The 72089-nt window shown below is 41.8% G+C and overlaps 1 protein-coding gene and 1 long non-coding RNA gene across 2 annotated transcripts; both read right to left on the bottom strand.

The window, feature by feature from the left end:
* Positions 1-21088: 21088 nt before the first annotated feature.
* On the bottom strand, positions 21089-23355 carry LOC147443130 (uncharacterized). Its single transcript, XR_015190312.1, has 2 exons — positions 22399-23355; positions 21089-21287 (listed from the first exon to the last, which is right to left on the bottom strand). It is a non-coding gene; the product is annotated as an uncharacterized LOC147443130 (long non-coding RNA).
* A 12896-nt stretch (positions 23356-36251) lies between these two features.
* Positions 36252-46836, bottom strand: LOC147443129 (flavonol synthase/flavanone 3-hydroxylase-like). The gene is made up of 3 exons (XM_086529055.1): positions 46265-46836; positions 37468-37792; positions 36252-36795 (listed from the first exon to the last, which is right to left on the bottom strand). The coding sequence occupies exons 1-3, from the start codon at positions 46720-46722 to the stop codon at positions 36547-36549; spliced, it is 1032 nt and encodes a 343-aa protein (XP_086385181.1). The 5' UTR covers positions 46723-46836; the 3' UTR covers positions 36252-36546.
* Positions 46837-72089: the final 25253 nt, after the last annotated feature.

The following is a 72089-nucleotide window of genomic DNA, read 5'->3' as shown; positions in this document are numbered from 1 at the left end:
CCATAGACCCTTAGCCATACCTAGTGTCATCCAAGAAGAAAGTGACTTAAAGTCATGGGAATGTGGGCGTACTCACTTCTTGATGGAAAGAATGTTTACAGAGGGACTACATGATCCTATCTAAGAGATGGAGATCCCATCTTCCCCACGTCAAGGGACTGAAGTCCAAAAGGTGCCATTAAACATTGCCAAATTGATGGATTTCATGTCTTCAGAAGTTAGAACCACCATCATGTCCAAACTATATAAAGACCCTGAGCTAGTCTCAGCTCTTCGAGCCTTCCTCAATGGAGAACTAAAGTTTAAGCTACCACAATTTGCACAGATAGATGGAGCTGGGGAGATGCCAATAGAGGAGGAACACTTAGATCCACAACCCAACCTAGATGAGAACCTTGTTATAGAAATACCTGTTAACAAGTTGGGACAATACTTTGAGGGTGATGAATCCAATGCGACCATACCAATCACTAAGGGATTAACTGTGAAGGGAATCCTTGATGGTGGCGTTGGGGTTAGCATTGTGACTAAAAAGTGATGGGAAACTATGGGAAGACCTCACCTTGCGACCACAACCATAGTAGTGAAGATGGCTAATGGGTCTATCGTTAAACCTATTGAGATGCTAGAAGATCTTAAGATCAAGGTCTTTGGACATAAAATAAGGATTACCTTCATTGTTATGGATTTCTCCAAACACACTATGGCATCGGAGATGATATTAGGGCGTCCTTTCATGAGGGAAGAAAAAATGGTGCATTACTTGTCTAAAAACCATGTCTACCTGCAGTTCCAAGATTTTGTTATTCAAGTGGATCTTGTAACTGGTCGAGCACATCCCCTAGGATACAGGTTTATAATTGATCATAGATCTGACACCATAGTTCACTCGGCCCCATTGCAGTATTGTTACGCGTGTAAAGGGGACACTGATGTTGGGGAAGATTCTCCTTATATGGATGTACTACCTGGGATGACTGAGTCGGACATTGTAGATTGGGTCCACCTGGTAGCAACCATAGACACTTGGGAAAACACGGGGATGACCTGGGTAACACTTGAGGGGGATGAAATGCCCGTACCCTTAAATATGCTACTAGCAATGCATATACTCATCCTAATATAACAAAGAAAACATACAAGTGGGTCCCTAAAGCTTCTTTAGCAACCATAGCTAGTGCTAAAAAACAGAAGCCTTGTAAGAAACGTACCACTCGCTCCAAGAAATGTAAGAAAACGTGGCGTTGGATTCCTAAACGACTATCGGAAGCCCAAAGCTACTATCAAGGAAATGATCAAATCTGGGTGCCAAAACATAGATTGTGTTCTTCCCTGTCACCTAACCCATGTGCGCCCAATCGTAGAGCTCCAAAATGAATCAACAATCGCGGAAAGAAAAAAATCACAGAATGTTACACACCCGCTCCAGAGCTAATTTGGGTACCGAAGAAAGAACGATCTGTTCCACCTAGCTCAGGAAGGGGGGAGTCCCGTGAATCTTCTAGCTCCTCATGTAATGCATCCATAGAGGTAAAAGCTTCTCCACAGCCTCCACCTACAATAGTGGACCGCCATGAAGCTACAAAGGAATCCACACTTCCCAGTGTTCAAGAATCACCTGATGAACCACTTCAAGTTCAATCCTGGGAGAGTACCTTACCACCCTTGCAACTCGATGAGACACCTAAGGTAATATAAAACTACTGGCAAAAATCCTCACCTATTACCAACTCAAAAAATTGGTTTCAAAGGGTGATGAGCACATTTCAAACAGTATGATCTACCCAAGGAAGGGGAGAGTGTTTGCTGACAGTCATCATTCACTCACTCCCCTCTCAACCTTCCTCCCTGACCTCTCAATCTCCCAATCTTAGGGAATGTATATATAAAGCCTTATACTCACAAAAAACAAAAATAGTAAAGAGCAAGAGCAATTAGCAAACGAGTACACTGAAACAAAAACCTATGTCATCAAACACCTTTGATCCTCATCACTCGAGTGATGGAGGGTAGGTAAGATTAGTACGATAGGAGTGTTTCTGTTTTAGAGTTTTAGTCTTCCCACTGATGTGCCTCCTAGAGGTATTCTTTTTGTTTCCTAGTGTGTACAGGAGCGTGTTGCTGTTGTTAGGATTTGGACCTTCATGGAATCTTTATCTCGACTCACTCTTCAAATCAAGTGCAATTATCAACGCAAACAGGTGTTTCTTGTCCATTAGCATTGCCCCTTATCTTTTTTGCATCCATGTTTGTCTGTTTAAATTGTGATTGGTAGCATAATATTCAACACATTTTCTTAGTATCAAACATTAAATTCAATGTAATGTTTTGTCATAAGCACTTGTTTAGGTTTAAAAATCAAGCAGTCTGACTAAGCTAGTTTGACCAAGTTAGGTGTTAGAGATCTTCTCTTAATACCATGGGGAATGCCTTCCTAATAATCAATGGTTACTTAGGTTCTTAATCCGATTTAGTTAGCATAGTGTGAAGTGTACTAGGGATTTCTAGTGGGCTTAGTCCCTATTGACCTTTAGCTTAAGTATTATAAAGGGAGTTTACTAGTGTGATGAGCCTGGGGAGGGTAAACAGTGTTATATGACCCCCCAAAGTTACAATATTAAAATGCTGAAAACGAACAAACAAAAAATCAAAGTGCCACAATGTAAAATCTTAAGCTGAAAGAGAAACCTCAGCTTGATTTGGTACTCCACTCACATGTATCACCTATGGTACTAGAGCCCTAGAGGTTCCCAGTGTGGGCGCTTTCCCTTGAAAAGCAAAAAACCCTAGGCATACAAAATAAGCACACGCATCAAAATTGAATCACTGTGAAAAGACTTTGGGGGGTCAAAGAAAAGGTAATCAGTCAGGTGATGATTTCATGAGAAATTGCTTTTATCGTAGCTTAACTACAAGGTCTTCTAGGTATAGCCTCTAGTCAGCCCTCGAACATGAAATACTTGGCTCTCGCGATTAAACAACTTAATTGACCAGAGAAAATTAAGAAGCTTACCCACGGTATTAATAGTCGATCTTTAGTGCCTTTCGACTGTTGAATTAGTGACCCCAAACTTGTTTAGTTTTTTACCTTCCCAACTGTTTATGTGTTTGATTATATTGCAATTTAATGTTTATTGCTGACAAATGGTTTAGAATTATGCTACCAATCAATTTTTCTGCCTAAGACTGCATATGGTTTTTAATTGTATATGAGAATGCAATTACTGTGCCAATGTTGTTTGATTTTGCAGTGACTGAAGAAGGCTAAGGACATTCATCTCAGATGCTCTTCCACCTCAATGAACGAGCTTCAACTCAATAGCTTCCGAGGACGGAGTCTACATCAGGAAGGGGGGCATGTTAACCCTCACGCACATTCCTATCACTTACGACGGACGTTGTATTATTTACTTGGTAGAGTCAGGTATCAGGCTTGTCGATCCAATAGGAAAAGGGTAAGAGTGATTGCCAATGAGAGGCGCACTCTAACTGGAACATTCAAGGGATTAGTTGGCTAAGGATGGGTGCCCAAGTGTGAATGGGGCGAGCTCATATAAAAGTCAACTAAACCTAAAATTCACTCATTCTCTCATTTGTGCAATTGAAGAGTGCTCTTGCTCCATCTCCATCTTCTTCTTCTTCATCTCCTTGTGTGTGTGTGTGTGTGTGTGTGTGTATGCGTGAGAGAGAGAGAGAGAGAGAGAGAGAGTGCGATCAAGCATTGCAGCGGCACGACGACGGCGAGGTGGTTGAGCACGGCGTAGCAGCGTCTCCTTCTTCTTCGCGGCGAGGAAGAGAAAGCACATGGGAAACGAGTTTATGGACAGTTATGAAGGTAGGGTGAAAAACTTTTGCTTGTCACAAACCAGCAAAACAGTCAAAGAGGTTCTCATTGAACATGCATATACGCACTTAGAGTTGCGTCTACGAACAATGCTGACAGGATTTCGAACAAATCGACCGAAATGTAAGTTTTCTTATATCCACAATAGATTTTACTCTTCACTCATGTATTGTGTGTTTAATCTACTACTCGCAAATATTTATCCTTTCGACAAAGAAGACTGGCAGTCGGTGGATTATATTATTGGCATTTTTTATGCATTCCATGCAACTCTGGGAGAGCTACTCTATAACACTAGCATCAAAAGAGCGTTGGTTGAAAGGGGGGTTTTCTTCTTTGACCACTTTTATAACGCTCTTTGGTTTGTGCTTGGCTTCGACACTCTAGAATATCTCGTGCTTCCTTCAAAGGACAGTCGAGAGTGGCCAGTCCCTTCATCTAAAACCTCTGAGTAAAGTTTCAGACTAAAGCTCCATCAGGAAATACAAAAGTACTTAAGACCAAATATTGCTAGTCGGCTGGTACGTGTTTCAATCTTCATGCCCATGCATCTGTTCATCAACTTTTTCCATGATGAAGAGATTAGGAAGACTAGAACTATGCTACTTTGCAAGACGGAGAAATGCCTCAATTTTTTGGATGAATCTTGGGATGTCCATGATTTTGATGGCATCTTATGCAAGGTAAATAAGAAGTCTATTGTGTGTAAGTACATCATAGATTCTCAAAATTTCATAGCTTCCTTCCACTACATATGGTGGCATCGAGTGAATGGTCATCTGGTAGCTTTTGGACCAAGATTTAACTAATGACCTGAACAATCCTTTGAGAATGCGTGAGGTATGGTGTGGACTTGATCTACTAACTGTTCTTAGTATTTGAGGCAATGTGACACTACGACAAGTGCGCAAGAATGAGGTTGACCTCAACCTACCTCCAAAATTTCTTTTCCAATGCAACATGTGAAAGGTAGAATGTTCTGTATGTAAACATTAATGTTGCGTTAATGATTTTCCTGTTGGTTATCATCACAAAATATTAGTCTAATATAATTGTTTGATTAACTGTCATACAGGTGCCTCAGAGAAAGGAGAAGAAGACGTTGTGCTTAGAGATAAAGGATGACGAATTTTTTCTAGTGCAATGCAACTCTTGATTGAAGAAGGCGGCTCACACAATATATCACATTGCTCTGAACTGTGAATATTAAAGAAAGCTGTTGACAGCAAGCTTGTAATCTATATTCATGTGAAAATGCATTGTTAAGAAATTTCTTGCAGATAAAGTCTGAGAACAATTATCTTTTCAAATTTGACTCAAGTTGTCTTTACATTGGGCTTAATAATGTACATTGTAATGTCCAATTAGATCCATTGATTAGTAGCTCTCATTTACAATTCAGAGGAGCTCTCTCGGGCTTGATTATCATGATAAGAATATAAAGGTTCACTTTGGGATAATATAGTGTTAAAGTTAGTACGAATGGAAGGTGCGCAAGGAGGTGAATGAGCAGCCTAGCAACTTCAAGTACTGATGGTGTCGGGCCATGCTCAGGAGACAGTCTGGGGGCTAGGTGATGGGTTTGGGGTTGAGGAAGGATTGTGTAGTAGCCTCGTCTTCCTTAGTAAAATCGGGTATCACAAAAAGACTAGAGGTTGAGTAGCCAAAAACACGAGGGGAGGTAGTGATAGCCGTTTTTCGGCTTTCCATAATTGCCATAGTAAGCTACCTCACCCTACCAAAATCATCCAAATACTGTGGCTATCCCTACCATTTCACTGTATATAGGTGTGGTTTGGATTAGCATAACATAAGAAAGGAAAAAACATTTTCACATAAGAATCTAGAATTCATGTTGAAAGACCTTTCAAAACTTTGTGTAGTTAGTTGATGTCATGAGAGAAAATGATTGTTTGGAACTAATCTTTGTGTGGTTCTAGCATTGAGAGACTATGACACGCTATACCTTTGATGATATCCCAATATTCTTCGGAAATCTAGAAGAAGATGTTGATGATTTTCTTGCTGATTTTAGAATGGTTTGTCGTATCCTTGGTAAAAGGGATGACATTGAAAAAGGGTATTTTCTATTGCTATGCCTTAGAAGCAACGCTGAGCAATGGTTTTGGAGTATGTCTTCTCAGATTGAAGATGGGTATACCCAAATTTCCAAAGCTTTGAAGACCAGATTCTCTAAATTTCCAACAACAGAGAAAGCATGGGCTTCATTAGGGAGACTTCAACAACATGGTGAAGACTACTATGCTTATGAGGATATTTTTTCTCGTCAATGGGGAGGATATGGGTTTAGTTCTACATTTCCAGATTATGTAAAAATGGAGCAATTTATTTCGGGTTTGTCTCCTTTCCTAAAGACTAAGGTTACTTGTAGTGGACCCTCTACCTTTGAAGAAGCGGTCACTATTGCCCGAAGGAAGTTTCACAAGTACTTCTATATCAAAAATGGTTTCCATCATGCTAGAAGAACCAACCATCATGAAAGTGTTTCTATCAAGGAGTCATCTCCTTTGCCATACTTGTCTCCTTCTACTCCGACAAATGTTGAAGAAGTTACTTACATGCCAACTGATTATTCAAGTGCTAAAGTGTGTGGCCAAGACTCAAATGTGGAATCTCTTTCTTCTACCTTTATCACAAGCATGCAAAAATCGACACAAGATATCTCAAATGGCATTGATGATTCAATAATGGATACATCCAACCTTTTGGCGGAGGATCAATTTATAGTCCGAGCAGACGAAGCTTTTGTGCAACATGACTCTATGGAGAATGAAGACCTTGAAGGTAACCTTGATCTTATGGAATGTTCTGAGAGTGTATCTTGTCTAAAAGAAGAGAGTGAAGAAGAAGATGAGATCATAGGTGGGGAGATCATAGACCACATTGATCATAAAGAGATGATTCTGTACATGGAATGCCAACTCCAAAACAAAGTAGAAGAGTGTGAGTTGAATCCATGTGAGGATAGTCTTCAAAAAGTGTTTGAGGATGTTGAAAAGCATTGGTATGACCCATATATGTTAAGCATAGAGGAACCTATCATGCAAGAAGCCAAAGTTTTCACAAAATCAAATAGTAATCCATCAACCTTTGAGGTGGTACAATGTGAGGAGTTACAACCTTGCCAAAGGGGGGGCTTAGAAGGGGATGAAGAACATGGTAGAGTAGTAAAAAATGAAATCATAAAAGGAAACTGTCAGAAGGGTATCATTCTCTCCAATGGTGTTTTAGTGGGTGGCTCTCCATTCATGGGACAATCTCTTAGCAAGAAAATCCAAGCTTTTGAAGCCCCAATCATCTTCACATTGGGTTTCACCTCTTCAAAGTCAACTTCTCCTCTCTTCACATATACCTTTCATCGAGGGCACCATGCCTTCTTAAGTGGAAGAGGACATGAATACTTGGTGATGAACATATGTTTCCAAACCTTCTACATTTGGTTCTTTGGTGTATGGAGGTCACACATTGTGATGCTTCTGGTCTTCATCATAGATGAAAAACTTGTTGATTGCTACTTGTGGATATATCAATCAATACCAAAATCTATTCTCTTCCAATGTGTTGGAAGCAATAGAAACCTTCATCTATTATCTACTTATGTGGTAAACTATTTTCAATAGAAACCTTCATCTATTATCTACTTATGTGGTAAACTATTTTCAATATCTTCCAATAGCAGCTAGAAGCATGGATAAAGATTTCCTAAATCATGAAGGTCATAGAATTTTTTACTTGATGAGCCTACCCAGGTTGAATGAATTTTATGAGCTAGAGTTCAGGAATTTGCTCATACAAGCTCTTGAAGATCGTAGAAGATACATCAACTTCACACAGGAGGAAGAGCAACCAATCTTTTATATCACATTCATAGTGATAGATGCAATGATGGACAACAATAGAATCTACAAGTTTCTTCAACCAAAATCAGTAAGTGATTCCATACCATACATCTCTCTTTGGGAAAAATATTTCAAGATCTTTGATCCTGGGGGGTGCTTATGGAAACTTTCTCAATGGAGGAGGTTTACTCCGTCACTTCATTACATCCTGCTATTGGCTCTGGGAACCTTTCATATCACACAAGGTTTTTTAATCATACAACAAAGGTTCTTCAAAGATGAGAGCAGGCAAAGACAGACGTTACACAATCTACATGTTGTATGGTCGGATAAATGGTACATGAATGTACCATTATCTAAGGGGGGGGGGGCTAATGATAGCCGTTTTTCGGCTTTCCATAATTGCCATAGTAAGCTACCTCACCCTACCAAAATCATCCAAACACTGTGGCTATCCCTACCATTTCACTGTATATAGGTGTGTGTGAGTTAGGGGACTTTTCCCATATCTTCTAAAAAACCCTCAATTAGCTAGTCGCTGGGCTAGTTGAGCCAAAAAAATTAAAAAAATGAAAAAAATGAAAAAAATAAAAATTATAAGTATATTATGGCCCATTTGTGTGTAAATATTTCATTGTATATAGGGCCTAAATAAAAGGATTTTTCATAATTATTTTGGTATTTATTTAAATATTTCTACCTATGGTGTGTTATTTATGCTATGTACATTGACTCACCATTACCATATTTTTTCTTACCATTTTGCATACTCTTTATTCCATATAAAAATAATTTCATGCAAGCTTCTCTTATTTTTGGTGTAACTCCATCCCAACAAAAATCCAAAAAAACTAGTTCTATTTATGTGTATATTTTTTCACTATTGTGATTTTTTCCTTCCTACATCTATTCTCTATTACTCTCATAATTAGACCACAAAAAATATTCATCTTTTTATGGTAGACATGTACATATTTTTTAGACCCCTCAATATTTGATTTTCTTAGTTGTACTATTCATTTATATCATCATCTCAACAATATCTTCAATTATAGACCTACCAAATAAGGTCAAGGGTATGTGGAATGCATGCATGCACCATGGGGAGCTCACTCTTGGAGGTATTCAAAAGAATCATCCAAAGAAGGACCTCACAAGGACCTTGTGCAGTGGAAAAAACAGTCGCTTTTGCTGAATTTTTAAAGATCACATGCTCCCCGAATTTGAAAAGGTAAAACAAACAAAAGTTGTAGCTCGTGAGCTGAAATTTCACCTCAAATTTTTTCATATTTTTTTGAGCTACGAGCTGTGAGCTATGATTTTATTGGTGGACCCCAGTTTGCCCATGCTATGCAGCCACACTCCCTGTTCCACTTTATCATTTTCCTCTTTCACACACACTCCTCCCTCTCCTTCCCACTCCCAAACCTACAACTCCCATGTCCTAATTCACCATCTTCACCATTGCCACATCTCTCACACCTCCATAGCCTTCATCCTCCATTTCTACACCCTATGTGTCCCCCTTTCTCTCTACATATATGTCCATATTACCATACTCTCTTCAGCTTTGTAAAGAACTTCAAAAAATCAGCAAAAATCCAAGGATAACCTCTGCAAATGAAGGCTTTTATCATGAATTTTCCAAGGTTTGAAATAACATAGTTTCATCGACACGCGCTGCTTCGCCATGCTGACTGCTTCTTCTTCCGGTGCTATAAAGAGATGAATGTCAACTTCTCCAAAGCTTCAACCTCTCTTTACAAGCTCATCCCTTCTCTAACTTTTCTCATCATATATCTCACCATTTGGTGAATGATTTTGTAAATATTTTTTAGCGATAATTACTAACCACTAACCTTATTGTAAAATGCACCGTCTACTAGAGTAGGCACTCCCAAATTATTCACTCAATCCTCTCTCCTTTCATCCTCAATAATTCTCTTCCCTTGAGCCCACATCCATGTGACTCAAAGGACAAGAGAGACCCACCCTCATTAAAAAAAATAAAAATATGCATAATCTTTTATTCCTTCGAATAAACTTGATTAGGCCTAATCCAAATCGGGGCTTCTAAAACCTATAAATAGAGCCCTTCTCTCCCTTGTAAAACATCACATGATCACACTACACCACACCATTCTCAACACATAACACACCACTCTTCAAGCCTAGTTGTGTAGAGTGTGTGCATCGTGAGTACTCTATTCCATCATTACACATAGGTGCATGGAGAAGCTTGAAGTTAGTTATGCCATCTAGAGGAGTGGAGTGTATGCCATAGTCTTCACCACACTTGTAGCCTACTCTTGTGCATAAATAAGATTTATAGTTTTGGGTGCAATTGTATGCTGCAACTACGACTCTTCTCTCCAAATTGACTTGATAAGTTGGCTCATCAGGTGGTTGAAGGTATATTGTCCTTGAAGTTTGTTGTTCCATTTCATGCTTGGTGGTTTGAGGGCTTGTTGAATTGTTTGCCTAAAAGGTAAATTGTAAGAGGGTGCTCGGTGAGAGGGCTCCCATGACCCTAAGACAATTTGTGTATTGGCAACAAGGTCAAGTTTTGTGTTGCCTCTCTATTTCTCATCAAGCTTTGTGTGCATCTAGTATTTAAGTCTAAGACTGAGTTGCTCAAGTTGATTTGTGCTCTTTACCTCTCTCTGGAGTGGTGAATGTTTGTGTTTGGTGTGTGTGGCTATCTTGCATTCCCCTCTCTTTGTGCGTTTGAGTACAAGGAGATATCACGTGCGTCCTAGTTCGCATCTACAACTAGGTGGTGCCCCTTTTCTTGTTTGGTTTCTAGATGTGGGTTGTTGTTGTCTCTGATTGTGCTTGCCACAGCCCCAATTGAGCAGCTCCCGAAGGGTGTTTAGAGGCCGCTCTTCTTGTTGCCCGCCCCGGACCGCTTCAGCAGGTCCAGGTGCTTGGTGTGTCGTTGGTTGAGGCGCTGCTTCTTACCTCTAAGGTGGAGGCCGAGGTTGTGGTAGTGGCTGTGGCTGTGGCAGGACAAATGCATCGGTGGCTCCAAGAGGACGTGTCTCCACAATATTTATCATATTCTGGATCATTGTCGTCCTAAATGCCTCGACATGGACGTTCAAATAATCTGCCAGGTTCCTTGCCTGCAAATGAATTTCCTAGGTTTTACATTTAATTCAAAGAAATCATGTTTGCAAGGATTACAAAAGAAAAACATTGCACTTACACTTCTACGCTCCCTAGAATAAATGCACTCCAAAAGAAGCTCCGCATTTGCAAGAACTCTCCATCCACAAGAATGCCCGTCGTCTTGTTTTGGGACCTTGCAACTCAAAATCAGCATATCTTCCCAAACATTGTCTTGGATCAATGCTTCCCATGCACCAACAAGTTTCTGAACAGACCTGCAAGACATAGCATATGGTGACCATATGTTGCCTCAAAATTGCAAAATCAAGAAACAAGTAACTACGTACCTTTGGACATTCCCATGAAAACCATGCGTAGAATTTGCATGGTAGCAATGCTTGCGCTCAATGTTTAGTCAAACAAGGCTCCAATGTGAACTGATTGCACAAAATAAGGAATTAGTTTTCTATCCATAGTATACAAAATATTGAAGAATAGCGAGATTAAAAAAACTTACTTTTCGTTGTAAGCTAAAAGTAAAACTTTTTAACGTGTCCATGTTGACTCGTTGAAACCAATGAACGAATTCTATCAAGAAAGTGGACTCCGAGGTAAGCACGACTCATAGCTGTGCATCCAAAACGGTTACCTTGGATTGTTGATTCCATGCAAGGTTAGAAACCAACATGTTGCAAATTGAGAAAATTAATTGATGACGATCTCCAATAAGCCAAAATCAAATAAGTACGTTTGAAAAAATAATATAACATACTAGAGATCAAAATTTAAAATTTAGTTCGTAAGCTCCCTCACACTATTTTGAAAAATAGCTATTCCCTAAGGGCCTAAACCAAAATACAAAATTTGGCCCCATACAAAAAGTGTACGTCGAAAGTTGGGCCGAGGAAATGTAGGGTCTCATTGTTAGCTTGGTCAATTGCTAACAACATCTCTCGTTCATTTGACTTGGCTTAAGGCTCTTCCACAAGTAGCTCTTGGGTCCACTCCACATTCAAACGTGTGCCATACGTGTGTTGAGTGGTGCTCACATCAGACACCTTCGCTTTGGTGATTAGGGGATTGTCAAAATGTTGTCCATTCTTTGGTCAGATAGATGGACTGGAGCAAGTGTCTTGTCGTACATGAAGTGTAACAGCCTAAGAGAATTGATATCTCTGGGCATCACTATCACTCTGTGAGCATGAGCTGTGAGGACGTCGCTGTCTTGGAACAGCTCGATCAAAACGTCCTCAGCTACCTCGTGGAGGCAACCCATTGCACTTCTAACCCACCAAAAATTCAAATTCGCGCTCTCACAAATTTGGCAAACTACTCTTTGGAAGGGTAACTAGGAATAGCCAGAGAGATATGCCTCTGGAGTTTGTGCAGCTCAAGCAGATGGCTTTGTTTCTACTCATACCTTCGACTACTCATTGTTGCTCGAAGATTAGGTAGGATTTTTCTTGCAACTCTTGAGGATGAAGGTTGGTTGTCTTGCAGGTAAACCTTCCTTGCAGTCTGCTTTATGCGAACCATGGAAACGAGTGTTTACTTTGAAAAATATAGTGGGGAAGAGTGAGAAGAAGATTGAGCAATGAGAAGGTTAGGTCGCAAAAGCTGACTCTGAGAGGTGAGGATAGGGGTCAAACAGCAGTGGGGTATGCGAAAATAAAAACGTTATATAAGCACCAAGGACATCATCATCATTACTAAACATGGGATATAAAATAAGACGGTGGCCACAATTAATTGAGTCGCTCATCTTCATTGGAAAGAGTGCATCACCACATGAAGGACAAGTGGCATATTGTATGTTGACTGGGGCACCAGGTCGACTATGTGGTTGTCGCGGCACAGCCCTAAACCAAACCCCCTCCTCACGTTATGTTGTGACAAGGAAAAATGTCACGACACAACGCAAGGAGGGGGAGTGTACCACAGTCAGCATACCTCCTTATCGCGTTGTGGCGCAACACTCTTGATGTCGTGCCACGATGCAATAGGGACCAACCATGTTGTGGTGATGCCTTCCTATTGCATTGTGGCACGACATTTGTATGTCATGTCACAACACGATAGGGATCACCCATATCATGAAAATACTCTCTATCGCGTTGTGGCGTGATATTTGGATGTTGCACCACAAAGCGATAGCGACCACCCATATCGTGGACACGCCTCCCTATCGCATTGTGGCGTGATCTTTGGATGTCGCATCACAACGCGATAGGGACCACCCATATCGTGAAGAGAGCTCCCCATCGCATTGTGGCATGATATTTTTTCATCACTCTACAGTGCGAGTAGGTAAACGACTATGTGACATAAACCTCCCAAGCGCATTGTGGTGCGACACATTTTGATAAAAGCTCTTCCTTCACAATCAATAACCAAAAAAAGAAACAAAGAGGCAAACACAAAGGAACAAGATATGAAGACATTTGCATTATCTTCAAGGATTCCATTACACCAGACTAAGAGGTGATTGATGCACTATATTGTTTGTCCATTTCAATTATTCTTCTTCCTCCTTTATCGTTGGTGGTTTCTTGTCCTCGATCTGTGCAGTGTTTTTTTCCTCAGTCTTTGCCTTCTGGTTTTCTTTGTTTTTCTTCTTCAGCTCCTTTTGAATTGCTTTTACCTCAGCTAGCGTTTTCTCGACCTCCTTCATTTCCGCCATCATCTTTTGGGAAAGCTTTGCCTTTCCTCTCTTCTTGTCCTCCATACCTATATTGTGTAGATGTGAGAGAGTTTTGGAGTGTGCAGTTATAAACCTAAGAAGGATAGATACACTCACTTGATGGCTTGCACTCTTTTCTTGATTCCTCTTGAGCCAACTTTCAAGTCCTCAATGTCTCTTAATTTTCTTTCTCTTCGGCAAAGACCTAGCGCTGTTTTTTTTTCTCCGAGTTGTTGTGTAAGATCCTTGATAGTCTCCTTGTTGTGTAAGATCCTTGATAGTCTCCTTGTTGCCTTCAACCTGTTGAGCACATTGCATGATTTTTTGGTGTAAGCGGGCATTCTCGTTGTATACAATATCTCTCTCTTGTTGCAAAACGTTATTTCTTGCAGCCAACTGCTTAGTGTAGCCATACAAGCCATGGTGGCCATCTCTGATATAGTTCATTAAGGATGTAATATCCTTAAAAGGTGGAGTGGAGTTTGTGAAAGGATGCTTTGGATATATTTTGTTGTCCAGCCAAAGGTCTACATTTTGCATGCCCTGTGATCTTAAGTTCTTGTTTGAAGCTTCAGAAAGCGTTTGTTGTTTGTTTTTCTTGCAGAGGGGTTCATACTCTCATGAGATCTATATGTGCATGTGATATACATCTCTCCTAGTCCTTGTAGAAGTTCTTCATGGAGAAGCTACAAGTGTTGACTGAGACATGACTGATCAAAACTGTGTGTAGAAGGAGGTGGGGGCGATAGAAGAATGGCAATTTGAATATCGCGTGCTTGTGAGAGAATGCAGCAGGGAATGGGGGGGAAGAAGGAGGCAAGGAAACAGAGCTTAGTTTTCAAAAATTCAAAAGACTGAGATATTCGGCATTGAATCCAGTAGCCGCCTCGCACAGTGAAGTGTTATCATGATTGGAATACTTTTTGGGTTTTTTAATAAACGTACCTTGCATGAATAAGATATACAAATTTTAGAAAACATGCATGAAAAGGGGTTAAAATGAATTTTCTATTATTGCTCTCTACGCTGACATGGCATTTCTTACAAGGCCCAAATTTGAATCCAAAATTTTTCTAATGTAGTACCCTCTTTACTTTTCACAGGTGTTTTACATAGTCTACACAATGCTTGCCTATGACTGGGATTTGGTAGATACGCTAGCGTGTGAGACAAATTTTGAGGAATTAGAATGGCTAATACGTCTCTTGACCACAATTCATCCCTACTTATTAGTGAAGAGCGTTTCTCCCATTGCACAAGCCTACCCTTTTGACCAGGATGACTATAGACATTTAGTGACATTCTTAGTGAACATTTCTACCTCTGATGATGAGGAAGAGTTACATGATTATACGGATGACACATATGGTCTCACGGATGATGCTTTGTTTTTCTCAACGATGACAAGGATAGGGGTTTAGACCTAGGGCTACCCGCCCATCTATTTAATATCTTGTTCCCTTGATCCTCTAGGGGGGTGCAAATAATTAGGTTAGGGTTCTTAATGTTGTTTTTATTATATTCACTAAAGGTTGGTGCCTCTTCCCACTGATGTGCCTCCTAGAGGTATTCTTTGTGTTTTCTAGTGTGTACAAGAACGCGTTGCCATTTTTAGGATTTTGAACTTCATGGAATCTTTCTCTCGTTCACTCTTCGAATCGAGCGCGATCATCAACACAAACAGGTGTTTCTTATCCATTAGCATTGCCTCTTGTTTTTTTTTAGCATCGATATTTGTCTACTTTAACTGTGATTGGTAGCACAATATTCAACACATTTTCTTAGCATTAAACATTAGATTCAATATAATTTTCTGTCATAGTCCCTTGTCTAGGTTTAAAAATCAAGAAGTCTGACTAAGCTAGTTTGACCAAGATAGACATTATAGATCTTCTCTTAATACCATGGGAAATGCCTTCCTAATTTCCAATGGTTGCTTTAGGCTCTTAATCCGATTTAGGAAGCATTGTGTGCAATGTACTAGTGCTTTCTAGTGGGCTTAATCCCTATTGACCTTTAGTTTGACTATTATAAAGGGAGTGTACTATTGTGATGAGCCTGGGGAGGGTAACAGTGTCAATATGACCCCCCAAAGTTACAAAATTGAAAGGCAATAAAAAACAAACAAAGAAAAGTGCCAACAATGTTGAATCTTAATTTGGTACTTCACTCACATGTATTGCCTATGGTACTAGAGCTCTAGAGGCTCCCAGTGTGGGCGCTTTTCCTTGAAAGCAAAAAGACCAAGGCATACAAAATAAGCACACACATCAAAAATTGATCAATGTGAAAAACCTTTGGGGTTCAAACAAATGGAATAATTCAGGCAACGATTTCATAAGAAATTCCTTTTAGTGTAGCTTAACTAAAGGGTCTTTTAGGTATAGCCTCTAATCAATCCTCGAACATGAAATACTTTGCTCTCGCGATTAAACAGCTTAATTGACCAGAAAGAATTGAGAAGCTTTCCCATGGTATTAATAGTTGACGTCTAGTGCCTCTCGACCGTTAAATTAGCGACCCCATACTTGTTTATTTTTTTATTTTTACAAGTGCTTATGCGTTTGATGATATTACAGTTTAATGTTTACTCCTGAAAAATTGTTTAATATTTTATTACCAATCAATTTGCGTGCCTATTCATTGCATACGATTTTTAATTGTATATGAGAATGCAATTATTGTGTCAATTTTGGTTGATTTTATAGGGTTTGAAGAAAGATAAAGACATTCAACCTTAGATGCTCTTCCACCTCAACGAACGAGCTTCATCTCAATAGCTTTCAAGGACGGAATCTACATCAGGAAGGGGGGCATGTTAACCCTCACGAACACCCTATCACCTTTGGTGGATGCCTTATTATTTATTTGATTGAGTCATAGACCAGGATTGTCGGTCCAATAGGTCTGTAGGTGATCGCCAATGAGAGGCGCACCACTTATCCTATTTTTATAGTATTTTTGCAACAAATATCAGCTCAAAACACAGAATTTTCCAGCCAAGGGGAGTAGAGAGTCCCACATGCACGAAGATGATTACAAGGCAAGCTATGATTTGGCGGTAAAAGAGACCGAGACCTTTTTTGTGCATAAGAAATTAGAGATAGCGGTCATAGCCAATCCTGAGAATGACGCAGAGTTTTTTTGAAAATGCATTTCTTTTGTGGGTTGGGGAGAGAAGGGTTGCAAAATGATCCCCTTCAGAGTCTCCGAGGTTGCACGGGCATGCATTAGTCCTGCAAAGTAATTTCTATTTGCTTTTGAAAGCACTATTTGTTTTTCTTAAATTTTTAGAATGTTGTCCAATGGTAAATTGCATAAAATGTTGCCTACACAATATATTGGCTAAGGGCAATGTGTCATTGGTGGAGGCATCTATTCCAACTCAAGAGAATTCATTCTCATAGTGGTTAAGAATGCACGTATATTGGTGGCAAATAAAAATATGAGTGTAGTAACATTAGAGTATGGGGTCTTATCTAATATTGCAACATTACTAATACTTGGAGTGCAGGGGTCTATTGAGCTTGGGCAAGAAGATAGAGGCAAAGAACTCCACGTTGAAGAAGCTACGTACACGCACCACACCACACGATTGTGACCTGTCTCTCAATGAGGCAATGCAAGTTTTTTGACAAGAGCACTTTGGCAAGGCTTTTGAGCAATGGAAGCCAACCATACAAGCCAGACATAGCATAGAGGAGCACTCTCATTTTGCATGTATTGCTTGATGCTTACTATACATGTATTGAACTATAGAGTTTTATTAGGATGTAAGATTAAAATTGTGTGTTTTGAATGATGGAGTTGTTCCTCTTGTAATGTGTAGATGCTGGTTGGATGCCCTTAAGATAGGTCTTTGCAATCCATACCTCAAGCATCCCAATGACACATGGGTAGATTCTAAGAGAGAGGGAGAGTGGTATCCCAATGTTTGGATAGAAAAGATCCATGGTAAGGAAACGTGGAGAGACTGTCCATGGTCTTGGACTATGTAGATGGCAAGTTCCCCAAAAACAAAGCTAAAGAATACAATGGTAAGTTATGTTTTTCTTGTACAGTTAATGTGGTTTGGTTTGCTATAATGTCCTCACTTTTCTTTTTTGGACTTGCAGCATTGCACAAGAAGGTTAGGCAAAAGGGCAAAAGCAAATGTGTCACCATCAATCAGTCTCCCACAGATGCCATTTCCCCTAGCACAGCCAAGGGATATCCAAGCCCAAAAACTATAGTGGATAGACCTAAACAAGGTAATAAGAGAGGACAAATAGTCATTGAAGAATTTGAGGAGTTCTCAAAAGAGTTTCAGAGTGAAAGGAGTGAGCAGCAAGGTGGCGGGTCAGATTATAAGCAGGGTGACTTTGAGCGACACTCGAAATCACGAAGATCTAGTCCATCTCAGGGCTTGAGATCCTGGGGTCCCAAGCAAACCATATCCAATGTTGTTGGGCAAAGCAAGGGTAGCTGCCTACTTTTGGTTCGGCCACTAGAACCACTTGCTTCCTTTCCACCAGGTAAGAAACGCAACCACAAATCAATGCTTTTTTTTCAAAATTTAATGGTACCTAACATTTGATTAAATTTTTCATATGACACAGCTTCGGCTCACCCTGACACAAAAATGGCAGAAATTGTAAGTGTCGGAGTGGTTCTAGTACATCTCGTAGTACTTACTGATATATACCATCTACAAAAGGCGCTCATGGATTCAAATATTAATTTTGAGTAAGTTTATGACACTTTGGCATCTAATTTCAATTTTGAAGTTGTTGATCACTCAATCAATCTTCTTTTGCATGGTATTGTGTATTGCAGGAGCCTTTGAGTGATCCAACATTTGATTGGGTCTCTCTCACACTCTGACAAAATGGAGCCTGGTCAGCGGCTTGGAGGGGTGCGGCTTGTGTGGGCAAACCTTCCCACACATTGCAAACTTGAAGCTGGCATTTGTGGCATACCTCAATGGAATGTATTCTCTACCAAGATCGTTGCCAGTGTGTTCACCTTAGCTGTAGAGTTTTTACTATTGGATGGCATAGTAGACGAAGCATGCTGAGCAGACCACTTGGCACTCATCACCAAGAAGGCCCGCTTGTGCAATCTTTTCCATCTTCGCACCATCTTTCTCCAATGTTGTCACGCACATACGCTATGATAAATGACTTCATGGATCCAGTAAGTTCTTATCCATTTCTCCACGAGTTTCATGGTAGATACTGGTGTGTTTTTGTTTTAAACGTTAACCATATTGTAGGTCGAGACCTTGCTGTTGGCCATGTTCACACGTAAAATTGAAGGCTTCCAATGATTCCATTATATGATTGCCAGGCAAGAGATGTGGCAGCAAACAATGATGATTTTGAATTTGATAGTGACACGATCCGAGAGCCACTTCGGGACCTGCCATGGATGCTAGATGCCCTCGGAGCACCATTTTGGCCTGGAGTGGAGAAGAGAAATTTCTTTGCTCGGTAAGTCAAGGAGGGGACTTATTTTCTCAGTAGTTGCCATTGCAATGTCCCCAATGTTTGTGCTCCTGTAAAACAGGTGGTTGTTGGGTACCTTCACAAAGGTTGGAGATGCAATTGTCTTGCAGAATGTGGCGGCTTGGCAACAGAGTGCAGGCGTCTACAATAACGTTGCATCAGCATTGATCAAGATCAAAAACTGTTTTTGGCATGTGTTCAACCGCAGTAGTGGCTTCCTAGTAGTCTAGGATTGACTCTTCATGTGGGTGAGGTATCACCACCCCTATTGCCTTTGCGATGTCACCAAGAGTTGATTGTTTTGTATGTTCCACCTCCTAATAGACCTCTAGATGTAGTTCTAGGCTTGCCAAGCCATGATCAACCGCTCTATAGGCCACTATTTCCCACACTACCCACGGGGGCCCCACCTACACACGCCCCATTTACGCAACCGCCACAAGAATTACGGCCACCCAGGAACCTTAATCCCAATTTGTATTGGTTTCTTCATATGAATTATTCTCTATGTAATGGCACATCAAAACTTATTGGTTGTTCATACTATGTTTTAATTTTTTATGAGTATGTTGTACTATCTGCTTGTCATTATGTTTTAATTTTTGTAACTCTTTTAATTTTTGAAGGCAAGTCAATCAGAAGTGTTCAATCTTTTAGTGAGAATTTTTTTCCACTTTATTTTATTTAAAACTCTTACAGAGTACATGGTGCAAATGATCTTGGAAGTAAAGTCACTCGAGGTTCTTTATAAATAGCAAAAAAATCACTAGTTTCATTCATTTATTCGTGCGTAAGTTTCTCTATGTTTTTTTTTCACAAGCTAATACTTTAATCTTCTCTCATTCACATATTTACCATGCCAAGGGGAAACCACATTCAACACCATCAGCGTGGGCCACCCCCACAACACAGGCATGCCCCTTAGTGTGATCAACCCCCCCCCCCACCCCCCACCCACCGGCCGTGTTGACCCCATCTACAATGTGCATGCTAATTACATTCTCAACAATGTGTATGCTATGAAAAATTTATACACAACACAAAGTGCACGCAACTACACGGAGGCTTTTCTTTCAGTCAACGATGCCACAACATCCATATTCAAGGTCATTGATTTAAATGCACATCCAACTGAAGGGAATATTGAGCAAGTTGCTGCTATTGCCAACAATGCCATCATGATTTGGAGGGAGCATGGTTATTGCACCCCACAAGAGTGTATAGCCTTTGAACGACATGTGGAGGCTTGGGTAGAAGTGTGGATGACATACATTGTTGCACAAGGACAAGCCAATGGAGCCAATGATGACAACAACAAAGCCAACAATGACAACAATCTGGCAATGAGGACAACTAGACTTCACCTTTCTTTGCTAGTGTTAGAGAAATAAGCCCCTAACACCATATGAGTATATTGTATTGTTCTGTTTTGGTCCATATCTATCTTATTGTAGTTGTTGTTTTAAGATGTGTACTTTCAACCCTTTTAATATTAGTCCATATGGGTTTGTTATTGCAATCTTTTAATAATGTTCAAAATCGAGTTGGATTATTATGGATTGTTAACCTTTAAAATTTGCATGTTGCGAACGATTTGTGTTGTGTATGTATCATTGCCCGGTTGATGGCTAATCTTGTTTCACTGTGTACATCACGATGTTTGAAAAGAGTGTGTGTGCTATGATCTGGGTATATTTTTCTTGTTTGTATACAAGTGTGCATGTGTATGAGTGCACAAAAGCGTGACAAAATAGAGAGAGACTTATCAAGTTGGTGGTTAATTTTGTTGTTCCATGTATATCATGATGTTTGAGAAGACTACGTGTGCAATGATTCAGGTGTATTTTTTTTGCTTGTGTATGAGTGAGGCAAAGACTAGCTTTGATTGTAGCATTGTCTAGTTGGTGGTTATTTGCTCAAAATAGATTATGATGTTTTACAGAGTGCGTGCGTGCTTGTGTGTGTGTGTTTAGTATGAAAACCCCCTCATAATTGAACCATACTTAGACAATTGTGTGTTTGTGTTTGAAAATCCCTTCATATCTGAGCCATGAGCCATACTTAGATAATTGCATTAAATAAAACATTAAATAACAATACCTTTTCATAACATAAAGTGTGTACACATTTTGTACATAAATTCTTGTCTCACTTTTGTCAATATACCAAACAGCATCTACTAGCCAATACACTCATCTAGATTCAAACTTTGGTCTTTAGCCATTACAAAATAGGATATTGTATATGTGTCCCTCCTTTGGGATGAGCCTCCATTACACCTACAAGGAGAAGGATCCAGTTGTTACCTGCATCCATACAAAAGCATTCAGTTAGGACTGGTTATGCTTGTGTGTATTACAGGTGTAAAAGCTAGGTCCAGTTGTTATCCATGTCACACCTGCGGGATTAGCTTACAGCCTACCCCATGGACTATCATTTATTTTTAACTATGTATCAAAGTCAATATACGTCAAATATATCATCAAAGTTAACACCTATTCTTTTTCTGCAAAAAATGGACAACAATAAAGTAGATCTCTTGGTCAACAAAGAGGGTTGATCCCTTTAAAAAGAGATGTATTAGTGCGTTGTTTATTGAAAACAAGTTTTAAAAGATCAATGTAATCAATCTGACCAAAATCAGACAGAGTCTTGTTTGTAATTGGGGCATTTTTCCAAAAATTTCCAGTAGATACCATCTCTAAATGAGACCCTCCACAGGAGGTTTAAGACTTAGTACCATAATCAAAAAGCATCTCGTCTATTAGAATTATCTATGTGCCTATATGTGTCATATGTACCTTTGCTTTGCCAATATCAGTTCAGCCCACTCTTAACTATGTATGCCTAAAGATATCAGTACAAAGGGGGATAACGTTTTTTGTCAACCATGCGTTGTTTATCTAAACAACTATGCAAGGTCGATCAATACTATATCCACCCAAATTTCCAACAATTGAGAAAACCTTGAGCACGTCTCTTTGTAGAGTGACCAGTGGCAAGACGAGATCATCATGCACCCAAATTTTTATTCTTAAGGTTTAAGAATCCAATAGTTAATTAGTACAATATCCCTCAAGCAAGGATCTTACATGATTCTAGTAGGGGAAAAAATTAACGTCTGGAAGCACATGCTTCAAGAAATAAAGTATAAGCAACCAAACAAAATAACTTTTTGACAATCATAATCAGCCGTTTTTCAAGTGAAAAAGTCCACAAAAGGAGATTTGCTGAAGTATCATCCTCACCATCATGCTCATGATACCAAGAGTGTGAGAGATAAAAAAGAAAATTAAAAAAATAGAGGCTTTTGACAATAGAAACAAGTGAAATTAAATGACCATGCACAAGGTAAAGGATACATGCGCTCACATCAATTTCAAAATGTTGCATCATAAACATATGGAAAAAACACACCTGAGTATCATGGTTGTGTCGAGGAAGCTAATCCATCCATTGGAATTGTGTAAGGATGACTCACAGATTAGTGCCCATCGCTTTCTCTTTGCAATCATGTTGAGCTTTGTGCATGATATTGTGTATGATGTTGCATCCAATACCCATCCGTCAAGGTCCGAGGTTGGGGGCAGAGAATCTAGCCCGTCCATCCACTAGCGTTTCCTCAGCAGAATCGCCTGCAGCAGTCGCTCGATTTCCGCCAGGTCAGCACGCAGGACGTTCTTGCCATGCATTCAATGAACTTCTACCAGCTCAGCGCACGGAAACCTGCTGGCTGCTTGCCATGTCAGCACACGGAATGTTTTCCGATCATTGCCAATTAATGTAAGCCCCGTCAGCACTCATAATGAGTCCGTCGACCTCTCGCAATCATTGCCAATCACTGCAGGCCCTGTCAGCATCCGTAATAAACCTCTCGAGCAATGGAAATATGCCAGGTCAGCAAGCGAAGTTCGTATTGGAATGCGAATGGGCTATGCGTGGCATGTGTGCTCTGACACTGTTACGCATGCAACCGGCTGAGCTCTCACTGTGCATATTATACGCATGAGACCGAATCTGTGTCTGTTCTGTTGGCCCCCCTCCCTCGACCCTTGACGGCCGGGAATGGTCCCTGAGGGACCATTCCCCACAATCCTCCTCCCCCATGGCTCCCGGCATCCGCCTGTCGCCAAGTGGTCGAAGGATTATGGGGAATGGTCCTTGAGGGACCATTCCCTACCCCATAAGCTATACGCTGTAGACTATAGGCGATCATTAGGACGCCATGTAGGCCTCTATGGCAATTACCTAGCGATCTTGGGGTAATTGGGTGTAAAACAGTAGTAAGAAGGAGGCACGAGTGAGAGAGTGTGTGTGTGTGTGTGTGAGTGAGAGAGAGAGAGAGAGAGAGAGAGAGAGAGGAGCGATAATAGATATGGCATGTGTGCTTGATGCAAGGAGAGGGGTTCGCCATGCTCATCTGCCAGAAAAGCAAAGGAGCTAATAAAAGACAAAAGAGTATAAAGATTATAGTTATCCTTATCTTGTGTGATAAGAAAGGACCGATTCATGAACCGTTCAAGAGTTTTTCTATAATATATAGAAATCCATATTTAGCTATATTAAAACTCCAAGACACACATGCCATCACCAAACATCTTTCGTATGTTTGTTTTAGTTAAGAAAATCTTTCACTTCAAGATAAAGATATAATGTGGCTCAACAAACGTACAAGAAATTTTGAGAGTAGGAATATTTACTTTAGTCATATGGATATGGGTGCTAACTCAATATGCACCATCGTTGATCGAGTTAAAGAATGTAGGACAAATACAATTTTTTATCTGGCAAATTTTTATCTAATCATGTAAATGTTCGATATTTCTTGAGGCTGCATATTTGATGGTCCATAACAAGAGATTTAATCTCACTATTAAAGGCTCCATGTTTTTTGATGGGACGGACATCAAGGGGTTGGGGGTTATTACGGATATTGCTAGCAGTGGATGTTAAGGTAACTAGGGACGTGTATGTCTACAAGCCCCAAAGTAAACTTCCATACAAGTAATTTTGTGTGTGTGTGTGTCTGTGTGTGTGTGTCAAGAGATAGGGTAAGAGAATCGCCCACTTGAGCTGCTCGTAAAGTACGAGAGGATGCCATTTGGTGAGGGGTCCACAAAGAGAAAATATGAGGTTCTTTAATGGGTCCCCTATGGTAAGGCATATGTGAGTGGAGATGGGCCCACCAAAAACTTCTTTTTTACCAAAAAAAAAAGATGGGGGGATACTTGAAGGATTTGTGATTGTGTGTGTGTGTGTGTGGGGGGGGGGGGGGGGGGGGGGGGGGGGGGGTGTCCTATCCTTTAGGGGATTTGAGAATGTATTAGATGTCCATTATTTTGGTCTTTAACAACCATGGTTCTCCTTACGAGGTGTACTGTAGGTATAGTAATTACGAATTTTCAACGTTGTCGTGCTGTGACACGTACATAGTGGGAACGCATGCTACAAGATCTATCTTGTATTTTTTTAGATACATAATTATATTTCATATAGTGTACATATGCATATTTAAGTATAATAATAAGCCTTCTATCTCATCCTATTATTTTTCTCAAGGGTAACCTATCCTTACTTTACCATCAGAAAATACTATGGAAAAAGCATCAATAGCTTCGCCTTTTTAACTTGGGGCAAAAAGCATTGATTCTTTATTTCTACTATTTCATTATCATCTCACACCCTAGCTAGATCCTATATCTAGGGTAAACTCCAATATATATATATTCTATGTATTTTTTATACTTTTCTTATATTTCTTTTTAAATAGCTACAAGGAGAGAATCAAATCCTAGTGGGACACTAGGTGGCATGATTTCAAAGATACACTTATTTTAATGCATTATTGCAAGCATGATTACAAAACTTTGTCAAGGAGCAATGTCATGCTTTCATATGGCATGAGGTGTCCTTTGGAATTAAATGAAAGTTTAGGCTAAGGAGACCACATGAAGACTTTTGCTACCATAAATGGACCCTATTTTGGTGAATTTTTTACACAAGGTTCTAATCCGAATTGGAAAACGATTTTAAAATGAAAATCGTAGCTAATGAGCTGAAGTTTCTGCCCATATTTTTACTTTTTTATTTGGAGCCACGGTTGAGGAGTTATAATCAGAATACTGGACCCCATTCTGCCCACATCATGCAGGGACAGCTCATTTCCAACTTTTCCAGTTTCTATTCACACTCGCTCCTCTCTTCTTGTGTAAACCTTTGGGGGCTCCCTTCACCTATAAAAGGGGACCTCTTCTTCCTTGAAAAGAAACTCAAGCATTCAAGCCATTGATGAGAGGAATTCTTGAGGGAGTGAGTAGTAATGCCTAATTGTACTTAGCCCCATTAACATAAGCCCAAGCCTACACTTTCTCCTAGAGGAAGACTAGCCATTCTTGTACGCTATCCTTGGAAGATCAACTCTAATCAAAGAAGGTGTTGTACTTGGCGTATCAATCAAAGTGGAGTGCTCCCCTCTTCTTCTCTCTCCATCAATAATGGTGCCGAAGGGTTTGTCAAGTAAGATGTGTTCTACATTGATGTTTTCTTGATTTCTTATTGTTTTCTTTTTCATCTCTAATCCGACATATATATATATATATATATATATATATATATATATATATAATATATATATATATATATATATATATATATATATTAAATGTATCTAATCTCATCTCCTTAACCAAATCTATCTCTCTCACTCTTAGTAATTCATCCTCTCTACAAATTTTAGGTTCTCTTTGCTACAGGTACATCTCTCCCCGCAGTATCCTTATTGTCTACGGACAAGAATAGGGCTTGGGAGGGAAAATTCTCATCTCTTCACTTCTCTCATATCTATATTTCTCACATACTATCCTAGATGAATAACCCACACGATGATCATTTCTATCGCTTTCACTCTGTACAATCTATTGGAATTAACGTATGGATTAGCCGTAAAATACACTTTCAACAACGTATAGTGTTTCTCTTTGGCCCTGAAAGGCTCAATGAAATACTTCTATCACCGGATCCCATCATACTACCTCTCATAGACTATAATTTTTCTTTTGATGTAAGCGTAGTTATCTTGCTATGAACCGAGAGGATTTGTACACACAATTAATCCCAATCACTAAACAAAATATATATATTATGGTAAGCACAAAACTACAATTCCAAAGAACAATTCGTAGCCTATTTGGTCAGCCAAGATTGAATGCCATTAACCCTTTCATATTACCCATGATACGATATAACCATAGCCTTGATGTTTTCATCTTCGTATTGTTTTGACATTCTCTTTTGCATTCTTTCTTTGTGTGTGTGAATGCAAGAGAGAAAGAGTGAGTCTTCTTTGATTGCACTTCTTTCCAAACCCTAGTCTTCATGGCATCTATGGTTTAACTCCTTCATATAGTTTTTGTTGAGTTCTCTCACAAACTCTCACAGCCATAAGCCCGGTGCTTTCCTGGCAAGACCGTAGATTTCTCGACAACGTGTGAGTCATCGTGTATCAAGCACAGGTTAGTTTCATTATGAAAACCGAGATCCCAATTGTGTCAAGACATTGTCTTCAAGTAAGTGTGTGTGTGTGTGTGTGTGTGTGTGTGTGTGTGTGTGTGTGGCAGTTCTAAATCTATATATATACGCAAATGAACACTAATTGTTCACATACCAACAATTCTAGAAAAGTACAATGGATTTGTACAATAATCTATTTGCAGTTGAAAATAAATTTGGACAAGGTAATGAAGATAACAGAATATAGCTCAGGAATCCGCAAACCCAAAGTCTGGGAAATTTTGCTTCACAATAAGAGATCCACCATTTGTTAAGAACAGAACGTTTTAATCAAGGAATGTAGCCCTCACCTGCACCCATAGCCACAAGAAAACAATTCGTTAGCACGTGACTGTACGTATGTGATGCTGGGCATCCCAGTTCTTATCCATGTCACCATAAAAAAACATAGTTCCTAACTTGTAATTTGTGTTTTTTTAGATTAAAAAGTTTCTTTTTAGAAAAAATGAAGTTTCTTGGCTTTTCTGCCAATCTGATACGGAAAGTGATCATCCTCATAGAGCAACCATAAATCTGATACTACTGTTTTTTATACAAAGCTTTCTTTAACCAATCCTTAAGATTTAAGGAGTTAAGGAAAATATCAAAATTTTAACCAGAACTTCATTCCTAACCAGATAGGAGCGACCTTATAATCTATTGATTTATATACAAGCAATCTTAAGCCAGACCCAATCTTACCACTTCCTTGTAAATACACAACTTTTGGAACTGATCCTATATTTGGAACCAGATTTATAACCAAGCTGGGATAACACCTAAAAAACAACTCAGGATTTACCTCTATACATTCCTGAGATACCCCTATCTTAGATAAATTCATAACCTTATTCAACAAATACCCTTGCTTTTATGTTATGTCAAACACATGTTAGCTAATCAATTGTATACCACAATACACTGGACGACTCAGTCACAAAGAGCCAGCTCAGACACCGTCCGAGAAATGTCTCAAAAGTCTCCGACCAGGCTCAGATAAAGGGAAAATTTATGACAACCTCATCGTATCAAGCACCCCCTTTTTTATAAAAAACCAACCTACAAGAAGACTATTGTGTTATATACAACAAGCTGTTAAAAAAAAAAACCAATTAATATCCACTTTAGAGAAAAATAAAAACCAGCAGTCAATGGCCAGCAATTATTATTGAATATTCAAGGTTCCAACTAACAATGACTAGTAAAAAGTAGTGTGTATGCTGACTAGGTGAACAGTAATAGGAAACGTTCATTAATAAACCCCGTTAGTGAAGTAAAAAAAAGTCCAGATACACTTGAAACCAGCTATCTTCCACTTTCCTGTATATGTTGCCATTCATTTACTTCCAAAATATCCGAAACTAGGGCAATAGACCAGCAGTATTCAGTAATTCCAGAAAATCTTTTAGTTTAAATCAGTAGATTCAACGTCTGTTCTAAAAATTCAGTCCAAGATCAGTACCATTATCTAGAGTACTATATTTCACTTTGTTTTTTAACTTACCAAGGTACCCAAACTATCACGCTCACTGTTTTTAGTTTATTTTTAAGTTTAACTTATTTTATGAAATTCCAACATTCAATCCGAGCCCTGAAGTACACACTACAATAGTGCTAACCTTCTTTTGGGAAGTAAACAAAACTCATGGAAATCCCAATTTCCATTTAGACATCATGCCCTAGTAATTAGTACAGTCATCATTAGCATACCATCAAAACCTAGCTGTAATCCCAGCTAAAAAACCGTTTTCAGAACCCAGCCAATATTCGCCACTCCCCTTATTTCACGGAAATTTATTAGCGAATCATTACTTCCCATCTGTATATTAAGTAAACCCATAGTGAAATTCCCAATGCTTCATAGCAACATGAGATACATATCATAAACAAGAACAAAACTGATTTACAGTGCCTGGTTCTTTTTTTCAAAAAAGGATAGTTTTGAACAAGTTTCCAAAATTTTCATTTACCAAAGAAATACGCTACAACCAGATCATCCGGCTATACAATCTTTCAACAGTCCAAAGAGCAGAACAGATTTAAGTTAACCTGTAGATTAGGTGCCAAGGAAACCTCCACAATTGTCTTCTCAGATTTTTTCGGCATGTTGAGCCCACAGCTTCAGCAGCAGATATTCACTCACACACACACAGAGGTGAAAACGGAAAAAACACTGCTAAGTGAGTATGAGTACTCACCTTGTGAGTTATTTATACAAGTTGATGCCATCTGCAGAAGACACGACCCACAGTAGTACCAACCCCTACAATCGAGGTCGTGGTATGCAGGCAAATCCTTAGGGATTACACCAAGCAAGAGATCCGGCAAAATCAGGACCCTTACGCGCTAATTCTGCTTACCCTAATCGGCTGTATACAGCCCACAGTACAGGCGGTAGTGTGCAACAGGAGGCACGATTACTTAATGCAGGGAATAAAAGCCACCCACAAAGCATTTCTAAATTTACCCTAAAAAAGGTAAAGATAACATTAAGTTACATGCAAGGACAGGCAATATAGTCTGCCACCTTATGGCCCCCAAATAACTAAGCATTCCCATAGTCTACACCCAGTCGGAGTTATTGCAACCGGCCTAGAATCTATTCTGATATAATTCCCCGAATCTTATAATAAGCTCTTGTCATACTAAAAGGTGAGAGATTTACCACCGTTGGGTAGTTTTATTTAATTTTCCATTTTGCTCTCGGAGTCGTACAGTGGGTTTATAAAAGAGAAAGTGATATTTTTACAAAAAACCGAGTCCAGAGTCAATTTTTCGGAGCAACTCCAGCTACAATGCACACTTGGTGAAACAAACCATGCTACAGAGCATTTACTGAACAATGAACAGATAGTATAAAGTTAAATGCACGGACATCTCATATTGTACACCACATACCTAATTGTAATGGATAACAAACTATTCCATAGTCGATACCTGGTCCGTAAATTAGTTAAGAGTTTTATTGTATTAAGCCTCGGATGATCATAAATAGCAGTTTTACACCTACTTCCCAACCCTATAGTAAGCTTTATGTCATTCAGCTATCACTAGGGTAAAAAATGCACCAATCATAAAGGTGAGAGTAAAACCAGTTTTGGGTAATCAGTTTTCTTTCCAATCTGGTCTAGGAGTCAAAAAACCAGTGGGTCTATAAAAGATGGGTGATATATTTACAAAAACAAAGTCTAGAGTAACCTTTCCGGAGTTTAGCATCTTCAGCTAATCTGCTTTCCATGCATATCTAATAAATTATGGCATACAATCAAGAACAGGTTTTTTCCATAGCAACTATACATCTTTATCTGTCCACTACATCTACTCGGAGAGCAGCCTTACTCCGTTATGAACTTCATTTATTTCCGCAGTTAGGAACCTCAGTTTCTCAAACTAAGTGGTGGACCTATCAGGACCGAGTGACGCGAGTGACTCTTTGGGGACGTGAGCATTTCAAAAACAATATCCGATTGGCGATGGTTGCTGAGGTACTGGGCCTAGGGCCACAGTATTATTACATAGAATATTCAATAAAGCCAGATTTTTCAGATCAGGTATACCTGCTAGCCCAGTTTCTACCTTCTCATAAGATTTTCTTGTACCGTAGTTATGGTCATCAACTATGGTCATCAGTATCAGACTTGCCTTTTATCAAACACAACTTGGTGTGTTGAGGTGTGTAGCTGCATAATTATGAGTGGCTATATATTAGCTCTCATAGATGACATCTAAGATTAGCTTCTGAGTAAACGTGGGTGCAAGTATAAGTCCGAAAGGTGAGGCCCTTTGTCAAAAACCAAGCTCATTGTCTAAACCTTGAAGGTTATGTGTATAACAGAGGCCAGTCTAAAAGATGAAGGCATGAACCCACGTCTAAGACTGACATCGGCCTAAAGCCATATCTCTGTAAGATAAGGATATGAAGTTGCAAGGGAGAGTGAAGCATGCCATTATGTTTGAGAGAATGGGCATAAGCTTTTTTTTGTAGATCCCATCATTCAGAATCCGGCCACTGTCTGTTAACCCAATAATGTGTGTGTGTGTGTGTGTGTGTGTGTGTGTGTGTGTGTGTGTGTGTGTGTGTGTGTGTGTGTGTGTGTGTGTGTGATGGGTCATTATTTTCCAAACTAAACAGATTATGGATAAAGTATACCAATGCATTCAAGATTTATCTATATCCAGCCAAGGTTTAACAAAGTCATTGCTGCCTAGATAGCGAGAGCGAGATCACCAAAGAGGGAAGCAGTCAGCCAAGGGTTAGCCAAAGAATTGTCGACTAGATAAGTGTGTGTGTGTGTGTGTGTGCAATTATTCAAGTTTATTTATGTGCTTGTATGAGTGTACATGAGAGAGACAAAAAAGAGAGAGAGATTTATAAATGATGGATTTTTTATCGAGGTGTGTCTGCCAAGAGATGAATTCAATGTGTGTGTGTGTGTGTGTGTGTGTGTGTGTGTGTGTGTGTGTGTGTGTGTGTGTGTGTGTGTGTGTGTGTGTGTAGCTGTTTTAACTTATATAATAAGACATAAATGAACTTTCATATTGAAAAGACAGCTGGCCTTTAGAGAAAAGGGAAAAATTAGTACAAAAACAACCCAGGCTTAGAATTATCTTTGTACATGGTATATGAGAATGAAGCCACATTCTAGTATACAATTTGTATGTGGGTACTAATCTGGTAAAAGTTGCTTACCTGTGTTAGGATCTAGCATCCAGGGTTATGTACAAGGAGGATGATAGGGCTATATAGTAGTTTTGAATGTTATATGGCTAGACTTGTGGAAAAAGCATATAGTCAAGAGAAGGGCATTGATTTTGATGAGACTTTTTCTCCCACTTGTCGTATGACTACCATTCATAACATTTGTGTATTGGTAGATCATAATGGTTGGAATGCATATTGGTTGCACATAAATATTTCATTTTTGAATGGTGATTTACATGAGGAAGTATATGTAACGCAGTCTCGAGGTTTTGTTCGAAAAAGGCAGTAAAACAAGGTGTGCAAGCTACACAATGATAAGTGAAAATTCTTGCAAGCATACATCAATAACCTAGATCAGAAAGTGTGTGTGTGTGTGTGTGTGTGTGTGTGTGTGTGTGTGAGAGAGAGAGAGAGAGAGAGATTTCATTGTACGGTTTGTGTGAAAAGATTTATGAATATTTGGTTCCAAATGGCTTTTAGAATAGCCCAATTGAGAACACTTTGTATATTGAACATATGAATGATGTATTCAATGAATCATAATGCTCTATTTGGATAACTTGTTGCTCATTGGACCAAATGAGGGACATATCATTTTAAGGCTGATTTAAATGGCTCTTGTGAGATGTCACATTTGAGGCTTTTGCATCATTATTTGGGAATACAGCTCATGCACATTGAGGAGGGATTGCTTTGCTTTAGACAAATTATATTAAGACATTGTTGCGTAGATTTAGCCTTGAGGATTGGAAGCCTATTGCTATTCTTATAGAGAGAGGTTTGAAGCTTAGTCTTCACGATGCTAGAGATTACTTTGATGTCACACTCTATCAGCATGCCACTCGATTACCTTATTTATGGATGCATTACAAGGTTAGATATTCATTTTTTGGCTCACATGTGATCATATCTATGCATTGGAAGGTTAGAGTGACATTATGCATCTTGGGTTGTTTTATTCCAAGGGGAGATCATTGCTACCAAATTTACATGATTTTTCAGACTTAGATTGGGCTAGTTGCTATGACACATGTGTCCACTAGTGGTTTTTGTTTCATGCTCGTGGTAGCTCATTTGTACCTTGGTTGAGCAAGAAGCAGCCTACAATGGCCCCTTCTAGTTGTGAGGTTGAGTACAAGGTAGCTTTCACAAGTTTCATTGAGTGTGTTTGGCTTGAAAGCCTTTTGACTGAGCTAGGTGTTGGATAGGAGTCTACCATCACCATCTTTATTGGCAATCATAGTGCTTTGGTAGTTGCAAAGAACCCAGTGTTCCCATGCTCACACATAGCATAGAGAGCTACATTATCATTATGTTAGAGGAACATAATGATCAATTTGAGCTTATGAGTGTACTTAGGACAACCCTTTTGATCTTTCTGACAAAGTCTTGGCCTCATGACTAGTTAAAATCTTTTTGCAAAGCCTTGGGCTAACTCCCCTTTGTGGACTGATCACGTAAGGTCTGGTACTTCCCTATCCATGAGTGCCAGCTTATGTTCACCACATCACTCCTAAGCAAGATTTATTGTCATATTATGAGGTTGATGTGTGTGAACAGACTTAGGAACACCGGGATATTTTTTTCCTCTTTAGAAGGTGTTTTTCTCTTGCTTGTATATTTTCCCATCGCTCTACGACAAGCTTTTTCTTTGTATTGGCACACTTAGTAAGTTACCACTTCTTGTGTTGTGTGCTCTTGAGCTTCTCCTTCATCTTCTCCATCTTCATGTGCATTCCTTCAACTATATTTCCAACAAGCTTGCTTTGCCATTTTTCCAATAGACACCAAATTCTTGGTAATGTTGGGAACACGCAACGCATCAACTATATAGTTCACTATTGATGAGTACGCAATACGGAAGGGATGCAAGGGCTAAGAGATTAAGGTTTTGAGAGAGAGAGAGAGAGAGAGAGAGAGAGAGAGAGAGAGAGAGAGAGGTTTTGGTGGAGCTTCTTCTCACACTATGTGTGTGAGCTCCTTATTGTTTTATATTATCAATAAGAAAGAATGAGATTAGAATTAGTGAGCGGTTAGTCTATGAGGGTATTGGCCTAATGGAATATTATCCTCAACAAAAATTGTCTTTTCACTCAGTCAAATCTTTTGTGCAAAACACTAGAATTTTTGTAGCTTCACCGCATTCTCCACCACCACGTTGCAATGATGCAAGGCCTTCATTCCGGCTTTGATACCAATTTTTTATAAATGCGCAAATGGAAGGGATACAAGGGTTGAGAGAGAGAGAGAGAGAGAGAGAGAGAGAGAGAGAGAGGTTTTGGTAAAGCTTCTTCTCACACTATGTGCAAGCTCCTTATTGTTCCATATTATCAATAAAAAAGAATGCGATTAGGGTTAGAGAGCGGTTAGTCTATGATGGTATTGGCCTAACGGTCTTTATCCTCAAAAAATTCACTTTGCTATTTTTCAAAGACTATGGTACATTTCGAGAAATTACAACCTCTATATACCTAACCGTGGTGAATTTGTATGGATTATAGACACTGCCACATGAAAAAGTGGTAAGACCTTCCATTCATTTGTTTGGTTTGAGTTCTTGTTGTTCCCACTTTGATTGTTGTCCAAGGGAAGTACACACACCCCGTGTTGTTGTCGGGGGGGGGGGGGGGAGGGGAGGGGGGGCACTTTTACTTATTGTTTCAAGTGGTTGAACTCTGCCATGGTCACGGTTCTTAGCCCATTGTCAATGGTTTGGGCTTGAGGGGGGATTTCTAGCCTTCGATCGAGTTTCAAAATGGACAGAGAAGAAACTCGCAGAGAAGAACCTCGCCAAGCTTTGCCTTTGCCACCAAGCCTTACGTCCTACTGCGTTTTACTATGCCCCACTTGGGCTTTGATACCACTGTTAGGATTTGCGTACTATGGTGGGTGATGATGATGGGGAGACATGGCATGGAGGAGCATACATACAAGAAAAGAGAGCGCACACACGTACACGCACACACGCGCACGCACGCACACACGCGCGCGCGCTGGGGGGGAGGCTTCAACAGCAATAAACCACCAAAAGAACAACGCTATTTTTTATTAGATTTGAAGCTTCTACATATATTGGCAAAAACTAACCATGCACTTTACCATGCAAATTCCACAAGACTGGTGGTGTATGACGGTATGTTGCAAGAGTAGTTCCCACGGGTTTAGACAACCATCGACAAAAGGCCTTGAACACAACAAGGAGTAGGATTCTCCTCAAGTAACACTAGTGTGTCTTCCTATTCACCTTCAATGTACTCCCAATAACCTGTACCCATCAAGGAATTGGTCATTCTTCTCTTCCAAGCATGAAATTTCTCTTGTCCGTCTTTTCTTTTACAATAGCATCGGTTCCATCATTGTTAAGCATGCTTATAGAAAATGAAATATCGACACAAAACTTGCAATGGACCAATTCGCATGTATTTGTCACACCCTATGAGCCTAATATGTGTATATGTATCCAATACAATGCTTCACACTACTATATATTAGCTATGAAAATTGCAAACCAACAAAGCTCCTTGCAACACCAAAATGGGAGATTGTCATAAACTTAAACCTTTGCGTTTCTGCAGGCAAATGCATTGACTCCAAAATGGAGGCTATAACATGCCCAAGTTTGGAATCTTGCTACACAAGGCAATCCAAAGGACTAAATAGAATCCCACACTGCACGATCTATGAAGCAAATCTTTCTCGATCCTTCTAAAATTTGGAGAAGGTTGCATTTCACACACTCGAGGCTACAAAACAAACTCTTAATTTTGTTGAACAGCGAGCCATCAATAAGGTGCACTTAAGTCGTTGGTAGCAAAAACAATGGTGTCAAAATTGAAGTGCCGTTCACAAGTTGACCCCTCCATCGAACATTCTTGATCTCATCTATGTGTACATGCATATTCTGAATGGCATACATGTATGTGTGCGGGAGCCTGCTCACACACGTGCACACAAGCTATGGCTTGCTCAAAAAATGGCACACATGCACATCTACAACAAAAATGGATGTGAGGATCGGCTGTACAAAGGGCTCTTAATTTGTTATGGTCGTCAATTTCATTCTTTTGCAAGCAAAAAGGGAAATTTAGTATTAATTTGAAACTGGAGCTCAAAAATGTTGACCAGCTTTGCAAATTTCATTTTCGTAAGAACTAAAAAGATAAATACAGAAATTTGAAAAATTAATGAGCAAAAACGCTCTAGAAACAGAACATGCAAAATTAGAACAATTCAAAGTCAAATAAATATTCAAATCTTTGAAGCCCACTGAGGGACCAATGCAACAATAAGCCAGGCAAAGAGTTAAAATGAGGCAGAGAAGTATCCCTGATTCAGACGATAAAAAAAGCCGATGGTCCGGATTGTGACACTTGGCTCTCCTCTACGGTCTTCATTTGGCAAAACCACCTTAAGCTTACCAAGCACAAATGCTGAAGGCCACGCCTTTAGCCAAAAAAAAGAGTATCTACACCCCTCCTAGAGGAGCCTGTCAAAGACTCTGACCACATAGCTGTCAAGGTGGCAGATGTCGGGGAAGGCTGCAAGCCAAACCAAGATGTGAGCACAGGAAGCTTTCCACATAATTCACAATGCAATGCAGCAAATCGTGGTAAAATCTGTATCCCATGGATGTAGATCAAACTGATGCACAACGGGTCGAAGCATATCAAGAGTCCCTCATTCAAAGATGTGAGCATGAAGACCAGATCTCTAGAAAAACCCTCAAACATAGTGTGTGTGACCCCAGAAATCGCAATAGCCGTGCAACTCTGCCAAGGGAACTCTATCCCGAATACATGACCTCCAAAGAGCTGCCTCCTCAATGGGGAAAACCGGTACTTCATCCTACACTCTTCCTATATGCCACCGTGATGTACAGCTAGCTATCCTACTGTACTCCTCCAGTTTGTACTTCCTTTGGGAGATAGGCCCATTGAGCATCCCTTGAGGAGATTCATACACAGTATATAGCTCCCATTTTCCGCCAAAAAAAGGGCGGGAGAGAAAATTGCTAAGCAAAGAAAGGAAAGACGTGAATTACAAATAGCACATTACTATGTGCTTTGAATAGCCCAAGAAACTTTGGCTCACAAAACGCACTAGTCATTTGCACTATTAATACATATAATTTCTCTCTAATTAAGGCTTAAAGATTTCACCATCAAAAACACCATTCAAAATGGCTTCTTCGACACTTTCCAGGATTCTTTATCTTTGTGGGCACCTGGATTCTTTGTCTTTGTGAGCACCTGCTAAATTTTATCTGCATTGAAGCAATAAAGGGTATATTTGAAGTTTAAGTTTCAGCTAATAGTTCAAGAACTCTCTTCGAAGAAAAGTAAGGGGCTGTGATTGGCCTTCTGCGCAATGGCAAACATTGATATATAGTCCTTCATGTAAAAAGACCTGTACTTTGCTGGACTGTCTTTTGTCACAAGCTTTGACATTGGAGCTATGAAAGAATCGTCTGAAGGGAAGTGGAAGAAAACGAAGGAAAGGCGGGGCTGAGAGCTTTTGACCAATGACCGATGCAGTACGCTTTGATATTTCCCATTGCTCATCATCTGCAAATTGACCAAGGTAGATAGGTACGATAAATACAGTATGAAAAAAAAAACGTTAAAAAACGTTGTGCAGTATAGATAATCACTACCAGTCCAAAAAATTCATTAGGTATTGAATACAAAAAGACGTACATGTTTACTTATGCATGCTTGCATACATGTAAATGCATGTGTGTGTGTGTATAAATAACAATTAGTACGTAAAATACTGAATACTGGTACGGTATTTATCGTACGGTATGCGAAGACATAAATCTGCATTCAGAAATGCAACCTTGAGATTGACATAGCCCACAACACAATACTAACCGTGATGATTATATAAACGCAAGCATGCACCAGCACATGCTAGCAACTTGATTGTGCATGTAAATATTTATGCAGACAAATTGATGTAATATTCTTGCAGACAGATTCAACCACTGAAAAGCTAATAAGTAGATGCATGACTTGTTATTACAGAAGTGAACCATTGAAAAGCTAATAAGTAAATGCATGACTTTTTTTTACAGAAAATATCTTACAAGCACTACCATTAATCAAAACTTAAAAACACCGGAGACCATCCGCCACACAGATGTATTTGTAAAGCACAGAAAAATGTCTGATTCAGATATGCACTATAAAATTTTCCAACCAAATGATATATAAATCAAAGCCAAGAACAACCACCTGAATCACATCGCCGATGTTAACAATCAAGCACCCCTTCTCCGGCTCAACCGCAACCCAGTGTCCATCCTTCAAGACCTCCAGGCCACCGATTTCATCTTGGTGAAGTATGGCAAGACCTCCATAATCTTTGTGTGGAGGTGACCCATATGTGAGATCAGCTACAGGGCAAACTGGATAATGATTGATTCTCAAAGTGGACGAATCTATAGATCCAAACACTAACTTGATCTCCTCATCATCAACCATGAGACCACGAAACAGAAGTGTAATTATTCGATTTGCCAAAGCTCCCACTAAGCTGAAATACTTGATAACATCTATACTGCAAAAAATTATGCCAACAGAAAAAACCCTAACTGAATCCCAAGTTTAACAAATGAACCCAAAGAAAACCTCAATCTGGGATAGGTTCATTTTAGGAAGACTACTTCTTGAATTACCAGTGCTGCCCTTCCAGTAGACAATTACACTTTCACATGAACTATTGCAATTTACATGCATCACGTATTAATTAACCCTGCTACTCCAGACTCCAGAATATCTTCCTTTTTGAACCTGCTGGATATTAAAACTTTGTACAATGTTTGTACCAAGAGCAATGTGTGGTTGCAAAACTAGAAATAAAACTCTTGCCCAAAAGAGAGAGTGTTGTGGAAGATGACATTGTAATTTCTGACTACACGGAGGCACACCTTCCGCTTCCACTTGTAGATAGGTAGTGCGTCATGCACACACCTGATGACCTACCACGTTGGATTATTTGACCACCTTAAATAGCCTCTCTGTATCCATACTTTCATTTTTAGCCATTCGTTGCTAGTTGGGTTTCTGCAGATATTATATCGTGGGGTATTGTTTGGTGATGGTGTGGTCGTGCTGACTTTGCCCAGCCACACCATTCGCCACACATATTTGAAGCCCCACAAGGTATAAGACAACAGTTCATCATTTTGTGACAAAGCCCGAATGTGCTCTTTTAATCTTTTCAAGCAATGTGGGGGCAAGAAAAGATCTTGAAACTCTTCGTGAGTGAGAGGGATACAAGAAAGACGCTTCATTGGCTGCCTTATGTGCAACCAACTTTTTCCTTCTTTTTTTTTGGGCAATAAAAGTGGCTGGGTCTTGACCCTTCACATTACATAAAATCGACCATAGGTCCATATACAAGAAAATATTGGAAAACCTCCCAAAACAAACTACAGGATACATCTTGTCACGTGACACATCCAACCCCATGTGTCCATGGACAAGCTACAGCATGACAAGCGTTCAGTTCAGTCAAGTCAGTGAATAGGAAGTGATCTCGCACTTTTGTGAGTCTGTTCGCAGACCGTGCATGTCCAGACGCTTAGATTAGATGCATATCCTCTGGTTGCACACAGCATGACCATCAGATCCCATCAGTAGCATTTTTACAGTGCATAGACCCATTTTCCCTATTTTTGACATTTTTCACTTATTATTTTTAAGTGACTTGTTGGAAAGTAGGTAGGGCAATTTTGCTAAGTTTGTATAAATAGAAACCTAGCGCTACCACTTTCTGGCAGAAGAGGCAGCAGGAACTCAATTCAACAGGCACCTTCTCAGTGGGACCTCCAGCAGGCTAGCGTTTTCTCTCAACAAAAGGCCTAGCGTTTTTGCACAAGATCAGCCAGCGTTTTTGCAATTGCAAATTCCCAGCGAGACAGTAGACAACAGATCAGCCCTAGCGTTAGCAGATCCCACAGCAACACAGCAGATTTCCTAGCGTTAGCAGATTTCCCCGCAAGGTCGGTTTTCAGCCCTAGCGTTTTTGGTTTGCAGATCAACCTCAGTGTTTTTGCAGATCATCGCAACAGAATCAGCCATGGGACCAGCGTTATCAGTTTTCAGCCTTTAGACACAGTAGAACAACCCCCAAACCTTGCAGATCTCACCTTCCCGCAGCAATTCCTCGCCGCACGGTGGGATCCATCGAAGTTTGCAGTTTCAGCCCGGAAAACGCAGATTTCAGCATCTGCGTTTTCAGCGCGTCGTCGTCGCATCGTCGCCGCCATCGACATCGTCCCCGACATAGAGTCAGAATTCAGCAGATAAAGATTTGCAGATTTCAGCCTTTCAGATTTCAGCCCATCTCGTCGTCGTCCTTATCGTCATCGACATCGTCGGCAAGTCCAAGCATTGTAGAGATTTGTGCATTGTAGACCACTCTCACCATAGAGGGTGGGGCCTTCGAGGAGGGTTTTACAACATCTCTGGTGTCGTATTCTCTTCTCTATCTCTCAGTCTCATGCACCTTCATTCACAGTGTCCATTCACTTTGTTTGTGTCCATTGCACTCTCTCACTAAAGGAACGGAAAACTCTCCCTTCCGTAAGTAAAATCTGCGAACAGACTCACAAAAGTGCCAGATCACTTCTAAAGCTAGACTGACTGGACTGATTGAACCCTGATCATGTTGTAGCTTGTCCACGGACACATAGGGTTGGATGTGTCACGTGACAGACGCATTGTCAGAGATCAGTTGAGACAATACAGAGAGATGCGGGGGTCATTTGACTGTCCAGATGCTCAGATTGATCGCAGGAAGATAGGTTCAGTGCTATGGTGGGAGGACTATGGCTATGATGGCCCTGAGCTTCAAAGATTGGCGATCTGCATTCTCAGCCAATCAGTTAGTACCTCATGCTTGGAGCAATTGTGGAGTACCTTTAGCCACATTGCTTCCAAGAAGAGGAATCGGCTTGGAGTGGAGAAGGCTAATGATCTTGTCTTCGTCATCGCAAATTTGAAAATGCTTTCCAAGAGTACAGACAAACAGACAGATCCTTTTACACAGTGGGAGATGGAGCAAGAGGCTCCTCAGGCAGGTGGAGATGCACATCCACCAACACCAGGTACTTCATCCGTGGCTGAGATCGAGCCGGGCCTAGAGCTCGATGATGAGGAATGGGAGGATGTGCATGATTTACAGCCGGCTACTACAGATTGGGAGGCCTCTCAGGCTAGGGGCTCTTGAGTCTTGAGTCTTTGCCATTTATCCTTACCTTTTTGTATGGCTGCTTGAGCCTTGCCCTCTTTGCCATTTGTAGCTACTAGCATCTTTATGGTATTTGTCACCTTCAGTCTTTTGGTATTGTGGCCACTGGTTTGCCCCCCTTTGGTTTTTTTGTAGCACCTTGGTGGCCCTTGTTAGCCATAATTAATTCCAAAGTGTTATCTCTGACTACTACTCTTGCAATTATTTGAGAGCATTGTGTATGGGCATTGTGTTTGCTCAATGTTGTATATGTGCTATGTACTCTGGGCGCTGCACATCCCAATCAAGTCATAATAAGGTTGAATGGTCTTCGATTCGTGGTTTTTGTGGGTATTAGAGTCAAAGGACTCTAGTACTACTTGTATTCAAACACATAATGCTAAAAGAAACAATATTTGGGTGTTTTTTTAGCCTCCCGTTCCGGGCCCATTCCCGTTCCCCCATTCCGCAGGGAGGCCCGTCGCCATTCCCGTTCCGCATTCCGGGTAACTCTGCTTCGGAGGAGGGTTTTACACGTCTCTGGTGTCGTATTCTCTTCTCTATCTCTCAGTCTCATGCACCTTCATTCACAGTGTTCATCTGTCACAAGGCGGGCACCACGTGCCAATAGAAAAGAACAGACTGAACAAACTTTTAGCACTTCAATAACAACTGAACTGAAAGAGAGAGACGACACGCGACACGGAGTGGCGGAATTCCACCCCAGAGAGTATTGCCCCAAACCTTGGCGCCCCTTTCGGTATTTCTTTATATTACTGCCGATTCACAAAGTACAACAGCTGAGGAGCTCCTGCTCTGCAATCTGCACGCTAAAAAGTGCCAGAGAGGGCCCCCCAAGGCTCATATTTAAAGGCCCAAAGCCTAAAAGCATCAAATATGAAAAGCTGACCCCAAAAAATCACTTTCCTAAAATTTCGGGATTTACCTAGAAAATCCGCCGCGAATTCTGGGACGTCCGTACAGGTGCCACATCATCATATTTTGATGTGCAAAGTCTTTTGAGTGTGTTTTGCTTTATTTTTAATGCCTTTATGTCACTTTGGGTCCCATCAGACGGGGTCCCCATAAGTTGGTAGGACTTCTTCTTTTGTTGCTTGTTCTTCTTAGGGTTTCTAGAATTAGGGTTTGCAGGTTTTAGGGTTAGGGTTTCCAGAATTAGAGTTTGCAAGTTTTAGGGTTAGGGTTTCCAGAATTAGGGTTTCAACAGTTAGGGTTTCTGACTGAAATTACGGTTAGGGTTTCTGCTCTCGAGCAGCCACATCATCTATAAGTTGGCTCCATTCTTTAGGCTTTTTTGACACGTCAGTAGTTTGTTACATCATCCACTTTGTTTGTGTCCATTGCACTCTCTCATTAAGAACGGAAGGCTCTCCCTTCCATAAGAACAAAAGGAACCTTGAGCACAGTTCGGAGCACTCATCTTGAGCAAAGTTCAAACATTCATTCCACTGCACCTTACACCAGGATTCCGGATGTTATTGGCGATCTCCCTCGACGCCATACAGTTCGGTACCAATACCTCACTTTGAAAAGGAGGGGATGTCACGTGACACATCCAACCTCATGTGTCCGTGGACAAGCTACAGCATGACAAGGGTTTAGTTCAGTCATGTCAGTCTAGAATAGCAAGTGATCTGGCACTTTTGTGAGTCTGTTCGCAGACCGTGCATGTCCAGACACTTAGATTAGATGCATATCCTCTGGTTGCACACAACATGACCATTAGATTCCAGTCGGATTCCATCAGTAGCATTTTTACAATGCATAGACCCATTTTCCCTATTTTTGACATTTTTCACTTATTATTTTTAAGTGACTTTTGTTGGAAAGTTGGTAGGGCAATTTTGCTAAGTTTGTATAAATAGAAACCTAGCACTAGCACTTTCTGGTAGAAGAGGCAGTGGGAACTCAATTCAACAAGCACCTTCTCAGCAGGACCCCCAACAGGCTAGCGTTTTCTCTCGACAGAAGGCCTTTTCTTCCACTCTTCCTTCCATATAATGACATCACCCGAAAGATGCATAGCAAAAACCTTATTATTTCCAAATGTTTCATCCAATCGGTCCCAGTATCTCCTAGGGGCAGGTGGAAGTGAGGTAGTTTTCTCATGTCGAGATTTATTTAGCCATGTTTAGCTCAGAGTTTTGGCTCATTCCATGGCCGTATAGGCTCCTATTACGCTGGGAGTAATTTTCCCCAACCTTAGCATTTTTTTTCCCTGCGCCCTATGGGCCTTTCTTGCCCTTCTCCTACCTTTTGCATATTTTCTCCCATTTTACCAAGTTGTGGGACTGGAGGTGTGGGTCAAGCATTTTTGTTTGGACCCTATATAAGGAACAGGGGAGTCCTCTCAGATTTGCACAGCCCAATGTGCGGCGCCCTCATTGGGCAGCCTCTTGGGCAGGTAGAACCAGTCGACAAGCAACCACGTATTCCATACCTTGGCGTTTTTCCAGATCTGCCCTACCGTTTTGCTGGCAACAGCAGGAGCAATTATGGGCGACCCCTCGTTGTTACAGTTCCATCCTACGGGCAGCCTCACAAAGGTTTTGTGATCATACAATGAAAAAGTTTCTCATCCGAGATCCAGATCCAAATCAGATCTCGCCATCAGGATACACCAAATCTTTGCTCTCACAACATGTTAGAGGTAACGCGCTGACCGCTCCGCCTCCCCCACCTCCACCCCCGTCTCCAGCCCCTCCTCTCTCCCTGGTGGGGCCCACAACCTCATCTCCCGACCCCTCCTCCACTCCTCAGACGCAGGGGACTGGACACTGGACACACGTCTGCCGAGAGGCGATCTCTTGGTAGTGCTTTCGCTATGAGCCGTGTGGGTCGGGAGGGACAGCCCCATCTGAGGCCGCCTTTTCTGGTGCAGACTACTTCTTTTGTAGCAGTCCCTAGAGGTTTGACTAGCTTTGACATTCACAGACGCTAGGACTTGTTCGATACAGTTTCACACGGTTCCTAGGTGACTCTTCTCTTGGCCTGCTTGCTTTCGAGTCCACGTCCTCTTTCTTGCAGCTCGAGGCATTGAGGCTTTGGACACAACGGTGGGCTTCTCCTTTCCGTTGTGCGGTAGGGATCCTACAGAGTGGACCCTACACACAGTTCTTGACTGGCTCCGGATTGAGGCCACTGAGTTCTCACACCAAACACGGGACTTAGGGTTGACAACTTGACAGATCTGGTTCAGACCAGAGTTACCGGGGAACGCCCCCTAGCCCCCGTTCCGGCGTTCGGGGGGCAGTTCCCTTCCCGAACGTTCCGAAATGTCCCGGAACGTCTGACGTTCCAAGTGGCCGGTGCAAACCGGAATGGCCGTTCCGGAACGTTCCGGAACGCCCCCGGAATGTTCCGGAATGCCCCTGGAACGGCCAACGGCTACAAACAAATTTGGCAAAATTTGGAAAAATTGAAGTAAATGTTTGGGCTTCTTTTTGAAGTGTGCAAGGCCTCAAGGACTCATAAAATGCACCCCCCTCCCCCTTTCTCTCCACAAGCTAATCCTCAAGGGTCAAGCTCTCTCCCTCTCACACTCTCAAGATCTCTCCCTCTCAAGACTCACTCTCTCAAGGCTCAAGGCTTCAAGCCTTCAAGCTCTCTTCCTCTCCCTCCCACTCTCTCAAATCTCTCCCTCTCCCTCTCACTCTCTCGAGTCTCTCCCTCTCACTCTCTCAAGCTCTCTCTCTCTCTCATCTTCATCTAGTCATAGCAAGGTTGAATGGTCTTCAAAACGTGTTTTTTGTGAGTATTAGAGTCAAAGCACTCTAATACTCCTTGTATTTAAACACAAGGAGCTAAAAAATGCACTATTTGGGTGTTTTTTAACCTCCCGTTCCGCGCCATTCCCGTTCCGGACCCCTGGCCGTTCCCCCGTTCCGCGGGGATCCCGTCGCCGTTCCCGTTCCACATTTCGGGTAACTATGGTTCAGACACTTTGGCCTCTTGCCAAGTTCGGCGTGACGCCACCGGATGCAGCGAGTTGCAGGCACATTGTGATGCATCTGTTTACTGACACTCTGAGCCCTCCTTGCTATGTATTTGTACATGAGGATTCTTGGACAGAGGATGTAGCCCTACGGGCTACACGCTCTGCTTGGGCCGCGGTGGGACAGTCACTCTATACGCGCTTGTCTAGAGGTCGTTCGGATGCGGATTACTCATCATCCAAACCGGCCTCAAAGATAGCGAGGGTGGTTGCTATTGCAGCATTTGTTTTCTCTCATTGACTCCATGAGGATCATCTCATAGAATGTGCAGGGTTTAGGAGGGCCCCAATTTCAGTGTCAAAAGGGGTCGACTGTGTCAGGAGCTTCAGCAATGCCTTGTGGGTTGTGAGATTGATATTCTTATGGTAAAGGAGCATCATCTGTGTGAGAGCCGCATCAAACGGTGTGGTCAGATTTTGCGTGGTCATTATGAAACGTTTTGGTCAGCTGCATTTGGACTTGGAGGCATCTAGGGAGGGGTATGTATGACTATTGCGGATTCTTTGCAGCAAGCCATAGTGGGCAGAGGTATTATTGTACCAGGCAAGGCTCAGTGGATTACTATGCAGGTTCACCCGATCAACAAGCGTTTTCAGCTTTGGAGCGCTTGCAGATTCCAGCCCCTAGCCTCGTCGTGGTTGCAGACCCAAGCCATCGACAATGTTAGCAGATCCGGCATTCAACCATAGACCGTCGCCGCCACCGTCATCATCGACACAGTACCCCAGCACCTAGTATCCCTTGTGCCTTGGCTCGGTATAAGGATCCACAAACCCATCAAGAACCTCGTCGCCGTGGTCGTCATCGTCAACACAGATCCACAGACCCATCAGTGCCTCGTTGTCAATAGCATCGTCATCAACATAGACCCATCAGTACCTCGTCGTCGTCGTCGTCGGTACTTCCATACTAATAGTAACCGTTGCTCACAAACAGTGGCATGTTCATCAAAGGAAGGTCAAACATCGTTCTGAATGGTGACCTCAAGGAGGAAATGTGCATGCCTCAAATACCTTGGTTCTAAACTTCCACTTAGAGAACAACATACATAGGCTGCAAAAGGCTAACCTCCTGATACATGGTACCTCTTTACAATCGGCCAACTGATTGGCCTCTCATTATCGACATTGTCGTATTGGACCATCTTTAAGCTTTCCCATTTCTAATATTGTTGGACGATGACGGTGTAGTTGTCTTGGGTATGATAAACCATTCTGGAAGACTCCACGTAGCCATTTGTCGCTTGTTTATCTCTCCCCGTGCAAGGCGAAACACTATCTAGTACTCAACTCCTCAGCCGATTATTGGTCAATAGCATAGCAAACTATAAACAGCGTAAGTTGTTAATCTCATAGTCAAGGCAATTGGAAACATCGTATCCATGTGGACGAGCTAATACATTTTGAGAATCAAAATAAACATTTCCACATCAGACATTTGCAGAAAATCCTCTACACGCAAAGTGCTACGCTTCCTTCAGGTGTGAATTGTATAGTTGAGCTAAATAACTGCTGAGGTAATAAGTGTAACAACTTCTTCAATTATTGTGAATCCATACGGATAACTTCTCAACCTGTTGTGCCAAGACTTCGAAAACGTGGAACAAGGGTCACGGATGTAATTGAATCACACCTCCTCCCCATCATTCACAAATGCAAGTCTTCGAAAACGGATGTACCAAATGACCAAAAAAATCAATGATGATGGAGCTCTGAGCCAATTTTCCAATCAAACCAACTTAAACGTAAATGTGGTTTCACTACTATGAGAGGGAGGTTACCTGAAACTTTGGCTTTCCTGGAATGAGGGAACTCTTTGAAAGAGACTGTGAATCCTAACTTCACCGGGCATTAAATGGAGGGCCTCGCTCCACGACTTGATAGTCGCACTCTTGGTAATGCTCGTGTAACCCAAGGGAGCGGGAGGGTTTCTGGCAATGGCAATCTTGTCCGAGGAAGGAAGCCCAAAAAAGTGAAGGGCATGCGTTGCAATGGAGTCCAGTAGAGTCTCAGGGATGCCGTGGTTGAAAATACGAAAGAAGCCCCAGCTAGAAGCGGCAGAATGAAGAATGGGTACTAGCTCTTCATCAGGAAGGCTGAGATCCACCTTTGGGAAGGCCGCCCCCTCCATGTCTGAGGTAGGAACGTCGCCATTGCAAGGAAGCCCGGTTGAAGGCCTCTCATTCTGCGCCCATATGAAGTCGCGCACTGTCAGATCTGTTCCTTCCAAACACGCCATGATACGTCCAGACTCGGGACTCAAAACAAGAATGCTCCATCGCCTCGACTCGGCCCTAGAGGTGCCAAAGTCGACACCACCCAGGATTCGAATTGGAATGGGACAACCACTCGCAAACCCGATTTTGCCCGTTTTTAATGAATGGCTAGATTTGTGGGCTACCCTTCAAAAAATACATTGAATTAGCCCCTCTTGAAACTTTGAACCCAAAGCTCCCTATCCCTCCAATGGGTGATAGGAAGGACAAAGATCCCCCTCAATCTACAAGAAGAGAGGCCAGTTCTAGGTCACGAAGAAACATTTGCTAATCAAAGCTCTTCTCTAACCACCTTACAAGACTAGTCAGTGGGGTGAAAGAGTCTACTTCAAGCTTTGAGAAACTCGGGCTCTGCCGAATTCCATAAGATGGATTAGCAAAACCTTGAGAATATAATCATGAACAAGTTACATGTAAGACACCCAAGGAAGGGAAAAGAAAAAGAGTCCACAACCATGGATAGAGTCTTGATAAATCTCTAGAAGGATGATAAGAAAAATCATGCTTCACTCACCATAATTAGTTCCTCTATTAAAAAAATACATCGATAGTTTTAAGATTCCTAAAGATGACCTCTACCCATTACGCCCATCTAGATACAGCTGCGCGCCTCTGCCTACAATCTTGCACATGTTGCAACATCCCATGCCCACCTTTTCACTCATTATCTCCTGAACCCATGCTCCATTCTCCTTGCCCTCTCAGTTGGCGCCCAATTACCTACATTCCCTCAACACCTCTCCTTCTTGTGAGCATGAATATTGTCTTCTCTCACACTCTAATCCATAGTGGCATTGCTCCCTCTTGCTCCTTCCATCTAATCGAGAGCTTCTCTTCCTCGTCTGTAGTGCCGCCCAAGCTAGGCTATAAATTCATCCCCTCACCATCCAACTTTGCAGGCCTTGCCGCCCGTCTCATTCAGTTCCTGCCTTAAGGCTTCTTTTGCACTCCCAACGCCCCTACCACCCACATCGCCTTTCGGAGATGCCCTCTTCATCCTTCTGTTGCATGGCTCATTTCAATCAACTATGAGCTGCCCATAGCTCTCATTGATGACCACAAGCCATAGCTCAGACCGTCTTGCATGATTGAGAGAGAGAGAGAGAGAGAGAGAGAGAGAGAGAGAGAGAAAGATAGAGCATGCAAAAGAAGTCCACCTTTTGAATTCTAGCAAGAATTGAGACTTCTTCTTCTAGAGAAGCCAACCCACCTATTCTCTCTTTCCCTCGACATGCACAGTGTGTGTGTGCATCTGGCTTCGACATCAACACCATCTCAGGTGCTCTTCGTTTTGGCATCGACTCTCATCAACATCGGTTTCAGTATTGACTCCCATCGACATCGTTTTTTGGCATCGACTCTCTTCAACATCTCCGGCATCATCCTCTTCAGCTTCGACATCTCCGACATCGCTTTTTACGGCATTCACATCGTTCTCAGACACATTTTCTTGGTATGCGTATCAAGAGAGATCGTAAGCATGGAATACTTGAACTATCACACGAAGAGTATATTCACATGAAGAGTATATTCACAAGGTCTTGCAATGTTTTAAGATTCAAGGGGAAAAGCATCGAGTACCCCAATGGATGCATATGCAAAACTTAGCAAGAATAATTGCCCCAAATCGGATGCTGAAAAGGCAGAGATGGAAAAGGTGCCATATTCTTCGATAGTTGGCAGTCTCATGTTCGCCATGGTTAGCACGCGACCAGATATTGCATTTGTTGTGTGAGTGGTAAGAAAGTATATGGAAAATTTGGGCAGAGAGCATTGGGAAGCAGTGAAACATATCTTGAGATACATCAAGGGTTTAGCCGCCGGCAAGTGCTTATGCTTTGGGAAGAGTGATGCATCCATAGTTGGATACACTGATTCGTATTATGCGGGTTGTGTGGGACACTAGGAGATCCACATCAGGCTATGTTTTCTTGTTTGTTGGAGTGACAATCTCTTGGAGATCATGTCTCCAAAATTGCACTTCCTCTCCACCAATGAGGATGAGTATGTTGCAGTTTTCACCACTAGCAAGGAAGATGTATGGTTATCTCGTCTAGTGGGAGACCTTGGTATATACCAGACTCCAGTGTTACATCTTGATAGCCAAAGTGCGATTGCGTCAGCAAAGAACCCCATGTTTCATTCCAAGTTGAAACACATCAAGGTTAGGTATCATATGTTACGGGGTATTTTTGCTAGCAAACACCCCGGGAAGTTCACGAAAGTATATGTAACATAGCACATGCGTTCAACGGAAGGGATTTTAATTTCTTGTAAATTTACAGATTCATGTGTACAAGAGGGGCATAAGGGGTAATTAAAATCCATTTTGGTGAACGCACGTGATATAAGAAAATAATTTTACTTAGTGAATACCCCGGGGCAAACACATTGAGTTAACCAAAGTTCACACGGATGAGCTGTTAACCCTCACGGCACACGGACACCCCATCACCTACGATGGACGCGTATTATGTATTTGGTAGAGTCAGGTACCGGGCTTGTCGGACCAATAGGGAAAGGTAGAGTGATCGCCGATGAGAGGCGCACTTTAACTTGGACATTCAAGGGATTAGTTGGTTAAGCATGGGCGCCCAAGTGTGAATGGGGTGAGCTCCTATAAAAGCCAACTAAACCTAATTTTTACTCATTCTCTCATTTGTGCAATTGAAGAGTGCTCTTGCTCCATCTCCATCTTCTTCTTCTTCTTCACCTCCTTGTGTGTGTGTGTGTGTGAGAGAGAGAGAGGGAGAGTGTGTGTGCGATCGAGCATTACGAAGGCACGACGGCGGCGAAGCGGTTGAGCGCGGCACGACTGCAGCTTCTTCTTCATCGCGGCGAGGAATCCACCACGAAGGCGAGCGTAGAGCGGTGAGTGACACACCCTTTGTTTTCTTGAGCTTGCTAGTTTAGGCTTGTTGTGTGCTTGGAGCCGTTTGTGGCTCGCATACGGTGTATTGGCAAGTCCCTTGCTTCGACAGTGCGGCAAGGAGCGCACATTTTTGGCGCCGTTGCCGGGGATATGCCTTACACTAAGCTCGGTTAGCACTTTACGCTTCCTTGTGGTGCAATTTGTATCATAGGAAAGGGCAGGGAAGGAGTGTGTGGAAGGTTTCTGTTTTTTGCGTTTTCTGCAATTGCTGTCAAGTTTCAATTTCTGCTATTGTCTGCGTTTTTTCAATTTCTGCAATTTCTGCATTTTCAAGTTCGGCGTTTTCAATTTCTGCAATTTTCTGCATTTCTGTCAATTTGCTGCAATTTCTGCGTTTTTTCCGCAATTTCTGCAATTCCTGCGTTTTTGTTTCAATTTCTGCGTTTTTCTGCATCAAAAAAAAAACAAAAAAAAATGGAAAAAAAAAGTTTTTTGAGGGAAAAAAAAATTCGAAAAAAAAAATATTTTAAAAGAAAAAAAAATTTCGGAAATTAAAAACGCGAGCGAGCGGGCGGCGAAATTTTTCCGAAAATAAAAAACGTGACTCTTAAAACGGACGGTTTGGTTTGTATAAAAGATAGATCGGGATCGGGATCATTTGCCCAAGCCCAAGCCCAAGCCCAGGCCTCAGTCTTATGATATATACTAGACTCACTCTTATATATATACCCTACTCCCTCAAGAGAGAATGAGAGCATGTGGGACAAGTCCTCCACTCTCCTCCTTTCTCTTCCCACTTGCACCCTTAGACTTTCTAGTTTGGGCCTAGTTCCCTACTGGAAATTGACAGTTTTAGGGATTCCGAGGGCATAGAGTGACCAAACGGAGGGCTGTAAAGCACGGCACGACCCTCTGACCGATACGCTCGTTTCGAGCTATCACACAGCCCATTCCACGACACGCTCAAAAAAATCTAGCAAAAAAACAAACAAAAGACACGCTAAAAACTAGTCACAAGGCCTCCTAGAACAGCTTTTTGACACCTTAGGGTATCAAAAGCACATGCACTTACGCTCTGGGCGAGTGTTAGAACACGAGCATATTGAGGGTGCCTCTGTTCATACGGACACCCATTACCCATCCACGATAAGCTCTAGACCCTCAGCGGGGACACAAGGTAGCACCACCCAAGACCCTAAAATAGCCGCTAGTGATTCCTCCTCCGACTCAGAAATCATGGAAGCATACCCTAACCAAAACACTGAGAGAGAAGGCCATGCACCTCCCGAAGCTCCACAGCCTAGTACTAGTATGTTTAGCCGTTTGATGGAAACATTAGGTAGAGCTACTCGCTCGGAACCTGATGCAAATGAAGCACACGAAGAGGATGGGTTGGACTCTAACACACCTCTACGATACCCCATTGAGCTAAATAGTGCCTATGGAAAAGTGCTATATAACGCCTTATTGGACACGGGTGCTAAATACAATCTGCTATCCTATGGGGTGTGGTGTCAGTTAGGGAAGCCACCTCTATCTGAGAGTATTATCCAAGTCAAGGATGTCAACAAGAAAAAAACTACGGTTTTTGGAATCTGGCACACTTCTGTCAGTTATGACAATGGGGTAGTAGCTCAAGACTTTTTGGTCATGCCTACTGGAACTATGGAGGGTAATATAAACCTAGGCCGCACGTGGATGATAGCCACCAAATGCACTATTGATTGGGGGACTGGGGGTGTTACAACGCAAAAACCAACTCTTAGCCCTACCACTCAAGCCATAGTCCCTGAGATATTGCCCAAGGAAATAAAACCCAAGACATTGCATGTCCAGGAGGTTGAACCATACGTCCCCATAGCCCAACTCTCTAGAGCTTCAACTAATGTAGTTGAAAGAAAGCTTGAGACACACAAGAACCATCCTAATATAACAGAGAAAACATACAAGTGGGTCCCTAAAACCTCTGTAGTGAGCGTGGTTGATGCAAAAAAACGGAAACCTAGTAAGAACCGTACCACTCACTCCAAGAAATGTAAAGAAACGCTGCGTTGGATTCCTAAACGACTATTGGAAGCCCAAGGATACTATGAAGGAAATGATCAAATCTGGGTACCAAAACGTAGATTGTGCTCTTACCTATCACCTGACCCAAGTGAGCCCAATCCTGTGGCTCCAAAACAAATTGAAAATCGTGGAAAGAAAAAAATCACAGAATGCTACACACCCGCTCTCGAGCTAGTTTGGGTACCCAAGAAAGAACGATTTGTTCCACCTAGCTCAGGAAGGGGAGAGTCCCATGAAGCTTCTAGCTTATCATGTAATACATCCATAGAGGTAAAAGCTTCTACACAGCCTCCATCTATAGTAGTGGACCTCAATGAAGCTACAAAAGAATCCACACCTCCCAGTGTTCAAGAATCACCTAATGAACCACTTCAAGTTCGATCCTGGGAGAGTACCTTACCACCCTTGCAACTTGACGAGGCACCTAGGGTAATAGCAAACTACTGGCAAAAATCCTCACCTATTACCAACTGGAACAATTGGTTTCAAAGGGTGACAAGCTCATTTCAAACGGTATGATCTACCCAAGGAAGGGGGGAGTGTTTGTGGACATCCATCATTCACTTGTTTCCCTCTCAACCTTTTTCCCTGACCTCTCAATTCCAATCTTAGGGAATGTACATATAAAGCTTTATACTCACAAAAAAAAAAAGAAAAAAAAAAAGAGCAAGAGCAATTAGCAAACGAATATGCACATTAAAGTCAAAACATTGACTCAGACCTACACATGTCACATTTGGTACAGTGAAACAGAAACCTATGCCATAAAACACCTTTGATCCTCATCACCTGAGTGATGGAGGGTAGGTAAGATTAGTACGATAGGAGTGTTTCTGTTTTAGAGTTGAGTGATTAGCAAAGTTCTCTTTTCCCACTAATGTGCCTCCTAGAGGTATTGTTTGTGTTTCATAGTGTGTACAGGAGCGTGTTGCTATTGATAGGATTTGGACCTTCATGGAACCTTTCTCTCGTTTACACTTCATATCAAGCGCGACCATCAACACAAACAGGTGTTCCTTGTCCATTAGCATTGCCCTTATCTTTTTGCATCTATGTTTGTCTGCTTTGATTGTGATTGGTAGCATACTATTCAGCGCGTTGGCTTAGTATCCAACATTTAATTCAATGCAATCTTTTGTCATAATCACTTGTTTAGGTGTAAAAATCAAGCAGTCCGACTAAGCTAGTTTGACCAAGCTAGGTATTAGAAATCTTCTCTTAATACCATGGGGAATGCCTTCCTAATAAGCAATGGTTACTTAGGTTCTTAATCCGATTTAGGCAGCATTGTATGAAATGTACTAGGGCTTTCTAGTGGGCTTAACCCTATTGACCTTTAGCTTAAGTATTATAAAGGGAGTTTACTAATGTGATGAGCCTGGGGAGGGTAACAGTGTTATATGACCCCCCAAAGTTACAAAATTAAAATGATGAAAATGAACAAGCAAAAAAATCAAAGTGCCACAATGTAAAATTTTAAGCTGGAAGAGAAATCTCGGCTTGAATTGGTACTTCACTCACATGTATTGCCTATGGTACTAGAGCCCTAGAGGTTCCCAGTGTGGGCGCTTTTCCTTGAAAAGAAAAAAACCCAAGGCATACAAAATAAGCACACACATCATAATTGAATCACTGTGAAAAGACCTTGGGGGGTCAAAGAAAAAGTAATCAGTCAGGCGATGATTTCATGAGAAATTCCTTTTATGGTAGCTTAACTACAAGGTTTTCTAGATATAGCCTCTAGTCAGCCCTTGAACATGAATACTTGGCTCTCGCGATTAAACAACTTAATTGACCACAGAAAATTAAGAAGCTTACCCATGGTATTAATATTCGATCTCTAGTGCTTTTCGACCGTCAAATTAGTGACCCCAGACTTGTTTAATTTTTTGCCTTTACATCAGTTTATGCATTTGATTACATTGCAATTTAATGTTCATTGCTAACAAATTGTTTGAAATTCTTTGACCAATCAATTTTTCTACCTAAAACTGCATATGCTTTTTAAGAGAATGCCATTACTGTGCCAATGTTGTTTGATTTTGCAGTGACTAAAGAAGGCTAAGGACATTCATCTCAAATGCTCTTCCACCTCGACGAACCAGCTTCAACTCAATAGCTTCCGAGGACGGAATCTACATCAGGAAGGGGGGCATGTTAACCCTCACGGCACACGGACACCCCATCACCTACGATGGACGCGTATTATGTATTTGGTAGAGTCAGGTACCGGGCTTGTCGGACCAATAGGGAAAGGTAGAGTGATCGCCGATGAGAGGCGCACTTTAACTTGGACATTCAAGGGATTAGTTGGTTAAGCATGGGCGCCCAAGTGTGAATGGGGTGAGCTCCTATAAAAGCCAACTAAACCTAATTTTTACTCATTCTCTCATTTGTGCAATTGAAGAGTGCTCTTGCTCCATCTCCATCTTCTTCTTCTTCTTCACCTCCTTGTGTGTGTGTGAGAGAGAGAGAGAGAGAGGGAGAGTGTGTGTGCGATCGAGCATTACGAAGGCACGATGGCGGCGAAGCGGTTGAGCGCGGCACGACTGCAGCTTCTTCTTCATCGCGGCGAGGAATCCACCACGAAGGCGAGCGTAGAGCGGTGAGTGACACACCCTTTGTTTTCTTGAGCTTGCTAGTTTAGGCTTGTTGTGTGCTTGGAGCCGTTTGTGGCTCGCATACGGTGTATTGGCAAGTCCCTTGCTTCGACAGTGCGGCAAGGAGCGCACATGAGCTTAGCCATAGAGCGGTTTGCACATTGTTAACCCTCACGGCTCACAGACACCCTATCACCTACGACGGACGTTCTAACCTACGGCGGACATTGTATTATTTATTTGGTAGAGTCAGGTATCGGGCTTGTCAATCCAATAGGAAAAGGGTAAGAGTGATCGCCGATGAGAGGCGCACTCTAACTGGAACATTCAAGGGATTAGTTGGCTAAGCATGGGCGCCCAAGTGTGAATGGGGCGAGCTCATATAAAAGTCAACTAAATTTAAAATTCATTCATTCTCTCATTTGTGCAATAGAAGAGTGCTCTTGCTCCATCTCCATCTCCATCTTCTTCTTCTTCACCTCCTTGTGTGTGTGTGTGTGAGAGAGAGAGAGAGAGTGTGTGTGTGTGGGAGAGAGAGAGAGAGAGAGAGAGTGTGTGTGTGTGTGTGGGCGATTGAGCATTGCGACGACAGCACGACGGTGGCGAAGCGGTTGAGCGCGGCAAAGCGGCGGCTCCTTCTTCTTCGCGGCGAGGAATCCTACACGAAGCAAGCGTAGAGCAGTGAGTGACACACCATCGCCTTCTTTGAGCTTACTAGTTTAGGCTTGTTGTGTGCTTGGAGCCATTTGTGGCTCACACACGGTGTATCGGCAAGTTCCTTGCATTGACACGTGCGACATACGCGCACATTTTTGGCGCCGCTGCCGAGGAGTGCCATACATGAAGCTCTAGTAGCACTCTGTGCTTCTCCGTGGTGCAATTTCTATTGTAGGAAAGGTAAGGAAGGAGTGTGTGTGTGTGTTGAGAAGAGGGATTTGGTGTTATACTGTGTGTTTTTTTTATTAATGGAGTTTTCAAAGGTTCTGTGTTTATTCTCTATGTATTAAGGTAGTTAGTTTTTTGTGTACAGTAAGTAGGAAGTAGATTAGTGAGAGTTAATAGAGTGTGTTAGTGTGTAAGAGTAGGTGTATTAGTTAGAAGTAGGTAGAGAGAGTGTGTGTGTGCTCTCACGGAGGCCGCGGCGGAGTCATCTATTTCTTGTTTGAAGGCTATGAGGAAGATATAGATCCTAATATCGCCTATGGGATGGATGTGCTTGAAGAAAGTCCACAACACTACATGGAGGACTATTGGGGACAAGTCAAACTTGTATATCAAGTAGCTGCTCTTGCGGCAAGAGGCCAAAATATCAACTACACTGCTAAGAGACCACCTCTTCAATGCTATGAGTGTGGAGGTCCACATCGTGTAGCCGAGTGTCCTATTAGGCTACAAAAGAACGCCACACTAATGCAAACCAATCAAGCGAGCACGTCTACAATGCCAATACTCATGTGTAATCGATGTGGCATAGATCATTTGATTGCCCAATGTCCAAATAATCCAAATGCACTGAAGATCATGCCATTAAACTTGATTGAAGTTACCGAGGAGCCATCACCAAGTACACCCATGGTACCAGTAAACGTACTCACACAATCGATGCTCCAAAAGCAAAATTATATTCTTGAGGAAAGAGACACGGCATCAAGTGCCCAATCTCAGAAAAAGAAGAAAACACGAAGAAAGAGATCGCACAAAGCAATGAAGTCAGACCCCAGTTCAAAGACCAACATAGGGACTGGTGATAACCCCGTATATATGAACGACGCTGAAGAAGATTCTGATTCAGGGGAAACCATGGAGACCAAAACGACCACTAACATAGAAACCAACAAGGAAGATCTTCATGAGCCACAATGACCAAGATCCAAAAAGAAGATAGGAACTTACCCAAACCCTACAGAGGAGATTGAGCGAGTCAAGCAATTAAGGAGTTTGGTAGAAGATACCCAAAGGGATCTAGAACCAGCACGTACCTAGGCAAAGAAAACATACAAGTGGGTCCCTAAAGCTTCTTTAGCGACCATGGCTGACGCTAAAAAACAGAAGCCTCATAAGAAACGTCCCACTCGCTCTAAGAAAAGTAAGAAAATTTTGCGTTGGATTCCCAAACGACTATTGGAAGCCCAAGGCTACTATAAAGGAAATGATCAAATCTGGGTGCCAAAACGTAAATTGTGTTCTTACTTGTCACCGGGCCCATGTGAGCGCAATCCTGTAGCCCCAAAACGAATTGACGATCGCGAAAAGAAAAAAAATCACAGAATGCTACACACTCGGTCCAGAGTTAGTTTGGGTACCAAAGAAAGAACGATTTGTTCCACCTAGCTCAAGAAGGGGGGAGTCCCATGAAGCTTCTAGCTCCTCATGTAATGCATCCATAGAGGTAAAAGCTTCTCCACATCCTCAACCTACAATAGTGGATCTCCATAAAGCTACAAAGGAATCTGCTTCGACGAAATGAGAAACTCCATACCTCCAGGTGTACTACTTTCCATGATTCATGTTGGTGGATATGTATAATTGCTAATAATGATTTTTCATGGTTTGTTTGAGTGCAATAGTTATGTTTGTTATCTTCCATTATAGATGTATAAATTTGTCTTTGCTTAAGTTGATGGAACTAGAGTTTAATCTTATGGATGAGCCTTGAGATTAGGAGACCGTGACTTTAGGTTAACTCATTTACTTGACCACTAGGCCTAGCTGATAAAATTATCTGAGTATTTGAGACCTTAGGAATGTTTAAGGCATAGAGAAGCTTGCTCACTTAAACAACAAAAACACTAGTGAGAATACAAAGGAAATGAAGCAAAAAACATAAGTGCCACAAATGAAAAATCTAATGCTGGAAGAGAAATCCTGGCTTGATTTGGTACTAGAGCCCTAGAGGTTCCCAGTGTGGGCGCTTTTCCTTGAGAAGCAAAAAGCCCCGGACATACAAATAAGCACACACGTCAAATGATTGTGAACCAAAGTAAAAGAGAGAAAAAGAAAAAAATGAATGACATTTAAAAGACTTCCATCGAGCTTACAGTTAACATTTCAAGCTTTTGTTTACAGTTGTGAGAGCTAGTTGGCTAATCAAAGCTAAAAAGCACAATTAGGGAATCTTGCATTTAGATAATCTTCTTAGCTTAGCTAGTACTAGAGTAGTTGTTTTAACCTTAGTCATAGCTAACTAATTGATAGACTCACCCATAAGCCCAAAACTCTTGATTAATTAATTTACTCAAAGTGCGATTTATTTGTCCTTAATGGCAGTCTAACATCTCATAAATCTTGCATTTACTCATTTCCACATGTACTTTACATTCCCCTCATGATTTATGGCCATATAATTCCGCTTGCTGAAACAGTGACTTTGCCTTGCAGATTCAAATACAGATGCTCTACAACATGGACATAACAAGCTTCAACTCAATAGCTTCCGAGGACGGAATCTACATCAGGAAGGGGGGCATGTTAACCCTCACGGCTCACGGACACCCTATCACCTACGATGGACGTTCTAACCTACGGTGGACATTGTATTATTTATTTGGTAGAGTCAGGTACCGGGCTTGTCGGTCCAATAGGAAAAGGGTAAGAGTGATCGCCGATGAGAGGCGCACTCTAACTGGAACATTCAAGGGATTAGTTGGCTAAGCATGGGCGCCCAAGTGTGAATGGGGCAAGCTCATATAAAAGTCAACTAAACCTAAAATTCATTCATTCTCTCATTTGTGCAATAGAAGAGTGCTCTTGCTCCATCTCCATCTCCATCTTCTTCTTCTTCACCTCCTTGTGTGTGTGTGTGTGTGTGTGTGTGTGTGTGTGTGTGTGTGTGTGAGAGAGAGAGAGAGAGAGAGAGTGGGCGATCGAGCATTGCGACGACGGCACGGCGGCGGCGAAGCAGTTGAGCGTGGCGAAGCAGCGGCTCCTTCTTCTTCGCGGCGAGGAATCCTCCACGAAGCAAGCGTAGAGCGGTGAGTGACACACCATCGCCTTCTTTGAGATTACTACTTTAGGCTTGTTGTGTGCTTGGAGCCATTTGTGGCTCGCACACGGTGTATCGGCAAGTTCCTTGCATTGACACGTGAGACATACGCGCACACACATTCACGAATTATAGGCGATTGCTTGAGGATGGAGTTTGCATAGGCCCACAAACATCACCATGTACACGTTGCAACTTGCATGTAGCCCTTAATGAACCATCTTTTGGAAAATCTGATCACTGCCCTTTACCCAAAATAAAACCTTCACAAACATGTTTAGAAGGTGCTTCAAGAAGCAGCAAAGAAGCAACCATATCAAATTTCTACACACGTAGTGAACTAACAAAATTTGGATGCCCAAAACATGCACACAAAAGTTTTGCATATGAAACAGCCTTCGAGTCCACAACTGCCTTTGCAAAATTCTACCCACACTTGTCATACAAAGTGAGCTTATATAGCCCATGACCCAAAATGCTAGATGCAACTATTTCATCCTCACCAAAAGTGAGATCATGAATTGTACATATGTTATCCACAAATTTGATTACAAGACCAAGACTCACAAGCATAGATATAGACAAAAGGTTCTTTTTTATCCCTGGTACATAAGTGCATCAACAAATGTGAAAGAACTACCATTCACAAGAGTTAGCAAAATCTTTCCAACTCCCTTGACCGGATAAGAGGCATTGTTGGCACAAGTGACTATATTCCCATGAGGGACAACCTCAAGAAGGTAAACAAGTCATGATATGAAGTAATGTTCTTTGTAGCACCACTATTAAAGTACCACACATGGGAATCTGTAGCAATTGACATACATGCATCATGGATAGAAAGATCATAAGTACACTCTACACTAAATGCCCACTCTATGTGTCATAAATCTAATATCTAACCAACCCAAATGATTTTCTCATATTAAACTAATCATTTAATGTGGGAGAATAAACGGGAACAAGGGTTAGGATATAGACATGTGCTTATAGATCTATCTCAACACAGGGCCAATGGTAAAAGGGGTCCAAATGAGAGATGGTCTATCAAAGAGAAAGGCTAGCTAATGGAGCTTAAAGACCTTAGGGTCAGCTTCATTAAAGACCTCCAAAGGATAGTGTTAAAAAGTCATTTGACCTTAGGTAAGCTGAGGCTGAGCTTGAGGTGGGAACACGGCCCAAGCTTGAGGTGCTTGTCGTGCTTGATGACTAAGGTCCTTGAGGTGCTTGTTGTGCTTGATGACTAAGGTGCTTGAGGTGCTTGTCGTGCTTGATGACTAAGATGCTTGAGGTGCTGGTCGTGCTTGGCGACTAGGAGCCTGAGGTGCTCGTGGGAACATTGCCCAGGATTGAGGTGCTTTGTGATGCTTGCTAACTAAGGTGCTTGGGGATAAGGTGTGCAAAAGTCAACAATGATCCCTACAAGGAGGGGGCAATCCCTACAAGAAGGGGGGATGAGAGAGAACGCACACACCCTCACACAAGGCAAGCTTGGTACAAAGAAAGAAAAAGGGACACTTGTCAAGTTCCTCCTCATGTTGCCCTCATGGTGTGCCTAAAGCCTATTGGTTGGCCACCCAAGGGGTCCAATGATAATTTAGAAGATTTAATTGATTGTTTTTTAATTTATCAGGTCCTTTCTCTCAAAGGGGAAAGGGGGACACTTGTCCCAAGACTACTACCCTTGTTGCTTGTAATGCCTCCTGCTTGTGATTGGCTAGGCCTAAGGGGTCCAATGAGCTTCAAGCATGAGCTACAAGGGAGGGTTGACCAAAGCAAGTAGGGGGAATGCTTGAGGGTATACTCTCCCACTCTCTCTCTCTCTCTCTCTCATTGTGTAGTGTGCAAAGTGCAAGAGCTCCCTCTCCTTCTCCAAGCAGGTAGAGAGGTTGAGAGCCTACACCAACACTCTTGGTTATGGAAGGCAAATCCAACCAAGAGCCATGCTTCAATGCTTAAGCTTGCCATCTTCTCCATCTTCATTAATATGCTATTATGTATGCTAGCAAGAAGAGTGATGATACGTGAGGAACTAATTCTTTCTCCTATGAAATGTTTCTTCTTCCTCTTCCCTACCCTCATTCCCTGCTAGATTTCTCCACCTTCAAAGGTGTTTGAGGTCTTGGGATTGAGGCTTAGGATAGTTAATGCTTTCCGTAAAGTTTATGTTATGCTCGTGATGCATGAAGCTTTCCATCTTCATTGCATCACCTAGGTCACAAGGAACACAAAGATTGTATTGTAACAAGTCTCTCTTGATGGGAGAAACTATAATACACTATTTATGGGAGAAACTATAATACAAATTTTACATTATTTAGCTTGTTCTTTCTTGAAAATGACTCTTGCAATAGTAATGTGCATAATGCATCAAACTTGATAGGTTGAGCGTTTCCTTGGATCATAAGTCTCCAAAAGTCTGGTAAGAATCTGGCAATGCATCAAGAACATTCTGCACAAGTGAACTGTCATCAGAAATGACTATGCTTGCAAAAATGAGTTTCTCATTAATATCCTTGATACTAGCAAGGAAAGTGTCCATGTCATCTTCCTCATGCATAATCTTTGACTCCAACTCTTTACACAGTGATGCAATTTTAGCCTCATTGCAACTTGCATAAAGACCAACTAGAATAGCCCAAGATAATGCAATCAATGCATGAGTTGTGCATCTCTAACATCCTAAGGAGATTGCTCAACCTTAGGCAAAACAAGTCAAGCAACAAAAGACCTGCCACCAAAACCTGCAACATCCTCAATAGAGCATGTATCCGCAGAAGGCAGATGTACATCAATGCCTTGCACAACATTCCAAATGCCCTTTGACACAAGAACATGTCTCATCATATAAGCCCACATTGGGTAGTTATCCCCATCCAGTTTATCCTAAGCAGCAAACATCTTGAAAACATCTGTGTTGTTGCCAACCAATGGGAGTGACTTCACCTGATGTGAAAACGCCCTGAAAAGAGGAAAACTGAAATAGGACCAACTCGTGCTATATAGAGCAATCCAAAGAGGACTATAAGCGACTTGTTCTGCAAAAAAAATCGCTGACACAAATTTTGCACAAAAGGACAAAATTGCCTACGCAGTTTTGCCTGTAGTGGAAACCGAGGCCAAAATACTAGCAGCCATATTTCAAGAGAATGTGGCAAAAGACTTATGGCAAAAAATTTGAGAGAATTTTGACAGATTTTTTCCTGTAACAAGAGAAAAATCTCCAAAAAATATGTAGTAAAATCATTGTGTCAACAATCAAATGTGCCAAAAATGCAGATGGATGACTTGCGGGAAAAATCCGACAGAGTCTCCTCTCTTTGGAGATCAAAATCTCAAGCAAAACTGAGCCAAAAATAGCACATAAAGCAACAGAGAGTAATCACTTGGCATAGACTGGAAAATGCTACTCAAATAAACTGTTGTGGATGACTGCCAACTCGGCATCAAAGCACATGCACACGTCTATACGTAACCTATGGTGATGCCACAAAAAGGGGATCTTCAGTAACCTAATCTGCCTCACATTGGGTAACTTGGCCCCTAGCTTGGCTTCAGAAAACCTCACACAACGACCCTCAAAAGGTTATGAAAACTCAAAAAACTAGCCACAGTATCTGAAAGGCTCTTCCGGACCGAGTCTAAAAAATGGTCGAGATTGCCAAGAACAAGCCAAATGAGCCCCACAACATCGTATAGTGGCAATATTTGCAACTCACCATAGTAGGATCTGTTCACAAAAAGGCCCCAAATAGTGTAAGCAATCTGTACTGACACCTCTCCTTGCGGGGAGTGAAAACCGCTCTCAGTAGAGCACAATAACACCACAAGTGCTAATCATGCATAAAGTGACACATAAACTCCCACTACATCATGAATCTGTTGACCATAGCCAACTAGGCTAAGCATGTAACCACAAATGCCATACATGTGCCTGAACGGGTATGGTAGTAACAAACTAAAAATTACAAAGAAGAGTGAAAATCCTATAGCAAGTAAACACTTGTGAGCTAGTCTCCACTTGTATCTATGAGCCGACACAACTATACTAAACTCAAAGAATATCAGTCTCTAAACCATAATTAGCATATATTGAGATGCACTCCTATGTGTGTCAAAAACTACTCATTGATGCTGATGCCAATGTTGAGAGCGTCGATGCCAAGAAAGTATGCATGTGGGAAGAACACAGAGTTGATTTATGTGCATATCGAATCATCCCTCCCTCTTTCTTCCCTTGCTACATTTTGCATGCCAAAAGTGTCTGTATGTGTATGTGCGTACACACACTCGCTTGCCAAATTTGAGAGCACTAGTGTGTGTGTGTGTGTGTGTGTGTGTGTATGTGGGTGACACACGTGCTTTTCTTCCTTGTAGCTTTGACCTAGTAGACAGCAGTTCACTCTTTTGACCATAACTTGCTCATCCGAACTCCGATTTAGGTGATCTATAGCCTCAATCGAAGAGCACGAAGCCCTCTACGCATTGATGTAAAGACAGAATTTTTCTGTGTAATGGAAGGCTTTGCTGTAACAGCATCTCAGAACTGAAAAAACTGTCAAAACTTTGCGTTTTTGTTGCCGACTTGAAGGCAATCTCAGACAAAACAAGCAAGGGTGGAAAAGCCACACTCGCCATGGAGAATGATGCAAAATCTCCAAGGAATTTGGATGCTAATCCAACCACATCGTCTACAACAACGGAAGCAATGATCATGGCTTACTTGATCTCGTTACAAAAAACCGTCAACAAGCAAGGTGAAGAGTTGCGCGCACTTGCAATGGAGAATGGTACTTTAAGAGTTCTCGTTGTGGAGAATGAGCACCTCAAGAAGGTTCTTGAAATGCAAACAACGCGCTTGATGCATCTTGAGAATGAAGTTCAAGAATGTAAACGCTCTCTTGTGGACATGAATGTAGTGAAAGAGCGCTTGAGCAAAGTTGAGAGTGATCATGTATTGAAAGAGGAAACGATAGATACAATACGACATGATGTATGTGAGATGAGAAATGCATCCAAATCATGGGCTGATATATGTAAGGATAATGTGGTTTCTACATCTCCTATCACGCAAGCCGTTGTCCAAGCAAAGAATGTAGAGAATGTGGACACTCAAGAATTGCAAGAACGACAAAAACGCTCAAAGAACATCGTCATTCGTGGAATCAAGGAGGAAAGCATGGAAACACCCCAATCTCTTGCGGTTGCTATTGAAGAGTTTTTTGCTACACACTTTGGCATGTCAGGAATCATGGCTTATGGTGCACATCGAGTTGGAAAACAAGGAGTCCCTCGCTCGGGAGAAAGACCTATTGTATGTACCATGGCTGATGAGGTAAAGAGAAAGATCATCCTTGACAATGGTTGGATCTACCTCAAAGGAACGGGTTGTAATGTATATGAGGATCGCACTCTTATGCAACAAAATGTACGTCGCAAAGCATACGAGGAAAGAAGCAAGAAGGTTAAGGTATCATCTCAAGAAGAAAAGGCACTTGAGGAGGATGCAAGTCCACCCAACAAATAGGGACACATGATCTATGAGACCAACTCACGCTTGCGAATAAGCTTTTGGAATTGTAACGGGTATCCATGGAATGCGGGAATTGGCATTGATGAGCTTACCAATGACTCCGATGTGATACTTCTTGTCGAAACATGGGAGCATGATGTGCAACGAATTCTTGGATTTGACAAATACGATGTACATTCTTTGATGTGGGCCAAAAATGCAAAGCAACGAAGAGGCCAAGGAGGCATAGCATGTATGACCAAAAAGGGTTTGAAAGATGTTTCCATTGTCAAAGAAGATAAGTATAAACGCTACTTATGGCTGAAAATCAGCCCACCAAATGGTCAAGTCATGTTTGTGGCCGGCTACTACATTCCTCACTATGACTACAACTTTTATGCTCGCTTGAATATGGATAGAGATCAGCCCTTTGTTGAACTAGAGGAAGACATTGCTTATTACAAGGATCAAGGTGAAGTCATTGTTTTTGGAGACATGAATGCTCGCACAAATATGTTACAACACGACACACAACAAGTCGACATGCCGCATGTATCAAGAAGAGTGGATGACTCATACATGTATAATCGAAGTTCTAATGATGCAAAAGAAGTGGATCACTATGGAAAGTCACTTCTACATATGTGCAATAGTACCGGAATGCTCATTGCAAATGGTGTATCTCTATGGCAAGGCACCAATGACTTTACATGTAGAAAGCACAATGGTGCTAGCGTGATTGACTATATGTTGTTCTCAGAAGCCACTCTAGAATGCATACAAAGCTTTACACTTGGTGAATGGAATCCGGAATCGGATCATAGGATGTTATGTATTGACCTCAAGTGTGGTAAACGGCCCGAGCATGTAGCCTCCAATCATGATGTGAATCATTTGTACCTACGTCTAGACTTCAAACGAGCACTTATATATGCTGATATGGTGGACCAAATGTTAAACATGATAGAGCATCAAGGGAGCCCAACATTAGAATGCAAGTGGAAAGTTTTCAAAGAAGTAATTTTCTCTTGTGCGAAGGAATGCTTTTCGGCGAAACACATGTCTTGCAAAAGGTCTAAGAAGGGTAGCACCAAGAAGAAATGGTTTGACATGGAATGTAGTCAAGCCCGAAAACACTTGCTAAGATTGGATGCAATCAAAGACAAGGAAGTTTACTTGGAATGTTCACACACATACAAAGCACTTGTTCAAAAGAAGAGGAGAAGGTGGGAAGTCGAAAAACAACTTCTTTTAGCACAAGAGAAAGCACATGCATGTGGCAAGTTTTGGCAAAATCTAAAAGGCAAGCACGTTGAGAGCTTTGGTGACTTGACTCTTGAGGATATGTATATGCATTGTAAGAACCTCTATGAGCAACCCAATGTTGATAAGATGGAGGGTTGTAGCTCCCTTCCATTTATGTCTCCCTTCTTTACCATTGAAGATGTATGCCGCGCGCTTGAGAAACTTGCTACTCGCAAGGCAGGTGACCTTCAAGGTGTCAAGGCTGAAATGATTAAATGGACAAGCAAGAAAACACGATATTGGATATGCGATATGTTTAACCTTGCACTTCAGTATGGCATGCCTCATGATTGGAGTGCAAATTGGATCAAACCTTTGCACAAAGGAGGAGATGTAAACAATGTGAACAACTATCGCACTATAATGGTTGGTTCTTTGATGGCAAAGTTATTTGGATGTATCATGGAGATGAAGATAAGTGAATGGGCTGAAAAGAATGGCAAACGTGCGCTTGGCCAAGCAGGTTTTCGAAAGCATCATAGCACTATTGATCACCTTGTCACTCTTCGAGTTCTTATGGAAGCGTCTCGATTGAAAGGAAAAAAGTTGTATTGTTGCTTTGTGGATTTCAAGAAAGCTTTTGACATGGTACCGCGAGGAAATCTTTGGAGACGTATGCAAAGCCTTCAAGTGCCGAGAGAATTTATGCATGCAGTCTTTCGCATCTACCAAAAAGTGATATGTCGATTACGTATGGGAGATGGAATTTCAGAATTTTTTGCAAGCACTATTGGTGTCAAACAAGGATGCCCACTTTCCCCAACCCTCTTTGGGCTACTCATTGATGAATTGGAATACATGGTTCTTGATTGTATGCAGCAAGAAGGCATAGAAGAGGTTAAGATTGGAAATGCGGTGATCATGCTTTTGCTTTATGCCGATGATGTAGTGCTCTTGGCACATACCTTAGAAGATGCACAAAAGCTTATGAGTGTCTTGGAACGCTTTTGCCTACATAGCGGGTTGATCGTGAATGGATCCAAAACCAAGGTTATGCTTGTAAAGACCCTCAATGACGAAAATCCATGCATTGTATACAACAATGAGAAACTTGAAGTGGTAGATCACTTCAAGTACCTTGGCCTTGAGGTTCCATCCAATCATAAATGGAAGGATTGTGCAATGCGTCGCTTGGAAGCCGGAAAGAGGGCTTATTATGCTTTTGAGCACATGTGCAATGCAGGAGAGATCAAGTCTTGGGCTCTCAAAAAGTACCTCTTTGACACATTGGTGACACCGGTGCTTCTTTATGGAGTGGAGGTGTGGGGTGGAAGCATCGGGAAGTCTACTTGGAAAGAGTTTGAGAATGTCCAAAAGCGTTTTCTCACCAACTTTCTCCAAGTCAAGACACAAACACCCTACATGCTCTTACTTCTTGAGTCCGGATCGCTTCCCATTGAGGTCTTGGGCATGGAAAGGGTTGTGGAGTACATGCGTAAGACACAACGTAGCCCTTTGCATCGACTTCCTAGAATCGCATATGAAGCAAGTCAAAAGGTTCAAAAGACATGCAAGAGCAAAATACTAAGTTCGGGGTGGATGCTTGATATCAAGAAATGGTTTGGAGGATGGGATGCATGTCACTTGGTCAAGGATTTGTCGATCAACTCCCAAGTTAATGAGGCCTTCTTACAACGCCAATGTATCATGGCTTGGGAGAAATCTGGAGGTTCTCGCTTCAGCCATTACACCACACACGTTGCCCCAAACTACAAATCTCTCTTCTTCTCGGAACGAGGTAACCGAACCCATTCCTACATCCTTGAGCCCATCCCGTTGAGTGCGATCCGCACCATTGCCTCCATTCGTCTTCGCTCCCATTCTCTACGCTGCGAGACAGGACGTTGGGGCACTGGCGAGGAGTGTCATCGACTTTGCACCTTATGCCCTCGTCAAGTGCGAGAGAGTGAGTACCACACACTACTTGAGTGCTCAGCTTTTGACCACATTAGGTCCTCTTTTCCCCATATATTCAGCCATGAGCTCTCCCTACATACCTTCCTCTCCCAACCACGATGTGGACTCTCTATTGCGACGCTCATTTCAGCCATTTTTGAGCATCGAGAGTCACTTATGAACTCCACTCACACCACGTGACATGTTCATTTGGTCCCATAGGTCATATTTGACCTCCCAGGACGATAATAGAACTATCTATCTATCTATCTCTCTCTCTCTCTCTCTCTCTCTCTCTCTCTCTCTCTCTCTCTCTCTCTCTCTCTCTTTGTAGTCTCCTTGCTCTCTATTTGTAGATTTTCACAGAGCATCAATTTACCCATGCTATTGTCTTTGGAGGAGTTTAATGCTACCTTGTAGCAAAAAAATTCCAATGCTTTGCCTTGAATTTCAACCAGCACTATCTACTGAGAAACTTTGACGCTATCATAATGCAAGAAATTCCAATGTTATGTTGATTAGCTCACTTAGCGCTATGCTTTTTTGAACACAACACACTGTAAAATTCCAGCGTTGTGCTCCGAAAACCACTAGCACTACCTTCTCAAAGCTCAAAACTAATGTGTAAAGCTTGCAGATACTTGAAGCTCTGAAAAAAACAATTTCTTGCTTTGCAGACTCTTGAGCCCCCAAATCTTCAATGCTACTGTACTGTCCAAGCCTGAGCTTGCCTCGAAACTCATGCATTTTTCATTGGGAGAGAATCAAGAATTGCTCTGATACCACTTGTGAGTGTGCGTGGAGCGCGTGCGAGTGCAATGCAATGCATCAGAACACAAATTTGGTGGAGCTCTTAGTGAGCATAATACTCACCACTCCTTATTCTTCTAAATTATCCAAAGAATAAGTTAGTGGGTCAGTTATGGGGGGCTGGCCAGTTGGCGTGAACCCTAACAAACGTGAAGGCTTGGAACTCTCATACAGACTTCGTGAGCTATCACCTCAATGACTAGCACCGCACACACACACACACACACACACACACACACATTGTGGTACTATAGTATTCTTGTTGTTTCAAAACACCCCCCCCCCCCCCCCCCCCCCCCCCCCCCACCCACTTTGATCTAGCCCGGGAACAGCAGGGTAGCATTAAACACTAGGGTTACTACTTAAAATGCCATTAATATTTAGCAAGACCATGGGGCATAGCCCTTGTCATTAACCTAAGGATCTAATTAAAGATCTCTATCTCTGGCGTGGCCGAGCGTGATTGCTTTTTCATCACACCACGAAGGCGGCCTCTCCATCCTTGCCTTGGATTTCCCCACTCATGGGTATCTGCGCGCTGAATGGAGCTACCACACACACACATAGTCTCTAGGAAGGCGGCCCGGCTCACTTATGGCTCCCGCTCATAGGACTAGCAGTCCCTCCTCCTTCCACTATATAAACAGGTGAGGGTGCATCTCTGCCCCTCACTTAGCCAGGGTTGTTCTGTTGTGTTTTTCTAAAAAACTTACTGCTTGCTTCAAAAAAGGAGCTATGGAGCTCACCACTCACATTTCTCAGGTTTTTTTCTACCCCTACTTACTTCGCTACTGGTTGTGTTTGAATTTTTGCTATAGTCTTACATTTGAGCATTCATCTCTTATTGGTTGGCATAGTAAGGTAAGTATCAACAAATGTCGGACAATGGCATGGCAGCGGTATATACCTTGCTCAAAATACCTTGCCTCAGACATCTATTACTTGTAATCATATGTGGTGTAAGGACTGGCTTTTTTACGGCGGCCGTTAACTGGTTCTTTTACTGTCACGCTGTGCGCAACAAGACTCAAAGTTACTCCTTTGATTGGTATGTGGTCTTAAGATTACCAAGGTACTTTGGGTTTTTTTTAGCCTCTGCAGGTTTTTTTCCGTTTGCAGACAGTGTTGGTTCATACCGTCGGACTGGTTCTTTTAATAAAATGGGGTTGATCTTGGTACTTTTAACACCCGAAGCATCGGGGACTATGGGATACTGGGCATCTGAGTTGGAACTATCATTTTTACTTGGCATCAAGGCTACTGCAGCCGTCTGCATGGAAAAACCCACCGTTCTCGGTTACTAATGTTTAAGAAATGGGTTTTCTTGGTGCACTGAATTGGAAGGTAAGTATACGGCCGCTTGGCTTGACATTTTTATGGTAAGAATCTGATATGGGATTCGAAAGGGGTTACACCTTGGATGAGTATTCTATCCTACAACTGGTAATGTAGTTGGTATAATTGGGTATCATACTGTTTGTCGCTTTTGCAATCTGATAAAACCCTCTGTGTAAGGCGGCATATTACCAAAAGCCTCAAAATTCCTGCAAAAGGTGGTAAACTAAAAGCATGTACAATGGGGAACAGAATCTTGCTGAAGAAAGTCATTATTGTAGATTAACCTCTTTATGGGATGTTGATACTTCCATCCTATGAGTATATTGTCGAGTAATTTGTGATTACTGAAAAACATATCAAAGCACTCACAAAAAAGATTTTTTGGTTGAATCCAATCGAGGAGTACATTGTGAAAGAGACAGTGTATGTAGATGAATCCATTGTCCGGATCCACTTTGTTGAGATTTCTTCTCCCGCAAGGGCTTTTAGTAACCTGCAATATCACCAAGGTTTAAAATTCAGGGAGGTTCCTGATGGGGGGAGACCTGCCTCTACCTCTTGTATAGCTACGAACTCTTCCCCGGTTAGAGGATGAACTAGGTGTTAGAAAAGAAGTGAAGGAGTTGGGGGTAATCAAAGAGTTAGATTTTTTGAGAGCAGGGGAGTCATCCTCATCAATACAAGGTTTAAGTAGACTAGTGATGATCTTAACACCTTTAAAGTTAGCATAAGTAGTTAAGTAAATTCTGGGTTCATCAGATTTTAACTCCTTCAAGATATCAAGCATTAGTCCACGGAAGATGTTGAAGGCAATCTGTGCAATTACAATTTGCTTAGCTTGGCCGCCTAACCAAGAGCAAATGAGGGAGAGATGAAAATCCACAAGTTTTTCCGAGAAGAGTAAGTCCAGATGGTTGAGAATAAACCAAATGGTATGATCGAACCACACGATGCTGGATTCACAAGAGGCTTTAGGGTCAAGAAATCTGCAGGCACATTTTACATAAGGACGAAAGACATTCCAGATGGATTCAGTGTAAAAATCCGGATTACTCTTGGCAAATTCCATGTTTCCTTTGGTACGGATGTAGAGGCCAGTATTGGAGGGGCACTTGGAGTGGTCAATGAGATTGAGATTGAAGGGGGTGAAAGCATGTTAACGTGTGCGCTTTTTGTGCTAGTTACATATGCCAACAAGCACATATTATAAGCATAACACATGGATAGGACAATCATGTTTTTTCAAGTGTGTGGGCCACCATCATGAACTATACAAAGTGTAATACTTGGACTTCGAAAAAATGAATCATAATATTTTTAAAATCTCTAACAGTTAAGCTCAGTTGTTACTTTGAGGTAGCGGTGTAGTCATGAAGCATGGAGGGAAGCACAGCGCAGGTGCCACAGGTCAGAGAGAGAGGGAGGAAAGTGATTGCGAGCTACAAGCAGGTCTGCAGTCAGAGGCCAGCAGTCAGCCCAAGTGGAGGATAGCTCACCACTAGAGCCAGCCACCTCCGACAGCAATCTTGACAGTTCTCCACCGAGAAGGAAGTCGAGGGACAAAGGTTATGTTGCTTCTCCTTCGCCCTGCAAAAGATTGAATGCTTCTAATTCCCAAGGATCCCCAATGTCAAAGTACATGCATGCAGGGAAGGGGAAGTAGGACTGAGGTACTCTCTCCCTCTCTCTCTCTCTCTCTCTCTCTCTCTCTCTTTCTCTCTCTCTCTCTTTCTCTCTCTCTCTCTCTCTCTCTCTCTCTCTCTCTCTCTCTCTCTCTCTCTCTTCAATGAGGGGGCCACATTTGGAAGTTGTAAATCAAGCAAAGCATGACACATTTCTCTAGCATGCCCCGACTACTAATCTGTTAGTGAATCCTCTCACCCACCATGAGAAAATTGTGCTGCTAAGCATATGCTGCAACCAACACAGAGGACTATGCATTTAGCTTATATGCTTGTTTTTGCAGTAGCCCCTGGCTACAATCTAGTTGTGGATCTCTCACACTGATCAGGTGCTTGTGCATTGCCTTAGGCATTCAAGGTGCATGCTTAGATGATTGCCCGCGCAATTGCCTATGTATAAATTACTTGATGCCCTATTCTAGTGGGGTTTTGTAAGGTTTTAATCTTATAATCCTGTGTGATGTGCAGGCCAATGGAAAGCTCCCAAGCTGAACATCCCACTGCAGGAAAAGTTTTGTGTAGCAGCAGAAGAGTTTAATGTTGTCCATGGCCTCTCCATGAACGGTGACGACCCCAGATTGGTGAAGTGGGAGCAGATTACACATTTGGAGTGGTTCAATGTATTCAGAGAGGCGAAGGATCACAACAAATATCGCTTCAAATGCAGTAGCATTTGTGGCGACATGTATGACCAAGTACTTCAGCTGCACTACAAGGTGTACCAGAAGCCCCCCACCAACATGGAAATTAATTCGGCCTTTGCAAAGGGTTTTGTAAAACAATTCAGTCCAGTGGCAATTGCAAGTGGCTCAATCATGCAGTTCAATTGGGATGAGTTTGTTGTCCAGCGTTTGCAGGACCTTCGAGAAAAAGGATACTACAATGCCCATGTTGAAAAGTGTAGGGTGCGTAATACCCACCCCTCAAGTCAAAAAACAAAGGAGGGCTCCGTGGAAACAAAGGACGATTTCGATGGCCAAGTAGCTCCGAACGTTGTTTTTGCTGCCAGGGCAACACCCCTCTCTATTAACAGCTCTCACAAAGTGACATCAAGCATGTCATATTTCGGGCTCTCTAATTTGCAGCACATAATGAGTGCAAATGACCATATCAGAAATTGACAGCAGGATGCTAAACAGCAGCTCAAGAATGTGGGTCAGGAGCTTGAAGCTGCGAGGGTTCTGAAAGCAAGCCATGATATGGTCAGCCCTGCAGTACTTTCTATGAGACATAAGCTTCATGATGCTGAGAATGAATTGCGGTGTT

The sequence above is a fragment of the Adiantum capillus-veneris genome, chromosome 14 (genome assembly GCF_014529385.1).
Source record: "Adiantum capillus-veneris isolate H3 chromosome 14, ASM1452938v2, whole genome shotgun sequence".
Lineage (NCBI taxonomy): Eukaryota > Viridiplantae > Streptophyta > Polypodiopsida > Polypodiales > Pteridaceae > Adiantum > Adiantum capillus-veneris.
Note: the sequence above shows the minus strand (reverse complement) of the source record. Positions and strands in the feature narration are given on the sequence as shown.

What these genes read in the sequence shown, in the direction of transcription:
- LOC147443129 (XM_086529055.1), bottom strand. Translation starts at nt 46,722, where the DNA reads ATGGCGTGTTTGGAAGGAACAGATCTGACAGTGCGCGACTTCATATGG. An exon ending in CAGGAAAGCCAAAGTTTCAG is followed by an intron (nt 37,793 to 46,264) that starts GTAACCTCCCTC and finishes AATTTTTTGCAG; the next exon opens with TATAGATGTTATCAAGTATT. An exon ending in ACATCGGCGATGTGATTCAG is followed by an intron (nt 36,796 to 37,467) that starts GTGGTTGTTCTT and finishes GTCAATTTGCAG; the next exon opens with ATGATGAGCAATGGGAAATA.